Source organism: Cupressus sempervirens, chromosome 9, assembly GCF_028749045.1.
Source record: "Cupressus sempervirens isolate cs-2001-9-10 chromosome 9, ASM2874904v1, whole genome shotgun sequence".
Classification (NCBI taxonomy): Eukaryota; Viridiplantae; Streptophyta; class Pinopsida; order Cupressales; family Cupressaceae; genus Cupressus; species Cupressus sempervirens.
Window position 1 is genome coordinate 409,052,022 of NC_143126.1, and position 72,089 is coordinate 409,124,110.

The 72,089-nt window shown below is 35.2% G+C and overlaps 2 protein-coding genes and 1 pseudogene across 3 annotated transcripts; all 3 read right to left on the reverse strand.

Moving 5' to 3' along the window:
• Nucleotides 1-12,274: 12,274 nt before the first annotated feature.
• Nucleotides 12,275-13,360, reverse strand: LOC149539008 (membrane protein PM19L-like). The gene is made up of 4 exons (XM_089799042.1): nt 13,234-13,360; nt 12,907-13,132; nt 12,698-12,743; nt 12,275-12,532 (listed from the first exon to the last, which is right to left on the reverse strand). Exons 1-4 carry the CDS (start codon nt 13,358-13,360, stop codon nt 12,365-12,367), a joined length of 567 nt encoding a protein of 188 aa, XP_089655168.1. The 3' UTR covers nt 12,275-12,364.
• A 10,945-nt stretch (nt 13,361-24,305) lies between these two features.
• Nucleotides 24,306-25,391, reverse strand: LOC149539009 (membrane protein PM19L-like; annotated as a pseudogene). Its single transcript, XR_016355868.1, has 4 exons — nt 25,243-25,391; nt 24,938-25,162; nt 24,729-24,774; nt 24,306-24,563 (listed from the first exon to the last, which is right to left on the reverse strand). The product of XR_016355868.1 is annotated as a membrane protein PM19L-like (transcript).
• A 10,847-nt stretch (nt 25,392-36,238) lies between these two features.
• Nucleotides 36,239-37,630, reverse strand: LOC149539010 (membrane protein PM19L-like). Its single transcript, XM_089799043.1, has 4 exons — nt 37,297-37,630; nt 36,970-37,195; nt 36,761-36,806; nt 36,239-36,595 (listed from the first exon to the last, which is right to left on the reverse strand). The coding sequence occupies exons 1-4, from the start codon at nt 37,421-37,423 to the stop codon at nt 36,428-36,430; spliced, it is 567 nt and encodes a 188-aa protein (XP_089655169.1). The 5' UTR covers nt 37,424-37,630; the 3' UTR covers nt 36,239-36,427.
• Nucleotides 37,631-72,089: the final 34,459 nt, after the last annotated feature.

A 72,089-nucleotide genomic window follows, 5' to 3' on the forward strand; every position in this document is an offset into this window, starting at 1 on the left:
ACCTATGATTGCATGACAACCATGTGAATCTCTTGGTTTCAAGAAATGTAGAAGGATGCCATAGTTCAATATGTAATCTCAATTCATATGCATACGACATCATGTGGAGCTGAAAAAACCCAATAGGTTTTCATTTTCTTTTAGGTTTACATAGACCTAGTCAATAAATCTAAACGTGGTGGGTTTTGTCAGCTTCACCTATTGTCCATGCATATAGAATGCAACTGTACATGCATTCTTGATTTAGAGTGGCATTCACAAGTTTATCAAATCAGTGGTATGATGTTAATGGGGAATTTATTAATGGAATGAATGAATTTTAGATGTTAATGAAGAATTTAGATGCTTGGGGGTGGGGGGGGGCATGTTTGATGGGGCCAAATGAGCTTCCACCTTCATGTGGTTGGCCCTAATTAGTAGAGAATATTAAACTATTCTCGAAGCCAAGTGTAACTCAACATTAATCTATGATTGCATGACAACTAATTATATGAATCTCTTGGTTTTAGGCAATACAAATGGACACCATAGTTTAATATGAAATCTCAATTCATATGCATATGACACCAAGTGGAGCTGAAAAAATCCAATAGGTTTGCACTTTTGTTAGAGGTTTTCATAGACCTATTAAATAAATGTAAGTGTGGTGGGTTTTTTCAACTCCGCCTATTGTCCATTCATATAGAACGCAACTGCGTGTGCATTCTCAATTCAGAGTGGCATTCAAAAGTTTATCAAATCAATGGTATGATGTTAACGGGGAATTCATTAATGGAATGAATGAATTTTAGATGTTAACGAGGAATTTAGATGTTGGGGGGTTGGGGCCAAATGGGCTTCCACCTTTAGGTGGTTGGCCCTGATTAGTAGAGAATATTAAAATATTCTTGAAACCAAGTGAAGCTCAACATTAACCTATGATTGCATGACAACTAGCTATGTGAATCTATTGTTATTCCTCTAACTTGTATTGCTTCCTAAAATTATCAAAGTAAACTTAAGCAATATTTTAGAGCTCATTATAACTGGAGAAGCTAAGTGCCCTATCCATGATTATTAAATCCATAAAAAGAATGCATTGACTTCACCTATTGAGGAGGAATATCTCAAGACCAAAGGCAGTGTTGGGACTGAAAATTGCATGGTCAATTTCTAGTCACATATTGAAAATTTTGAAGAATCAATGCCCTAAAGTGTTTTTTATGCATATGTAGCCAGTGTCAGTTTGAGGCCTAGATGGTGTTTGAGTGGTTTGACAACTTTCATTTGACATATTCATGTCAGTCACAATTTTATTTTTCCATCCCGAATTATTCGGTGAAGTCCCATTTTGAGCTAGTGTCAAAATTCGCAATTCTACCCAAGTGTGAAAATGTGTACAATAGCCTAGTTTTTCTTTGAATATCTTTTACCCAATAATGTCTCATGACCCACCACTTTGGGTATGTTTAGTATGCATATAAAATAACATGTGTTTTGATTTTCAACCCATTTTGAATCCGTCTGACTAGTTTTTGAACCCCTCAAAGTTAGTCATTTACTGTTTCATGCATTTGTGTAGTTGTTCACAATTCTGAGAAGCGTTGTTCAACCAATTATATCTTGGACCCAGTTGACCCAAATGAATAAATCCTTTTTGCATTGTGTTTTAGGGTTCAGACACTTCATATGTTCCAATTTTGAGATCATGAAAAATCCATTTGATCAGGGTATGTGCAAGATCATGGTGTGCCAAAAAGTGGCGATCTGAAAAATATGTAGTTCTGAAATGCCTCAAAGAATTTCAAAATCTATTCCAACTTTTTCCCACCCATCCTGATACTAAATGAAAACAATTAATACCTTTATAATTCCTACTATATCTTTCGATACCAACCTTATATGGTCATCTTTAAAACATCCCGAAAATGTGTTTTTTGCATGTTCTTATGTGTTTTTTACTTCAAGCATGTAGCTGACGACTTTTTTTAAACCAAAATTTGATGTAATGAAAAGGGTTTCTTAAGAATGTTCTTAGCTTTTCATAAATGTAAGGTTTGTCAAATTACGAGTTCAGTAAATAATTATTACCTATTTTCTAATGGAGTTAGCTGCAAAGTGCTGATTGACATACTGGTTGAAAAATGGCTATAACTTTCAAATCGTATAAGATTTGTGAAATCCAAAAGATGCATCACATTCTATGCTTCAACTAGTATAAGAAAAAAAAAAAAAAAACTTAATTTTGATTTTTTTTGAACTAGTTAAGGTGGTTAGACACGGGAGTTTTTTAATTCTGAAAATAGTATAGTGGAAAATTCATAATTAATTATTTATTTGGAATAAAAATTCCCAAAAATATGTGTCACATCTAGGCATGAGTCTACTTTTTATATCTAAAATTATATTTTAAAAAATTATCATTTCATTATGATTAAGGTGGTCAGACATACACCTACTTCTTATTTTTGTCCTGAAATTTTTGTAGTACTGCATTAAAATTCAAACTTTTGACCAATCAAATATTTTTTTCTCCAGATAAGGCCTTGTATTTTAGAAACTAGATTCAGTTTCCTACAGATTATTTTCTTACAACTTTTTGATATAAAGTCTAGAACAACTTTAAAATTATGTGTCAAGTTGACATAACCCTGATTTGCTAGTTTTTCACTGCCACTTAAGGCCATAGTTTGGTACACCATGATCGTGCACATACCCATCAGTTTGCTAACATGATTAAAAACCCAGTTTACATTGTTTTGTTATGGCTAAGGTATCTCGATTGATCTGTACCCCTGTTCGGCACGTTATAACTTTGATCCTGTGATTGGTAAGCCTAAATGGATTATACCATCATGTTGTGCCCTAGAAATTCTTGAAGTATGCCAATTCTCAAGTCGTGATGAATCCATCTGCATACTTTCTTATGTCTGTCCATTTACCAAAAATTACTTTTTGACACATTTCCCAGTTTAAAATTTCCAAGTGCCTATTTTAAAAAATTTGCCAAATTCATCCTGTTACTTTTCATAACCCCTAATTATTGTTTCTTATCCTTTTAATGGAAAAGAACCTATATCTTGGTTGTCATAACCCCAAGTGATCAATAACCCAGTTTATAATGTTGAACTTGAGCCCAGTTTATGTTTTTTAACACTATATGTCTACAGGATAATTGAAGTATGGATGTTCGGCAATTAAAATATTTTGATGGGGAATTTGTCATGGGCTGAGAATTTGCAGTATGGTAGAGCGTGTAGGATTGAACACTCATGTCGATTTTCATGGCATGGTTACTTGATTGAATAATTTTTTATGGCTAGCTGGCATGCCTTCAGAGACAAATTCACAATTTGCAAATTTAATTAAAAGTGAGTTTTAAATAATGAATCAATGATTGAATTTAATCCTATCAATCTGAGATGCCAAATGGGGTCAAGGGACAAATATGAAGATGCCAGTTGTTTAGAAGGAAAAAAAAAATTAGCTGGATCCGCTTTGGGGTCCAACTGATTTCTTCAAGCATGGGTGATTGAGAATATTAAATCTAAATTATCATAATTCAAATTATTTGAATGTATGATTAAAGTTCTCAAATACAATGAAAGAGTTTCTACTTGATGAAAACACCCCATGGCATTAAAGGATAGATGACGCTGTCGTTTTTGGGAGGCAATGTAGTTTCAATCTAAATTTAAAAAAATGAATGTGTGACTCTTTGTAGAAGTCAAAGGAAGGAACATTCACATAAATTAAATAAAAGCAGCCCCCATCTTGAAGCCGTGAGCAGTGGGGGAGGAATCAAACCAGCCCTCACAAATTATCAATGTTAAATATATTTTTTGGGATATGCTTTGATCTAATTTGATTTTATAATCAAACTATGGAGTAACTATAGTTTACCAAAGCATTTCAATCATAGATCCACGTAGTCCCAAGAGTACCATTGATCTTAAATAGTCCACACATGGGTGAATAAGATTTGTTAGTGAACTTCACAGTATCTTTCTAAAGACAGGAAGTATACGATGAGCTTGCCAATTAGTTACACTCCATAGCAAGGGATGATTCTGCCTTGAAGTACTATTTGTAAGGATTAACAAGTTTTTAATCACAGCAACTAAAAAATAGAATGAATAACAATGATCGAACTAGTTGTTGAAGTGATTATATTATTACAGTAAGTTTGGATTGAAAGGATGAATGCATGAGTGGAACAAATACTGATCTTTCACATTGGTCTTGTGGATTGAACACATATCTTTCCTCAGTTGATTTTTCTTCTTTGGAACCATTCTCCTACAAAATGTGCATGTAAAGTGATGACAAAGGAAGCCGTAGCAATAAAATGGAGAGTAGACTAATGCAAAAGGGAAGCTACTACTTTTTTAGGAAAAAGAAAAAACACAAGAAATGTGCCTTTTGAATTTGCCCACATAGGAAAAGAACACCAGATCAATTGAATAAAAAGAGGCAGAGACCATGCTAGTTTAAAGCACAGGGGCAAAGAAAGCTGATTAAAAGACAAGCCACAACATTAAAGAAGATCACCATGACTAAAGGCAAAACATGAAGAGGCAATCCATGTAGACCAGGTAAGGAAGCCGTTTGGAGAGGCTATTTATATTGAAGCATAGTTTCACATGTTAGAAGATACATGTAGGTTCTTGGAAGGAGTGGGAGACTCGGCTGCATCCACACTACGCAAAAGAGAACCACCATGTCTTAAGTAACCCACGCATTAAGCAAGAACAGGACCACACTAAGATAGTAGTCACTGAATGCACTAAGAGATCTATTCCTCACTCTTAAAGCCATAAATGGTGTTAGAAATAGTGTCATCCTTCTCCAGTCTAAGAAGAAATGTTGGAAAATAGAGGAATGCAAGAGTTGGGAGAAAATAATGTAAAAAAAAATCCCACATTTGTTGGGTTATTGACTATTCAAATCTTTAAATACTGTTGTACACACATAAAAAGTGTCTTAAGAGATGTGCCTTTTCGAAAGGCAATTGCTTGCATATGTGGAGCCCACTCAAATGCCCAGCTAGTGCAAGAAATAAGAACAATTTTATATGACAGTACTCAAATGATGATGTGGAAGCTCTGCATAGGATTGTGCCATGTGGCTCATCAAGTGGTCAACACATCCCCGCAAAACGAAGATGCTCACCGGATAAGCAATGCAGGAATGTGCCCAGGGCCATGTGGCAGGTGGGCCCAAGATGCATGGTAAGGTGGCAATTTAGTCAGAGTAGGCAGGTGGTGATAAAGTAGTTGGGTGGCCAATAATATGGTACCACATGGCACACGTCAGGCACCCTGTTGGACCAAAAATGAGATATTTTTAATTGCCATTTTAAGGTGTTTATCTTAGAAGGGGCTACGTGCATTTTTTTTTAAATGTAAAAATGGGCATATTTTCTAAAGTGTAAACTTTAGAGATTTTTAAATTTTTAAAAATTTAAAAGGTTGCAAGTCAGAGTTTTGTAGCAGAGGTAGATTTTTTGAAATGACCTTCTGGGGGTTTTCGATAGGAAAAATGTGCACTCCAATATACTGTCAGAACCAAGAAAAGATAAGCTATCTGAATATGAAGTTAGTTTTTGCATAAAATGTCACCGATACATGCTACAGGAGGTTTTTTCTCTTAAGTGATTTGCATGTTTTATCAGGTGTTTTGAGTTGTCAGTTGCAGAATTCAGTGGAGAAACACTTTAAATATGTTCAATGACTCTTGCATATACTTATTTTGAGTCTTTGTGGTGTTTTGGCTTAAAATTGATCAATTGGCACATATCCAGGTTCAATTATCAGATCTTTGTCTTTACTGAGATACTTTGCATTTGGAAAGGCATAAATAGAAGGGATATGATTAGTAATTGATGGGAGAAGGTAGAGAGAGGTTATTTCAACTTCTTGGGAAAGAATTCTGAGGGGACACTTGTCATCTTTTGATCAAATCTGGGAATTTCCTCTTTGCTATATATTCTTTCTTCTTCTCTTTTGTAGAAGTTGTTAGTTGGTTTTCAATTTTTAGTTCTAGGAGCTCTGCTCAGGCTATGAAAGCCAGACACCCAACATTTTCTTCTTCTATTGAGCAGCATTTGAGTTTTAATGCAAATAGTTTGGATTTGCTAGGTGATTTGTGATTTTTTTTTGTACATCTTTCATGTATTTGTTTTCAAGGAGAATGAATAAAAAATAGAAAAGGGTATTAATTTCAGTCTGAATCTTGACTCCTGTTCATGGATTTGTAATCTTTTCTAGTTTGTGAACAAAGAGTATAAACTAGGTTGCATTTTGTTTAAGAATGTATGTGATTGAAGGATCTTGTTGATGGAACAAAGAGCCATGTAATTGCTTGATGCTTATCATAGGGTTTGAAGATTTCATGATGGGATAGTCTCAGTATGAGATTCATTTTGAAGCAGATGTCTACTCACAAGGTGAAAGATAGATCAAGGATCATGATGTAGGAATTATGTCAAAGATTTCTAGGAGATGTATGGTTTTAATTCATGTAATTGCCCAATAGATAAGGCACTGATCAAAGATAGGATCATTCAGTTTTGTTGCTCATACCTAGGTCTTGTTGATATCAACATCATTAATCAAATGCTTTTCCCTTTCATGTTGAAGAGCTAGAACAAAATTACCCTCACTCAACTTATGTATCTCACTATTTTGCATTTAGCTAGAGTAGATCTATGTCATTTCATGAGTTATTAGGAGATATAAGGGTTAAATCTGCCTAATAGATTCAGGAGTATGTTTTTTGCACTAGTACCATATTGATTGAATATGAGGTTAACCCACCTAGGTCTTGCAGAGCCTGAAGTAGAAGAAGGGTCAAGCCTTATAGTTGGACCAATGTCTAAAATAGTATGTTGAATATGGGAGTTAGTTGCCCCTAGATGTACCATATTCTCATCAAGGTAATTTGAAACCTGTAACATTTCAAAACACCAATAGGCAAAACCATGACATGACTAATAAATTCATACACGAAGGCATTGACTTCAGCTTGATAACTTGCTTTGGAGACCAAAGGTGATATGGTGGTTGTCCATTTGCAATGTCCCTCCCCATGTCCCTCAAGTGATCGTGCATTTTTATTTGACCATCTTCATCCTCCTCAAAAAGACATCAATTGAAAAGAGTTCCCCAACCAAGTGTTCCATAAAACTTAGTGTCCCATGTTGCAGTGGCCACACTTCTTCTCTCTCCAATGAAGAAACATGATGCATCCAAGAACATCTCCTTCTCTTTCTTCCCTAGAGCATCATAGCTAACTTTGAGCCTCTTTATGATGTTCCCATGGGGAATCTAGGAATAGTTATTCAACATTTGCCACCAATTTTTTCTTTTAATAATTCAACAAGTCATCGCAATTGCAACGGATTGTTTCGACGGATAGTCATCACTCCTACAACATTATTGTCACATATCCATCACAATTGTGAGAGATTTTTCTACTAGATAGTCATCTCTCTCATAACACCACTGTCACACAACCATCACAATTGGGACAATAGACTGAAAATGCTAAGATCTGCACTATCCTCTCAACTTAGAAGTTGGATTCCTTTAACTGACACCAGAAAACCAATAGACTTATTAGTAATCTTCAATGTTGTCCCACCAGACTTGTTGACAAAAAATTTTGCACCCCTACCTGTCGTATTACCCCTAGGTGAACTTGTGTAACATGGAAACAATCTCAAAAGTGTAGGACTTGAAATCTGATATTGAATTTCTAGAGAAGGCCAACTTCCTCACTATCAAGGTGCACCTAAACTAAGATTTGGAAGGAAAAGGGAGAAGTAAACTAAATTTAAAATGCCAAAGGGAATGGTGATGAACCAAATAGATTTTTGAACTACTTATTCAATTACTTGTAGTAAAATTCAATAGATTTCGTAATGACATACCACTATCTATATTTTATCAATATTAGCACCATAGAAAAGTCAAGGGATAAATACAATTGTGCAAGGAATACAAAAAATTCACTTAACAAATTAGTTAATTAAGATAAACATAATCATAAGGTGTTGCAAGTGCCAAAAAACATCCAGAAAATGAGGCCTAATAGATTGCACAAATTTAACTAGCCAAAAATGGATAGGAAAATAATAATTTCTATTAGAAAAGAAGCAACAACATTTACAAAGAAGAAAATTGTAAAAAGACCAGAAAAATAGATCTCGAGAAAAACTACAAAACTTGCTTTTATGGGGTGCAAGTATAACCCAGATCTTACTTTGAGTTCAAACTCCAACCAACCTAGACTTAAGTTTACATAGTACAAAATAAATGAAGAATCAGATTGAAATCTGATTTCCATTATCACTTGATCCATGGAAGTGACAGAAGGTGCCAAGAATGCATCTGGCGGCTGAAAGGACCACTATTCCTTTGTAAAAGCATTAAAAAGGCATGGGGAACCATTAGTATTGCCAACATAATGCTAAAGGAGCTTCTTTGCATTAAATGGTTAGTCCTTGTAACATGTCATGGCGACAAGAAGTCAAATTGCACCATTGTCAAAAAACATGGGAAGGGATAACCTGGAACATTAACCCACCTATGTACACCTGTAGAGTTGACATACATGGAGAAGATTAGATCTGCCCCAAAAAGTGGTGGACCATCCATGTAGATCTTTCCATTTAAAATGGATGGCCCATATGCTAAAAGAATCTCCCAATGAATGATTAAAACACAACCATTGATAAAGAAACTTTTTAAATGTGATGGTTGGCACATTTCCCAATGTATAGTGGAAGAAACAACAAACACTTTTTCTATTTCGTAGACCATCCATAATGACCTTTTCAAAATAACACAATAGGATAACACAAAACTCAACAAAAGAATAGACCGAGCCACTCAGCCAAAGAACAAATTGAGCCACTAATCGAGCTACTCAAGAGAAGAACAGACCAAGCCATTTAGTCAAAGAACATTGCAGACATCTAAAATGTTAACCCACCAAAGAATCCATCCCATTGAAGATCTCTCAAATTTGTTATCGGTGATGGGTTGGATGGGGGAAAAATAGCCAACACTTACCTTTGATTGAACACTTCATTAGATTCACTTATAATTAATGTTTTCATGGAAGGATATGTGAGTGGCCCATAAGTTCTTGCAAATGGAAAATGTTTGCAATAGAAATAATACCCAATTACTTTGCATTGAATGTGGCTAAATAAATTAAGGTTTTATTAGAATATAAATGTTATTCAATCTCTACAAAATATATTACATTTGATAAATAAAAATTAAAACAAAAATAAAACTTTGTAGCATTATATGGTTAGGGTTATAAGGGATCTCTCCCAAGGTGTTTCTCCTCTATGATGACTCTATTATTGCATCATCCAAATAGAACCAAATAAGGTCTCTCTAACTTGTCTCCATGAAGTGATTGCTTTAGAAGTGTATAATCCAAATAGAGCCAAATAAGGCCTCTCTAACTTGTCTCCCCTAGGGGATTGCTTTAGAAGTGTCTCATTAATAAGGTCTCTCTAATTTGTCTCCCCTAGGTGATTGGCTTAGAAGTTATCCATCAGAATATAACTAAATGAGCTCTCTCTAACTTGTCTCCCCTAGGTGATTACTTTAGAATTGTCTCATCCAAATAGAACCAAATAATATCTTTCTAACTTGTCTCCCCTATTGATTTAGAAGTGTCCCATCCTCATAGTAGAATGAAGGATCTTCCCATTATAGTGAATCTTATGAAAACTCCAATTAGTTTCCTACAGAGGTAGTCTCAACTTGAAAAATAAATAAATTTGTAGTCATTTTTCACCTACCATATTGACAAAATGGAATAGTACTTTGATGAAAATACAACTATTTAAGGACAACAAGTCTCTACTATCTATCTGTGAACAATGATAAGTGTAGGGTATAGGTAGGAAGATTTAGATGTTAGCTAGAATATCTACCTTGAGGGTTTACATTCAATCAGTAATATAAGGAGTTCACAACATATTCATTCTATGAAAGTTTAATGGAGAGATTAAATATTTCAATTCAAGAACAATAAGATGCACAAATAATTTAGGTACAAGATTTTCAAATTTTATCTTTGATATTTCATGTATTTTCAAAGAAACATTGGTTATGGATAGAAAGGTAACAAGTGCCAAAAAGGAATACCTCTTCACATAGATTAAATATTTTGTAAACAATAATAGATGCTCTTGGAAAAAGAGAGTGTTGAGTTGATAACATAAAATGACAATTATGAACCATGGAAGAAAAGAAGGAAAAATAACTACAAACCAAAGGCACTTGTAAAACGTTTTACGTAAGAGAGTCTCACTACTACAAAGTGTTGATTATGGTGGGAAAGGAATTTCAAAATCACGTGCTCAAGATTGCATTGACTAAAGCTTATGTAGATCTAGATTCCCTACTCTTATTGTACAGATTTTGAGTTTAACTTTTAGAGCATGGTATCAACTATTATAAAGACACAAATATGTAGTATAATACATGGACATAGTAATTACTATCACATATGCTCCCATTGGGTTTTTCCAATTGTTCAAGGTTCTATGTTCAAGACTAAATATTACAAAACTAACAATTTAATGTTAACCTAGCATATAAAGAAATAGTTCTTGGGAAAGATTTATTAGTCAAAGATGAATGATGATGTACCCTAGACCTTATTGAAATGAGATTGATGGAATCCAGAACAACTTTGAATATTATAGTCTGGATGTCAGAGTATATGACTAGGCTTAACAAAGTGGAGATTTATAACTAGGCATAACTATTCTAAGTTAGAATTCATGGTTTCTTTTGTTTAAAGAATAAGGAATTTTATATTATATAACTTGTCACTTCACTCTTTTTGGATGTATTGCATACATAGGTATCATCCTTGGCAACTAATAAATTTTAGCATTATATAGACTATGATTCTAGTTGGCCCTCTATTGTAGATGGAGATGTTTGAATATTTACATGTAACCATATCTCTACCTAATAGACTAGTAGAATTGTCCAAATAAGCTTATGAACTCATTAGTGAGTGGTTAAGCTTATTTGGAGCTATTCTTGAGTTCCATGTTGAAACTCCTACGCTTGAGTTTAAGAATGTAATTCTTCAACCAAAAATAAATCCTATGCATTACCTTTAGCAGGTCGATGATATCACCTCTACAAATTGAGACATGTATAGCCTAGTGCCTAGTGAAGATGAAGAAATCTTGATAAGCTCTCAAATACATATCTTGTTAACTCATTGTGCACTATTCAATAATATATTCAAGATTTGGACCCCATAGCACATGTAATATGCAAAGTTGGAGATATTTCATAGAGATTAGATAACACTCAACTCTCTCTTAATTTAAGAGAAGACCTAATATTTTTGACAAGTAGTTGAAGGGAAGTGTCATGTTGATTCATCCAAACTTCTATCTCTCATGGGTGGCGTAATATAAAATTAGAAAAAGATAAAACATAAATAGATTGTAACAAGGTACCTCCTGTTTTAATGACTTTCATGAGAAAATGATTTGGATACCTTTATATCTCATATTGCAAATGGAAATGGAAGCTCAATGAGCTATGGGTGTTGAAATGGATGAATTAATAGAATAAATTAATAAAAACAAAATTAAACCAATGCGTCCATGATCTTCATAGGCTCAATTCAATTTGAAAAGAAACATATAATCTATTAAAGAACTCCCAATTCTGTAGATGGAAGTGAAGGGTGAGTATTAATGTAATTATGGGAATATTATCCCAATGGGACTTGTTGGAGTTTTTGTGCAAAAAATTAAAAAGATCACCTAGAAAAATCAATTAGGGGGATGTGAAAAAAAGAAATTTGAAACAGAAAACTTACTTTAATAGACAATTTTTTTACAAACCATAGTATATAGCAAATGTTAGATGATCATTAGTCCCCACTTTAGAAAAAAAAATAATAATAATAATTTAATTATATAAATTCTTATTTTACTATTACATTTTATATAAAATTATAAAATCTAAAGTTTTTTTTAATTGAATATAATTCAAATTATCAAGAATTTTACAAATCCATTGAATAATATTCAAAATCTAAAACTAATTATATTGCAAGACTAAGCTTTTTCTCCAAAGAAGCGGATCCAATGTGTGTAGATTCTACTTTCCACATATACCTTAAACAAAAATTTGTGACTCAATAGATCACAATTTATATAAAATAAAATGAAAAAATATCGGATCAGAACAGGCTTACAAATAAATAAAGCCATACAACCTTCGCTTTCTACCCAATCTTACAATCAAAGGCACTGAAAGCTTTTAAAGCCAAAGCCCAAGCCAGACCAAACACTCGTCCCACATTGAACTCCATTTTTCTAAGCTAGAAGTTTACTTTCTTTTATAGGCTCAGCTGTAGTGATGGCAACATCTTTCTCTTTCTCTGCACAGAAAAAGTAATTTCCAGCGAAGAATCCAACATGGATGACCATCATGTAAAACAATTCTGTTGCAGACAGAATTATGATGAAGGCCTCCAAAGTGATCTGCACAGACCATATTTTATAACACATATTAAAAAACCATAAATTCTGTGCCTTTGAATACTCAAACAGGGAAGAGCTTGTCAATCGAGTAGCATTGCAATGTATAAAATATAAAAGTTGTGGAGAGATATTCAAAAACATTCTAACTAAAACAAAATACCATACCAGCTTTGGGCTTCTGCCATGTAAATGGATCTCCTTGCATGCCAACCTGCAGGTTTGGTAACATGCTTATGATCAGCATTAAACAAAAAAACCAAGAAATCGCTTTTGGTTGCAGCTATTATTGAAAGATCTCAATAAATAGATCCAGGACAAAACATTTTGAAAGAATCCCTTCCCCATTTGAATGAGATGTGTTATATATTAATTACCCCATGGCAAGAAGTGTAAGAGCCCAAGCTGTGATGGCAGAAGAAGCACTTGAAGCCAAGCTCTCTGCTGTCCACACTCGAAGATGGTGAAGCCCTGAAAGACATGAAGCTGCTCCCACAACTCCAGCAATCAGAGAGAAGATGACCATAAAACCAGTGGCCTCATTTCCCATGGGGAAAAACAATGGTGAAAATGAGAACCCCACTGGAATGCTGCTTCTGGGTCCTGCCCAACAAAACAGAAGAAATATATACAATCAATATCAGATTTGAGATTATATGGTAGAGAATATACTAACAATCACCAAAATGAAAGATCTTTGTTACCAGAAACATAATGATGATCAATGGCCTTGTTGAGTGCCCATCCAGCAATTCTAGCAACGGTCAAGTACATGCAGAAATTCAGCAAGAGCATAAGTCCAGCCAAAGACTTCACTGTTCTCACACCCATTTTGACAAAATTTCAGAATGATTTAGAAAAAGAGCAATTTCTTAAAGAAAGCTCCAAATGACTCAAACTGTAAAATGAACAATTGCTTTGAGTGCAATGGAGAAGATGGGAAACGGTATTTAAAGGAGTATGGCAAACGGTATTATTTCCTTTCAAAGCTACTCTTCCTCACACAGCCTGTGGATGACCCACTTCGACAGGCGAATAATATATTCTTTTCTGCTGCCAAGAAACGGCTGACTTTTGAAGTTCGTTAATGGTGGAAATACAACTGTTTCTCGTTGGTTGGTATTTTCTATTAAAGGCCAGATTTTTAAGTCGTTTAAGGAGGGAGTGATATGTCATAATAATGATTCGACGTAACCGCAGATGAGTTGCGTATGGGCTCTGAAGCAAAAGCACTACTCAATATTTTCATTAAATATAGATATCATTTCAGAGCTGATGGAATACAAATTCGTTGGGTTATTATTATTATTGAATATAATTTCAGAGCTGATCGAATACAAATTAGGTTGATTATTAATAACTTACTGAAAATTAAAATATTAAAGAATTTAATAGTCAAATAATTGTGTGTAGAGGTTTGACTATGATGCTAAGTATAATATAGATATATTAAATCAATCAAGTTAAGAGACGTTTAAAGATTTTTATATTGTGACATTTAATGGTACTAATGATTTTGAAAAGAAATTGTGGCCAAATTAAGTTAACGATTTGAAAAGAGAGTCTTATATAGTTGAAAGGATACTGAGGGACTATAAAAGATTTCGAGACTGTTAGATCTCACCATATTAGAGGATTTCACACTTACAACTAAGTAAGGACTCTGTTAGGAGATGTACAAAGATCTGTTAAGACCACTTTGTTAAGAGATTTATCCTAACTCAATCTGTTAAAACTAATTTAACACTTAATCCTCGACTTTCTCTGATAAGGTAATATTGGATCTCCTCTTTCTAATCTAATCCTGATCCCTGATCTAATAAAGCATTTATGTACTTCACTTCCTAACTAGGTTACTTGCTCTGTTTTAGAATAACAAAACTGTTTGCCTCTTCTTCAATGTTCACACATTCACATTGAATAGCTTGTTTTCTCATTTGTATCATCATTCACTTCACCATACTCATGCTCATCATAAATTAGGTCAAGTTCTACCAGGTATTTAAAGACTTCATAAAGAGTTGTCTAGATGCTTCTATATTTCACCTCTCCATATGATGCTTTCATCACATAACAAAGGGATCTATGTTCCACATCATAAAATGCATAAAATACTATGTAACAAACTCTAAAAATATTAAATATCACGTCCATGTCGGCTTGAAAAAAGGTTTACCTTAAAGTTTGTAGCATTCCTAACTTGAATGTAAAGTTTGCATTCCTTAGCACTTACTATTTCTCATACTCAATCTTTACTATGTTCAGTAGCTTTTGTATAACTCAACTTCAACATACTTGAACTACTCGGTTAACATTACACTTGTGTTACATTGAAAACACTCGGCAACCACATTGTAGTGCCTCTCCTGTTTGATTTCTGCAAGTCATCCTGATGGATGCAACCTTGTTGATCTTTCCTTGTGAAATGATCATGATTGGGACAATGAGTGGTCTACACCCTTGAGGTGATTTGATTTATGTTACTGTATCAGTTGCATTGATTATTCTTATGGTTGATTATGAGATTATGATGTGTTAGATAGTTTCATTTAGGTTTGTGTCAGTGGTTACCTGGATTGATGTGGTATCATAATGTTATTTCATGATTACCCTGAGATGTGTGCAGAGATTGCACTATGTATTATTATCCTGCTACACTAGACTAGGTTCCTGTAGCACTGCTCAGTCATGTATTTGACCATGCTCACTTATGTGTTTTAAGTACCTTTTTATGTTGTTTAAATAACCATTATTAAATGCTTAAATAATTAGAAATAAATTCACCATGTTGGATTCATTGGTTATGTGCTACGAATATTTACCTTGTTCATTTCGGTAATTTATGCAAAATGATTGTTTAATGTGATTTAATACATTTATTGCTACAACTATATTATTATATGCAATTGCACTTGATCTTGTTGTTTAGTGTGCAGGATTTATGTCCCTAACAGTGCCACATGGAGTTAATGATTGAGTTGTTCATATATAGCCAATGTCCTCCTTGTATGGTCGGCATATCCTATTTTATTATTTATATTAAATCTTTTGGTGATTTAATAAATCCAGACTCATTTGCATTTTGTGACTAGACCCATGAGTGTATTTACATACATTTAGATGTTCACAATTGTCACAAAAGTTGTTAAGGAATTCAATTATTTTGATTTAAGGGAATTTTGAGCTTTATCTTATTTAATTTAATTCCCCACAACTTTGTCCTAACTAAATTCCAATTACTTGGAATAGCCTATTTTCATTTGGGTGGATTTAAGGTTTAACTAGGTGACTTAGTTATTTACCCTAATCCTTTATTTGCTTGAAAAGTGAATAAGTATCTAAGAAGGAATTTTATTCCTCACTTCTCACTTTTTGAAGTAGAAATTTGAGAGCAAATTCCAAATATTCTTCAAGAGGAAAGATTGTTCTATTTGTTGTGGGAGCTACGGGCGTGGGGTTGTTGGGAGGTTGGTCTCACTGGATCTAGCTCAAGGAGACCTTTGATTGTTTAGATTATCATTTTGACCCTTTTGGTTGTCAGGTAGGGCTCTCTTGTTTTGTTATCTTAGCTCCTTTTCTGCTTCCATTTTTGGTAGTTGTATGTTAGGAGGTTTAGAACTAGTGTTCCCCTCCATTTCTGATTGCTAGCTTTACCCAATTAGTCAGGTATGAGCATTTCCCTAATTTTCAAAATGGGGGTTTGGGGTTTCACACCATTATGTTGGCCATTTTTGCATACGATTAGAACGAACATAAAAAGTGTCTTAAGAGACGTGCCTTTTCGAAAGGCAATTGCTTGCATACGTGGAGCCCACTCGAATGCCCAGCTAGTGCAAGAAATAAGAAGAATTTTATACGACGGTACTCATATGATGATGTGGAAGCTCTACATAGGATTGTGCCATGTGGCTCATCAAGTGGTCAACACATCCCCGCAAAATGAAGATGCTCACCGGATAAGCAATGCAGGAATGTGCCCAGGGCCATGTGGCAGGTGGGCCCAGGATGCATGGTGAGGTGGCAATTTAGTCAGAGTAGGCAGGTGGTGACAAAGCTGTTGGGTGGCCAATAATATGGTACCATGTGGCACACATCAGGCACCCTGCTGGACCAAAAATGAGATATTTTTAATTGCCATTTTAAGGTGTTTATCTTAGAAGGGGTTACGTGCATTTTTTTTAAAATGTAAAAATGGGCATATTTTCTAAAGTGTAAACTTTAGAGATTTTTAAATTTTTAAAAATTTAAAAGGTTGTAAGTTAGAGTTGTGCAGTAGAGGTAGACTTTTTGAAATGACCTTCTGGGGGTTTTCGATAGGAAAAATGTGCACTCCAATATACCGTCAGAACCAAGAAAAGATAAGCTATCTGAATATGAAGTTAGTTTTTGCATAAAATGTCACCGATACATGCTACAGGAGGTTTTGTCTCTTAGAGTGATTTGCATGTTTTATCAGGTGTTTTGAGTTGTCAGTTGCAGAATTCAGTGGAGAAACACTTTAAATATGATCAATGACTCTTGCATATGCTTATTTTGAGTCTTTGTGGTGTTTTGGCTTAAAATTGATCAATTGGCACATATCCAGGTTCAATTATCAGATCTTTGTCTTTACTGAGATACTTTGCATTTGGAAAGGCAGAAATAGGAGGGATATGATTAGCAGTTGATGGGAGAAGGTAGAGAGAGGTTATTTCAACTTCTTGGGAAAGAATTCTGAGGGGACACTTGTCATCTTTTGATCAAATCTGGGAATTGCCTCTTTGCTATATATTCTTTCTTCTTCTCTTTTGTAGAAGTTGTTAGTTGGTTTTCAATTTTCAGTTCTAGGAGCTCTGCTCAGGCTATGAAAGCCAGACACCCAACATTTTCTTCTTCTATTGAGCAACATTTAAGTTTTAATACAAATAGTTTGGATTTGCCAGGTGATTTGTGAGTTTTTTTTTGTACATCTTTCATGTATTTGTTTTCAAGGAGAATGAATAAAAAATAGCAAAGTGTATTAATTTCAGTCTGAATCTTGACTCTTATTCATGGATTTGTAATCTTTTCTAGTTTGTGAACAAAGAGCATAAAATAGGCTGCATTTTGTTTAAGAATGTATGTGATTGAAGGATCTTGTTGATGGAACAAAGAGCCATGTAATTTCTTGATGCTTATCACAGGGTTTGCAGATTTCATGATGGGATATTCTCAGTATGAGATTCATTTTGAAGCAGATGTCTATTCACAAGGTGAAAGATAGATCAAGGATCATGATATAGGAATTATGTCAAAGATTTCTAGGAGATGTATGGTTTTAATTCATGTAATTGCCCAATAGATAAGGCACTAATTAAAGATAGGATCATTCAGTTTTGTTGCTCATACCTAGGTCTTGTTGATATCAACATCATTAATCAAATGCTTTTCCCTTTCATGTTGAAGAGCTAGAACAAAATTACCCTCACTCAACTTATGTATCTCATTATTTTGCATTTAGCTAGAGTAGATCTATGTCATTGCATGAATTATTAGGAGATATAAGGGTTAAATCTGCTTAATAGATTCAGGAGTATGTTTTTTGCACTAGTACCATATTGATTGAATATCAGGTTAATCCACCTAGGTCTTGCAGAGCCTGAAGTAGAAGAAGGGTCAAGCCTTATAGTTGGACCAATGTCTAAACTAGTATGTTGAAGATGGGAGTTAGTATCCCCTAGATGTACCATATTCTCATCAAGGTAATTTGAAACCTGTAACATTTCAAAACACCAATAATTAAAACCATGACATGACTAATAAATTCATACACGAAGGCATTGACTTCAGCTTGATAACTTGCTTTGGTGACCAAAGGCGGTATGGTGGTTGTCCATTTGCAATGTCTCTCCCCATGTCCCTCAAGTGATCGTGCATTTTTATCTGACCATCTTCATCCTCCTCAACAAGACATCTATTGAAAAGAGTTCCCCAACCAAGTGTTCCATAAAACTTAGTGTCCCATGTTTCAGTGGCCACACTTCTTCTCTCTCCAATGAAGAAACATGATGCATCCAAGAACATCTCCTTCTCTTTCTTCCCTAGAGCATCATAGCTAACTTTGAGCCTCTTTATGATGTTCCCATGGGGAATCTAGGAATAGTTATTCAACATTTGCCACCAATTTTTTCTTTTAATAATTCAGCATGTCATCGCAATTGCAACGGATTGTTTCGACAGATAGTCATCACTCCTACAACATTATTGTCATATATCCATCACAATTGTGAGAGATTGTTCTAATAGATAGTCATCTCTCTCATAACACCACTGTCACACCACCATCACAATTGGGACAATGGACTGAAAGCCTAAGTCGTCGTATTTGCGATGGTTTACTATCACAATTATGCTGACATGAAGATGAACTCTTGCCCTTGCCTTCTTCCAAGTTATGATAGCTTTATGCATTGCAATTGCGATGAATGCCCTTTCCATTGCAATTTATGACAACAAAAGTCTGACGCCCATCCGATGGGAGCCAATTCATGGTATTGTCACTCGGGCAATAGCCTACTATCGCAATTTGGGCCCAAATGTAGTAGTGTATATTGTAGATATTTGAAACTTCTTGAATATGTTCTATTGGGGAAATCAAAGTTTTACCACTAAAATCTGGTAGACTCTTAAGAGAAAACCTCTGTATATCATATCTTTGAGCCAAAACAAGAGGGCTTCCGCCATTAAAGGTGGAAAACCTTGATTTCTAGGGAGTTCCATACTAAATAATGATCTATTCAAATAGAAAGATAGTGCCCTAGGTTGTAATCTATCAACTAGAGGAGTAGAAAGAGATCTAGAAGGTGTATGTGGACTCCTAACTGGTGATAGAGAAAGTCTATTTCTTTTTCTTCTAGGCTTTGAAAGTGCGAGGTGAGTAAACTAAAATTTACCTCTAAGGGATGCCTTTGTTTGAACTCTAGGCATCAATTGCAACAAATCTGGTTTGAAAACTAAAATGTGGAGATAGAGTTGACAAGTGCTTGAATGTGAGCCTCTTGAAGGCTAAAATGCTAAGATCTGCACTATCCTCTCAACTTAGAAGTTGGATTCCTTTAATTGACACCAGAAAACCAATAGACTTATTGGTAAGCTTCAATGTTGTCCCACCAGACTTGTTGACACAAAATTTTGCACCCCTACCTATCGTATTACCCCTAGGTGAACTTGTGTAACATGGAAACAATCTCAAAAGTGTAGGACTTGAAATCTGATATTGAATTTCTAGAGAAGGCCAACTTCCTCACTATCAAGGTGCACCTAAACTAAGACTTGGAAGGAAAAGGGAGAAGTAAACTAAATTTAAAATGCCAAAGGGAATGGTGATGAACCAAATAGATTTTTGAACTACTTATTCAATTACTTGTAGTAAAATTCAATAGATTTCGCAATGACATACCACTATCTATATTTTATCAATATTAGCACCATAGAAAAGTAAAGGGATAAATACAATTGTGCAAGGAATACAAACAATTCACTTAACAAATTAGTTAATTAAGATAAACATAATCATAAGGTGCTACAAGTGCCAAAAAACATCCAGAAAATGAGGCCTAATAGATTGCACAAACTTAACTAGCCAAAAATGGATAGGAAAACAATAATTTCTATTAGAAAAGAAGCAGCAACATTTACAAAGAAGAAAATTGTAAAAAGACCAGAAAAATAGATCTCGAGAAAAACTACAAAACTTGCTTTTATGGGGTGCAAGTATAACCCAGATCTTACTTTGAGTTCAAACTCCAACCAACCTAGACTTAAGATTACATAGTACAAAATAAATGAAGAATCAGATAGAAATCTGATTTCCATTATCACTTGATCCATGGAAGTGACAGACGGTGCCAAGAATGCATCTGGCGGCTGAAAGGACCACTATTCCTTTGAAAAAGCATTAAAAAGGCATGGGGAAGCATTAGTATTGCCAACATAAGGCTTAAGGAGCTTCTCTGCATTAAATGGTTAGTCCTTGTAACATGTCATGGCGACAAGAAGTCAAATTGCACCATTGTCAAAAAACATGGGAAGGGATAACATGGAACATTAACCCACCTATGTACACCTGTAGAGTTGACCTACATGGAAAAGATTAGATCTGCCCCAAAAGGTGGTGGACCATCCATGTAGATCTTTCCATTTAAAATGGATGGCCCATATGCTAAAAGAATCTCCCAATGAATGATTAAAACACAACCATTGTTAAAGAAACTTTTTAAATGTGATGGTTGGCACATTTCCCAATGTATAGTGGAAGAAACAAAAAACACTTTTTCTATTTCATAGACCATCCATAATGACCTTTTCAAAATAACACAATGGGATAACACAAAACTCAACAAAAGAATAGATCAAGCCACTCAGCCAAAGAGCAAATCGAGCCACTAATCGAGCTACTCAAGAGAAGAACAGACCAAACCATTTAGTCAAAGAACATTGCAGACATCTAAAATGTTAACCCACCAAAGAATCCATCCCATTGAAGATCTCTCAAATTTGCTATCGGTGATGGGTTGGATGGGGGAAAAATAGCCAACACTTACCTTTGATTGAACACTTCATTAGATTCACTTATAATTAATGTTTTGATGCAAGGATATGTGAGTGGCCCATAACTGCTTGCAAATGGGAAATGTTTGCAATAGAAATAATACCCAATGACTTTGCATTGAATGTGGCTAAATAAATTAAGGTTTTATTAGAATATAAATGTTATTCAATCTCTACAAAATATATTACATTTGATAAATAAAAATTAAAACAAAAATAAAACTTTGTAGCATTATATGGTTAGGGTTATAAGGGATCTCTCCCAAGGTGTTTCTCCTCTATGATGACTCTATTATTGCATCATCCAAATAGAACCAACTAAGGTCTCTCTAACTTGTCTCCATTAAGTGATTGCTTTAGAAGTGTCTGATCCAAATAGAGCCAAATAAGGCCTCTCTAACTTGTCTCCCCTAGGAGATTGCTTTAGAAGTGTCTCATTAATAAGGTCTCTCTAACTTGTCTCCCCTAGGTGATTGGCTTAGAAGTTATCCATCCAAATAGAACTAAATGAGCTCTCTCTAACTTGTCTCCCCTAGGTGATTACTTTAGAATTGTCTAATCCAAATAGAACCAAATAATATCTTTCTAACTTGGCTCCCCTATTGATTTAGAAGTGTCCCATCCTCATAGTAGAATGAAGGATCTTCCCATTATAGTGAATCTTATGCAAACTCCAGTTAGTTTCCTACAGAGGTAGTCTCAACTTGAAAAATAAATAAATTTATAGTCATTTTTCACCTACCATATTGACAAAATGGAGTACTTTGATGAAAATACAACTATTTAAGGACAACAAGTCTCTACTATCTATCTGTGAAGAATGATAAGTGTAGGGTATAGGTAGGAAGATTTAGATGTTAGCTGGAATATCTACCTTGAGGGTTTACATTCAATCAGTAATATAAGGAGTTCACAACATATTCATTCTATGAAAGTTTAATGGAGAGATTAAATATTTCAATTCCAGAACAATAAGATGCACAAATAATTTAGGTACAAGATTTTCAAATTTTATCTTTGATATTTCATGTCTTTTCAAAGAAACATTGATTATGGATAGAAAGGTAACAAGTGCCAACAAGGAATACCTCTTCACATAGATTAAATATTTTGTAAACAATAATAGATGGTCTTGGAAAAAGAGAGTGTTGAGTTGATAACATAAAATGACAATTATGAACCATGGAAGAAAAGAACAAAAAATAACTACAAACCAAAGGCACTTGTAAAACGTTTTACATAAGAGAGTCTCACTACTACAAAGTGTTGATTATGGTGGGAAAGGAATTTCAAAATCACATGCTCAAGATTGCATTGACTAAAGCTTATGTAGATCTAGATTCCCTACTCTTATTGTACAGATTTTGAGTTTAACTTTTAGAGCATGGTATCAAGATTGATAAAGACACAAATATGTAGTATAATACATGGACATAGTAATTACTATCACATATGCTCCCATTGGGTTTTTCCAATTGTTCAAGGTTCTATGTTCAAGACTAAATATTACAAAACTAACAATTTAATGTTAACCTAGCATATAAAGAAATAGTTCTTGGGAAAGATTTATTAGTCAAAGATGAATGATGATGTACCCTAGACCTTATTGAAATGAGATTGATGGAATCCAGAACAACTTTGAATATTATAGTCTGGATGTCAGAGTATATGACTAGGCTTAACAAAGTGGAGATTTATAACTAGGCATAACTATTCTAAGTTAGAATTCATGGTTTCTTTTGTTTAAAGAATAAGGAATTTTATATTATATAACTTGTCACTTCACTCTTTTTGGATGTATTGCATACATAGGTATCATCCTTGGCAACTAATAAATTTTAGCATTATATAGACTATGATTCTAGTTGGCCCTCTATTGTAGATGGAGATGTTTGAATATTTACATGTAACCATATCTCTACCTAATAGACTAGTAGAATTGTCCAAATAAGCTTATGAACTCATTAGTGAGTGGTTAAGCTTATTTGGAGCTATTCTTGAGTTCCATGTTGAAACTCCTACGCTTGAGTTTAAGAATGTAATTCTTCAACCAAAAATAAATCCTATGCATTACCTTTAGCAGGTCGATGATATCACCTCTACAAATTGAGACATGTATAGCCTAGTGCCTAGTGAAGATGAAGAAATCTTGATAAGCTCTCAAATACATATCTTGTTAACTCATTGTGCACTATTCAATAATATATTCAAGATTTGGACCCCATAGCACATGTAATATGCAAAGTTGGAGATATTTCATAGAGATTAGATAACACTCAACTCTCTCTTAATTTAAGAGAAGACCTAATATTTTTGACAAGTAGTTGAAGGGAAGTGTCATGTTGATTCATCCAAACTTCTATCTCTCATGGGTGGCGTAATATAAAATTAGAAAAAGATAAAACATAAATAGATTGTAACAAGGTACCTCCTGTTTTAATGACTTTCATGAGAAAATGATTTGGATACCTTTATATCTCATATTGCAAATGGAAATGGAAGCTCAATGAGCTATGGGTGTTGAAATGGATGAATTAATAGAATAAATTAATAAAAACAAAATTAAACCAATGCGTCCATGATCTTCATAGGCTCAATTCAATTTGAAAAGAAACATATAATCTATTAAAGAACTCCCAATTCTGTAGATGGAAGTGAAGGGTGAGTATTAATGTAATTATGGGAATATTATCCCAATGGGACTTGTTGGAGTTTTTGTGCAAAAAATTAAAAAGATCACCTAGAAAAATCAATTAGGGGGATGTGAAAAAAAGAAATTTGAAACAGAAAACTTACTTTAATAGACAATTTTTTTACAAACCATAGTATATAGCAAATGTTAGATGATCATTAGTCCCCACTTTAGAAAAAAAAATAATAATAATAATTTAATTATATAAATTCTTATTTTACTATTACATTTTATATAAAATTATAAAATCTAAAGTTTTTTTTAATTGAATATAATTCAAATTATCAAGAATTTTACAAATCCATTGAATAATATTCAAAATCTAAAACTAATTATATTGCAAGACTAAGCTTTTTCTCCAAAGAAGCGGATCCAATGTGTGTAGATTCTACTTTCCACATATACCTTAAACAAAAATTTGCGACTCAATAGATCACAATTTATATAAAATAAAATGAAAAAATATCGGATCAGAACAGGCTTACAAATAAATAAAGCCATACAACCTTCGCTTTCTACCCAATCTTACAATCAAAGGCACTGAAAGCTTTTAAAGCCAAAGCCCAAGCCAGACCAAACACTCGTCCCACATTGAACTCCATTTTTCTAAGCTAGAAGTTTACTTTCTTTTATAGGCTCAGCTGTAGTGATGGCAACATCTTTCTCTTTCTCTGCACAGAAAAAGTAATTTCCAGCGAAGAATCCAACATGGATGACCATCATGTAAAACAATTCTGTTGCAGACAGAATTATGATGAAGGCCTCCAAAGTGATCTGCACAGACCATATTTTATAACACATATTAAAAAACCATAAATTCTGTGCCTTTGAATACTCAAACAGGGAAGAGCTTGTCAATCGAGTAGCATTGCAATGTATAAAATATAAAAGTTGTGGAGAGATATTCAAAAACATTCTAACTAAAACAAAATACCATACCAGCTTTGGGCTTCTGCCATGTAAATGGATCTCCTTGCATGCCAACCTGCAGGTTTGGTAACATGCTTATGATCAGCATTAAACAAAAAAACCAAGAAATCGCTTTTGGTTGCAGCTATTATTGAAAGATCTCAATAAATAGATCCAGGACAAAACATTCTGAAAGAATCCCTTCCCCATTTGAATGAGATGTGTTATATATTAATTACCCCATGGCAAGAAGTGTAAGAGCCCAAGCTGTGATGGCAGAAGAAGCACTTGAAGCCAAGCTCTCTGCTGTCCACACTCGAAGATGGTGAAGCCCTGAAAGACATGAAGCTGCTCCCACAACTCCAGCAATCAGAGAGAAGATGACCATAAAACCAGTGGCCTCATTTCCCATGGGGAAAAACAATGGTGAAAATGAGAACCCCACTGGAATGCTGCTTCTGGGTCTTGCCCAACAAAACAGAAGAAATATATACAATCAATATCAGATTTGAGATTATATGGTAGAGAATATACTAACAATCACCAAAATGAAAGATCTTTGTTACCAGAAACATAATGATGATCAATGGCCTTGTTGAGTGCCCATCCAGCAATTCTAGCAACGGTCAAGTACATGCAGAAATTCAGCAAGAGCATAAGTCCAGCCAAAGACTTCACTGTTCTCACACCCATTTTGACAAAATTTCAGAATGATTTAGAAAAAGAGCAATTTCTTAAAGAAAGCTCCAAATGACTCAAACTGTAAAATGAACAATTGCTTTGAGTGCAATGGAGAAGATGGGAAACGGTATTTAAAGGAGTATGGCAAACGGTATTATTTCCTTTCAAAGCTACTCTTCCTCACACAGCCTGTGGATGACCCACTTCGACAGGCGAATAATATATTCTTTTCTGCTGCCAAGAAACGGCTGACTTTTGAAGTTCGTTAATGGTGGAAATACAACTGTTTCTCGTTGGTTGGTATTTTCTATTAAAGGCCAGATTTTTAAGTCGTTTAAGGAGGGAGTGATATGTCATAATAATGATTCGACGTAACCGCAGATGAGTTGCGTATGGGCTCTGAAGCAAAAGCACTACTCAATATTTTCATTAAATATAGATATCATTTCAGAGCTGATGGAATACAAATTCGTTGGGTTATTATTATTATTGAATATAATTTCAGAGCTGATCGAATACAAATTAGGTTGATTATTAATAACTTACTGAAAATTAAAATATTAAAGAATTTAATAGTCAAATAATTGTGTGTAGAGGTTTGACTATGATGCTAAGTATAATATAGATATATTAAATCAATCAAGTTAAGAGACGTTTAAAGATTTTTATATTGTGACATTTAATGGTACTAATGATTTTGAAAAGAAATTGTGGCCAAATTAAGTTAACGATTTGAAAAGAGAGTCTTATATAGTTGAAAGGATACTGAGGGACTATAAAAGATTTCGAGACTGTTAGATCTCACCATATTAGAGGATTTCACACTTACAACTAAGTAAGGACTCTGTTAGGAGATGTACAAAGATCTGTTAAGACCACTTTGTTAAGAGATTTATCCTAACTCAATCTGTTAAAACTAATTTAACACTTAATCCTCGACTTTCTCTGATAAGGTAATATTGGATCTCCTCTTTCTAATCTAATCCTGATCCCTGATCTAATAAAGCATTTATGTACTTCACTTCCTAACTAGGTTACTTGCTCTGTTTTAGAATAACAAAACTGTTTGCCTCTTCTTCAATGTTCACACATTCACATTGAATAGCTTGTTTTCTCATTTGTATCATCATTCACTTCACCATACTCATGCTCATCATAAATTAGGTCAAGTTCTACCAGGTATTTAAAGACTTCATAAAGAGTTTTCTAGATGCTTCTATATTTCACCTCTCCATATGATGCTTTCATCACATAACAAAGGGATCTATGTTCCACATCATAAAATGCATAAAATACTATGTAACAAACTCTAAAAATATTAAATATCACGTCCATGTCGGCTTGAAAAAAGGTTTACCTTAAAGTTTGTAGCATTCCTAACTTGAATGTAAAGTTTGCATTCCTTAGCACTTACTATTTCTCATACTCAATCTTTACTATGTTCAGTAGCTTTTGTATAACTCAACTTCAACATACTTGAACTACTCGGTTAACATTACACTTGTGTTACATTGAAAACACTCGGCAACCACATTGTAGTGCCTCTCCTGTTTGATTTCTGCAAGTCATCCTGATGGATGCAACCTTGTTGATCTTTCCTTGTGAAATGATCATGATTGGGACAATGAGTGGTCTACACCCTTGAGGTGATTTGATTTATGTTACTGTATCAGTTGCATTGATTATTCTTATGGTTGATTATGAGATTATGATGTGTTAGATAGTTTCATTTAGGTTTGTGTCAGTGGTTACCTGGATTGATGTGGTATCATAATGTTATTTCATGATTACCCTGAGATGTGTGCAGAGATTGCACTATGTATTATTATCCTGCTACACTAGACTAGGTTCCTGTAGCACTGCTCAGTCATGTATTTGACCATGCTCACTTATGTGTTTTAAGTACCTTTTTATGTTGTTTAAATAACCATTATTAAATGCTTAAATAATTAGAAATAAATTCACCATGTTGGATTCATTGGTTATGTGCTACGAATATTTACCTTGTTCATTTCGGTAATTTATGCAAAATGATTGTTTAATGTGATTTAATACATTTATTGCTACAACTATATTATTATATGCAATTGCACTTGATCTTGTTGTTTAGTGTGCAGGATTTATGTCCCTAACAGTGCCACATGGAGTTAATGATTGAGTTGTTCATATATAGCCAATGTCCTCCTTGTATGGTCGGCATATCCTATTTTATTATTTATATTAAATCTTTTGGTGATTTAATAAATCCAGACTCATTTGCATTTTGTGACTAGACCCATGAGTGTATTTACATACATTTAGATGTTCACAATTGTCACAAAAGTTGTTAAGGAATTCAATTATTTTGATTTAAGGGAATTTTGAGCTTTATCTTATTTAATTTAATTCCCCACAACTTTGTCCTAACTAAATTCCAATTACTTGGAATAGCCTATTTTCATTTGGGTGGATTTAAGGTTTAACTAGGTGACTTAGTTATTTACCCTAATCCTTTATTTGCTTGAAAAGTGAATAAGTATCTAAGAAGGAATTTTATTCCTCACTTCTCACTTTTTGAAGTAGAAATTTGAGAGCAAATTCCAAATATTCTTCAAGAGGAAAGATTGTTCTATTTGTTGTGGGAGCTACGGGCGTGGGGTTGTTGGGAGGTTGGTCTCACTGGATCTAGCTCAAGGAGACCTTTGATTGTTTAGATTATCATTTTGACCCTTTTGGTTGTCAGGTAGGGCTCTCTTGTTTTGTTATCTTAGCTCCTTTTCTGCTTCCATTTTTGGTAGTTGTATGTTAGGAGGTTTAGAACTAGTGTTCCCCTCCATTTCTGATTGCTAGCTTTACCCAATTAGTCAGGTATGAGCATTTCCCTAATTTTCAAAATGGGGGTTTGGGGTTTCACACCATTATGTTGGCCATTTTTGCATACGATTAGAACGAACATAAAAAGTGTCTTAAGAGACGTGCCTTTTCGAAAGGCAATTGCTTGCATACATGGAGCCCACTCGAATGCCCAGCTAGTGCAAGAAATAAGAAGAATTTTATACGACGGTACTCATATGATGATGTGGAAGCTCTACATAGGATTGTGCCATGTGGCTCATCAAGTGGTCAACACATCCCCGCAAAATGAAGATGCTCACCGGATAAGCAATGCAGGAATGTGCCCAGGGCCATGTGGCAGGTGGGCCCAGGATGCATGGTGAGGTGGCAATTTAGTCAGAGTAGGCAAGTGGTGACAAAGTTGTTGGGTGGCCAATAATATGGTACCACGTGGCACACATCAGGCACCCTGCTGGACCAAAAATGAGATATTTTTAATTGCCATTTTAAGGTGTTTATCTTAGAAGGGGTTACGTGCATTTTTTTTAAAATTTAAAAATGGGCATATTTTCTAAAGTGTAAACTTTAGAGATTTTTAAATTTTTAAAAATTTAAAAGGTTGTAAGTCAGAGTTTTGTAGTAGAGGTAGACTTTTTGAAATGACCTTCTGGGGGTTTTCGATAGGAAAAATGTGCACTCCAATATACCGTTAGAACCAAGAAAAGATAAGCTATCTGAATATGAAGTTAGTTTTTGCATAAAATGTCACCGATACATGCTACAGGAGGTTTTGTCTCTTAGAGTGATTTGCATGTTTTATCAGGTGTTTTGAGTTGTCAGTTGCAGAATTCAGTGGAGAAACACTATAAATATGATCAATGACTCTTGCATATGCTTATTTTGAGTCTTTGTGGTGTTTTGGCTTAAAATTGATCAATTGGCACATATCCAGGTTCAATTATCAAATCTTTGTCTTTACTGAGATACTTTGCATTTGGAAAGGCAGAAATAGAAGGGATATGATTAGCAGTTGATGGGAGAAGGTAGAGAGAGGTTATTTCAACTTCTTGGGAAAGAATTCTGAGGGGACACTTGTCATCTTTTGATCAAATCTGGGAATTGCCTCTTTGCTATATATTCTTTCTTCTTCTCTTTTGTAGAAGTTGTTAGTTGGTTTTCAATTTTCAGTTCTAGGAGCTCTGCTCAGGCTATGAAAGCCAGACACCCAACATTTTCTTCTTCTATTGAGCAACATTTAAGTTTTAATACAAATAGTTTGGATTTGCTAGGTGATTTGTGAGTTTTTTTTTGTACATCTTTCATGTATTTGTTTTCAAGGAGAATGAATAAAAAATAGCAAAGGGTATTAATTTCAGTCTGAATCTTGACTCCTATTCATGGATTTGTAATCTTTTCTAGTTTGTGAACAAAGAGCATAAAATAGGCTGCATTTTGTTTAAGAATGTATGTGATTGAAGGATCTTGTTGATGGAACAAAGAGCCATGTAATTTCTTGATGCTTATCACAGGGTTTGCAGATTTCATGATGGGATATTCTCAGTATGAGATTCATTTTGAAGCAGATGTCTATTCACAAGGTGAAAGATAGATCAAGGATCATGATATAGGAATTATGTCAAAGATTTCTAGGAGATGTATGGTTTTAATTCATGTAATTGCCCAATAGATAAGGCACTAATCAAAGATAGGATCATTCAGTTTTGTTGCTCATACCTAGGTCTTGTTGATATCAACATCATTAATCAAATGCTTTTCCCTTTCATGTTGAAGAGCTAGAACAAAATTACCCTCACTCAACTTATGTATCTCATTATTTTGCATTTAGCTAGAGTAGATCTATGTCATTGCATGAATTATTAGGAGATATAAGGGTTAAATCTGCTTAATAGATTCAGGAGTATGTTTTTTGCACTAGTACCATATTGATTGAATATGAGGTTAATCCACCTAGGTCTTGCAGAGCCTGAAGTAGAAGAAGGGTCAAGCCTTATAGTTGGACCAATGTCTAAAATAGTATGTTGAAGATGGGAGTTAGTTGCCCCTAGATGTACCATATTCTCATCAAGGTAATTTGAAACCTGTAACATTTCAAAACACCAATAGGCAAAACCATGACATGACTAATAAATTCATACACGAAGGCATTGACTTCAGCTTGATAACTTGCTTTGGTGACCAAAGGCGGTATGGTGGTTGTCCATTTGCAATGTCTCTCCCCATGTCCCTCAAGTGATCGTGCATTTTTATCTGACCATCTTCATCCTCCTCAACAAGACATCTATTGAAAAGAGTTCCCCAACCAAGTGTTCCATAAAACTTAGTGTCCCATGTTTCAGTGGCCACACTTCTTCTCTCTCCAATGAAGAAACATGATGCATCCAAGAACATCTCCTTCTCTTTCTTCCCTAGAGCATCATAGCTAACTTTGAGCCTCTTTATGATGTTCCCATGGGGAATCTAGGAATAGTTATTCAACCTTTGCCACCAATTTTTTCTTTTAATAATTCAGCATGTCATCGCAATTGCAACGGATTGTTTCGACAGATAGTCATCACTCCTACAACATTATTGTCACATATCCATCACAATTGTGAGAGATTGTTCTAATAGATAGTCATCTCTCTCATAACACCACTGTCACACCACCATCACAATTGGGACAATGGACTGAAAGCCTCAGTCGTTGTATTTGCGATGGTTTACTATCACAATTATGCTGACATGAAGATGAACTCTTGCCCTTGCCTTCTTCCAAGTTATGATAGCTTTATGCATTGCAATTGCGATGAATGCCCTTTCCATTGCAATTTATGACAACAAAAGTCTGACGCCCATCCGATGGGAGCCAATTCATGGTATTGTCACTCGGGCAATAGCCTACTATCGCAATTTGGGCCCAAATGTAGTAGTGTATATTGTAGATATTTGAAACTTCTTGAATATGTTCTATTGGGGAAATCAAAGTTTTACCACTAAAATCTGGTAGACTCTTAAGAGAAAACCTCGGTATATCATATCTTTGAGCCAAAACAAGAGGGCTTCCGCCATTAAAGGTGGAAAACCTTGATTGCTAGGGAGTTCCATACTAAATAATGATCTATTCAAAGAGAAAGATAGTGCCCTAGGTTGTAATCTATCAACTAGAGGAGTAGAAAGAGATCTAGAAGGTGTATGTGGACTCCTAACTGGTGATAGAGAAAGTCTATTTCTTTTTCTTCTAGGATTTGAAAGTGCGAGGTGAGTAAACTAAAATTTACCTCTAAGGGATGCCTTTGTTTGAACTCTAGGCATGAATTGCAACAAATCTAGTTTGAAAACTAAAATGTGGAGATAGAGTTGACAAGTGCTTGAATGTGAGCCTCTTGAAGGCTAAAATGCTAAAATCTGCACTATCCTCTCAACTTAGAAGTTAGATTCCTTTAATTGACACCAAAAAACCAATAGACTTATTAGTAAGCTTCAATGTTGTCCCACCAGACTTGTTGACACAAAATTTTGCACCCCTACCTATCGTATTACCCCTAGGTGAACTTGTGTAACATGGAAACAATCTCAAAAGTGTAGGACTTGAAATCTGATATTGAATTTCTAGAGAAGGCCAAATTCCTCACTATCAAGGTGCACCTAAACTAAGACTTGGAAGGAAAAGGGAGAAGTAAACTAAATTTAAAATGCCAAAGGGAATGGTGATGAACCAAATAGATTTTTGAACTACTTATTCAATTACTTGTAGTAAAATTCAATAGATTTCGCAATGACATACCACTATCTATATTTTATCAATATTAGCACCATAGAAAAGTCAAGGGATAAATACAATTGTGCAAGGAATAAAAACAATTCACTTAACAAATTAGTTAATTAAGATAAACATAATCATAAGGTGCTACAAGTGCCAAAAAACATCCAGAAAATGAGGCCTAATAGATTGCACAAACTTAACTAGCCAAAAATGGATAGGAAAACAATAATTTCTATTAGAAAAGAAGCAGCAACATTTACAAAGAAGAAAATTGTAAAAAGACCAGAAAAATAGATCTCGAGAAAAACTACAAAACTTGCTTTTATGGGGTGCAAGTATAACCCAGATCTTACTTTGAGTTCAAACTCCAACCAACCTAGACTTAAGATTACATAGTACAAAATAAATGAAGAATCAGATAGAAATCTGATTTCCATTATCACTTGATCCATGGAAGTAACAAAAGGTGCCAAGAATGCATCTGGCGGCTGAAAGGACCACTATTCCTTTGTAAAAGCATTAAAAAGGCATGGGGAAGCATTAGTATTGCCAACATAAGGCTTAAGGAGCTTCTCTGCATTAAATGGTTAGTCCTTGTAACATGTCATGGCGACAAGAAGTCAAATTGCACCATTGTCAAAAAACATGGGAAGGGATAACATGGAACATTAACCCACCTATGTACACCTGTAAAGTTGACCTACACGGAAAAGATTAGATCCGCCCCAAAAAGTGGTGGACCATCCATGTAGATCTTTCCATTTAAAATGGATGGCCCATATGCTAAAAGAATCTCCCAATGAATGATTAAAACACAACCATTGTTAAAGAAACTTTCTAAATGTGATGGTTGGCACATTTCCCAATGTATAGTGGAAGAAACAAAAAACACTTTTTGTATTTCGTAGACCATCCATAATGACCTTTTCAAAATAACACAATGGGATAACACAAAACTCAACAAAAGAATAGATCAAGCCACTCAGCCAAAGAACAAACCGAGCCACTAATCGAGCTACTCAAGAGAAGAACAGACCAAGCCATTTAGTCAAAGAACATTGCAGACATCTAAAATGTTAACCCACCAAAGAATCCATCCCATTGAAGATCTCTCAAATTTGTTATCGGTGATGGGTTGGATGGGGGAAAAATAGCCAACACTTACCTTTGATTGAACACTTCATTAGATTCACTTATAATTAATGTTTTGATGCAAGGATATGTGAGTGGCCCATAAGTGCTTGCAAATGGGAAATGTTTGCAATACAAATAATACCCAATGACTTTGCATTGAATGTGGCTAAATAAATTAAGGTTTTATTAGAATATAAATGTTATTCAATCTCTACAAAATATATTACATTTGATAAATAAAAATTAAAACAAAAATAAAACTTTGTAGCATTATATGGTTAGGGTTATAAGGGATCTCTCCCAAGGTGTTTCTCCTCTATGATGACTCTATTATTGCATCATCCAAATAGAACCAAATAAAGTCTCTCTAACTTGTCTCCATTAAGTGATTGCTTTAGAAGTGTCTGATCCAAATAGAGCCAAATAAGGCCTCTCTAACTTGTCTCCTCTAGGAGATTGCTTTAGAAGTGTCTCATTAATAAGGTATCTCTAACTTGTCTCCCCTAGGTGATTGGCTTAGAAGTTATCCATCCAAATAGAACTAAATGAGCTCTCTCTAACTTGTCTCCCCTAGGTGATTACTTTAGAATTGTCTCATCCAAATAGAACCAAATAATATCTTTCTAACTTGTCTCCCCTATTGATTTAGAAGTGTCCCATCCTCATAGTAGAATGAAGGATCTTCCCATTATAGTGAATCTTATGCAAACTCCAATTAGTTTCCTACAGAGGTAGTCTCAACTTGAAAAATAAATAAATTTGTAGTCATTTTTCACCTACCATATTGACAAAATGGAGTACTTTGATGAAAATACAACTATTTAAGGACAACAAGTCTCTACTATCTATCTGTGAAGAATGATAAGTGTAGGGTATAGGTAGGAAGATTTAGATGTTAGCTGGAATATCTACCTTGAGGGTTTCCATTCAATCAGTAATATAAGGAGTTCACAACATATTCATTCTATGAAAGTTTAATGGAGAGATTAAATATTTCAATTCCAGAACAATAAGATGCACAAATAATTTAGGTACAAGATTTTCAAATTTTATCTTTGATATTTCATGTCTTTTCAAAGAAACATTGATTATGGATAGAAAGGCAACAAGTGCCAACAAGGAATACCTCTTCACATAGATTAAATATTTTGTAAACAATAATAGATGGTCTTGGAAAAAGAGAGTGTTGAGTTGATAACATAAAATGACAATTATGAACCATGGAAGAAAAGAAGGAAAAATAACTACAAACCAAAGGCACTTGTAAAACGTTTTACGTAAGAGAGTCTCACTACTACAAAGTGTTGATTATGGTGGGAAAGGAATTTCAAAATCACATGCTCAAGATTGCATTGACTTAAGCTTATGTAGATCTAGATTCCCTACTCTTATTGTACAGATTTTGAGTTTAACTTTTAGAGCATGGTATCAACTATGATAAAGACACAAATGTGTAGTATAATACATGGACATAGTAATTACTATCACATATGCTCCCATTGGGTTTTTACAATTGTTCAAGGTTCTATGTTCAAGACTAAATATTACAAAACTAACAATTTAATGTTAACCTAGCATATAAAGAAATAGTTCTTGGGAAAGATTTCTTAGTCAAAGATGAATGATGATGTACCCTAGACCTTATTGAAATGAGATTGATGGAATCCAGAACAACTTTGAATATTATAGTCTGGATGTCAGAGTATATGACTAGGCTTAACAAAGTGGAGATTTATAACTAGGCATAACTATTCTAAGTTAGAATTCATGGTTTCTTTTGTTTAAAGAATAAGGAATTTTATATTATATAACTTGTCACTTCACTCTTTTTGGATGTATTGCATACATAGGTATCATCCTTGGCAACTAATAAATTTTAGCATTATATAGACTATGATTCTAGTTGGCCCTCTATTGTAGATGGAGATGTTTGAATATTTACATGTAACCATATCTCTACCTAATAGACTAGTAGAATTGTCCAAATAAGCTTATGAACTCATTAGTGAGTGGTTAAGCTTATTTGGAGCTATTCTTGAGTTCCATGTTGAAACTCCTACGCTTGAGTTTAAGAATGTAATTCTTCAACCAAAAATAAATTCTATGCATTACCTTTAGCTAGTCGATGATATCACCTCTACAAATTGAGACATGTATAGCCTAGTTCCTAGTGAATATGAAGAAATCTTGATAAGCTCTCAAATACATATCTTGTTAACTCATTGTGCACTATTCAATAATATATTCAAGATTTGGACCCCATAGCACATGTAATATGCAAAGTTGGAGATATTTCATAGAGATTAGATAACACTCAACTCTCTCTTAATTTAAGAGAAGACCTAATATTTTTGACAAGTAGTTGAAGGGAAGTGTCATGTTGATTCATCCAAACTTCTATCTCTCATGGGTGGCGTAATATAAAATTAGAAAAAGATGAAACATAAATAGATTGTAACGAGGTACCCCCTGTTTTCATGACTTTCATGAGAAAATGATTTGGATACCTTTATATCTCATATTGCAAATGGAAATGGAAGCTCAATGAGCTATGGGTGTTGAAATGGATGAATTAATAGAATAAATTAATAAAAACAAAATTAAACCAATGCGTCCATGATCTTCCTAGGCTCAATTCAATTTGAAAAGAAACATATAATCTATTAAAGAACTCCCAATTCTGTAGATGGAAGTGAAGGGTGAGTATTAATGTAATTATGGGAATATTATCCCAATGGGACTTGTTGGAGTTTTTGTGCAAAAAATTAAAAAGATCACCTAGAAAAATCAATTAGGGGGATGTGAAAAAAAGAAATTTGAAACAGAAAACTTACTTTAATAGACAATTTTTTTACAAACCATAGTATATAGCAAATGTTAGATAATCATTAGTCCCCACTTTAGAAAAAAAAAAACAAATAAATAATTTAATTATATAAATTCTTATTTTACTATTACATTTTATATAAAATTATAAAATCTAAAGTTTTTTTTAATTGAATATAATTCAAATTATCAAGAATTTTACAAATCCATTGAATAATATTCAAAATCTAAAACTAATTATATTGCAAGACTAAGCTTTTTCTCCAAAGAAGCGGATCCAATGTGTGTAGATTCTACTTTCCACATATACCTTAAAAAAAAATTTGCGACTCAATAGATCACAATTTATATAAAATAAAATGAAAAAATATCAGATCAGAACAGGCTTACAAATAAATAAAGCCATACAACCTTCGCTTTCTACCCAATCTTACAATCAAAGGCACTGAAAGCTTTTAAAGCCAAAGCCCAAGCCAGACCAAACACTCGTCCCACATTGAACTCCATTTTTCTAAGCTGGAAGTTTACTTTCTTTTATAGGCTCAGCTGTAGTGATGGCAACATCTTTCTCTTTCTCTGCACAGAAAAAGTAATTTCCAGCGAAGAATCCAACATGGATGACCATCATGTAAAATAATTCTGTTGCAGACAGAATTATGATGAAGGCCTCCAAAGTGATCTGCACAGACCATATTTTATAACACATATTAAAAAACCATAAATTCTGTGCCTTTGAATACTCAAACAGGGAAGAGCTTGTCAATCGAGTAGCATTGCAATGTATAAAATATAAAAGTTGTGGAGAGATATTCAAAAACATTCTAACTAAAACAAAATACCATACCAGCTTTGGGCTTCTGCCATGTAAATGGATCTCCTTGCATGCCAACCTGCAGGTTTGGTAACATGCTTATGATCAGCATTAAACAAAAAAACCAAGAAATCGCTTTTGGTTGCAGCTATTATTGAAAGATCTCAATAAATAGATCCAGGACAAAACATTCTGAAAGAATCCCTTCCCCATTTGAATGAGATGTGTTATATATTAATTACCCCATGGCAAGAAGTGTAAGAGCCCAAGCGGTGATGGCAGAAGAAGCACTTGAAGCCAAGCTCTCTGTTGTCCACACTCGAAGATGGTGAAGCCCTGAAAGACATGAAGCTGCTCCCACAACTCCAGCAATCAGAGAGAAGATGACCATAAAACCAGTGGCCTCATTTCCCATGGGGAAAAACAATGGTGAAAATGAGAACCCCACTGGAATGCTGCTTCTGGGTCCTGCCCAACAAAACAGAAGAAATATATACAATCAATATCAGATTTGAGATTATATGGTAGAGAATATACTAACAATCACCAAAATGAAAGATCTTTGTTACCAGAAACATAATGATGATCAATGGCCTTGTTGAGTGCCCATCCAGCAATTCCAGCAACGGTCACGTACATGCAGAAATTCAGCAAGAGCATAAGTCCAGCCAAAGACTTCACTATTCTCACACCCATTTTGACAAAATTTCAGAATGATTTAGAAAAAGAGCAATTTCTTAAAGAGAGCTCCAAATGACTCAAACTGTAAAATGAACAATTGCTTTGAGTGCAATGGAGAAGATGGGAAACGGTATTTAAAGGAGTATGGCAAACGGTATTATTTCCTTTCAAAGCTACTCTTCCACACACAGCCTGTGGATGACCCACTTCGACAGGCGAATAATATATTCTTTTCTGCTGCCAAGAAACGGCTAGTGGTGGAAATACAACTGGTTCTCGTTGGTTGGTACTTTCTATTAAAGGCCAGATTTTTAAGTCGTTTAAGGAGGGAGTGATATGTCATAATAATGATTCGACGCAACCGCAGATGAGTTGCGTATGGGCTCTGAAGCAAAAGCACTACTCAGTATTTTCGTTAAATATTTTCATTAAATATGGATATCATTTCAGAGCTGATGGAATACAAATTCGTTGGGTTATTATTATTATTGAATATCATTTCAGAGCTGATCGAATACAAATTAGTTTGATTATTAATAATTTACTGAAAATTAAAATATTAAAGAATTTAATAGTCAAATAATTGTGTGTAGAGGTTTGACTATGATGCTATCTAGTGGTGAAAGTGTAATCGGTGAAGAGGTTTAACAAAATTAAATAAGTTAGATATATAATTATTATAAATTAAAATGTATTAAATGTCAATTATAAATACAATTGATGTAGAAGATATGAGATAGATCAAATTTAGTAAGTATAATATAGATATATTAAATCAATCAAGTTAAGAGATGTTTAAAGATTTTTATATTGTGACATTTAATGGTACTAATGATTTTGAAAAAAAATTGTGGCCAAATTAAGTTAACGATTTGAAAAGAGAGTCATATATAGTTGAAAGGATACTGAGGGACTATAAAAGATTTTGAGACTGTTAGATCTCACCATATTAGAGGATTTCACACTTACAACTAAGTAAGGACTCTGTTAGGAGATGTACAAAGATCTGTTAAGACCACTTTGTTAAGAGATTTATCCTAACTCAATCTGTTAAAACTAATTTAATACCTAATCCTCAGTTTTCTCTGATAAGCTGATATTGGATCTCCTCTTTCCAATCTAATCCTGATCCTTGATCTAATAAAGCATTTATGTACTTCACTTCCTAACTAGGTTACTTGCTTTGTTTTAGAATAACAGAACTCTTTGCCTCTTCTTCAATGTTCACACATTCACATTGAATAGCGTGTTCGCTCCTTTGTATCACCATTCACTTCACCATACTCATGCTCATCATAAATTAGGTCAAGTTCTACCATGTATTTAAAGACTTCATAAAGAGTTTTCTAGATGCTTATATATTTTGCCACTCCATCTAATTCTTTTATCACATAACAAAGGGATCTGTGTTCCACATCATAAAATGCATAAAACACTATGTAACAAACTCTACAAATATTAAATATCACGTCCATGTCGGCTTGAAAAAGGTTTACCTTAAAGTTTGTAGCATTCCTAACTTGAATGTAAATTTTGCATTCCTTAGCACTTACTATTTCTCACACTCAAACTTTACTATGTTTAGTAGCTTTTGTATAACTCAACTTCAACATACTTGAACTACTCGGCTAACATTACACTTGCGTTACATTGAAAACACTTGGCGACCACATTGTAGTGCCTCTCCTGTTTGATTTATGCAAGTCATCCTGATGGATGCAACCTTGTTGATCTTTCCTTGTGAAATGATCATGATTGGGACAATGAGTGGTCTACACCCTTGAGGTGATTTGATTTATGTTACTGTATCAGTTGCATTGATTATTCTTATGGTTGATTATGAGATTGTGATGTGTTAGATAGTTTCATTTGGGTTTCTATCAGTGCTTACCTGGATTGATGTGGTATCATAATGTTATTTCATGATTACCCTGAGATGTGTGCAGAGATTGCACTATGTATTATTATCCTGCTACACTAGACTAGGTTCCTGTAGCAATGCTCAATCATGTATTTGACCATGCTCACTTATGTGTTTTAAGTACCTTTTTATGTTGTTTAAATAACCATTATTAAATGCTTAAATAATTAGAAATAAATTCACCATGTTGGATTCATTGGTTATGTGCTACGAATATTTACCTTGTTCATTTCGGTAATTTATGCAAAATGATTATTTAATATGATTTAATACATTTATTGCTACAACTATATTATTATATGCAATTGCACTTGATCTTGTTGTTTAGTGTGCAGGATTTATGTCCCTAACAGTGCCACATGGAGTTAATGATTCAGTTGTTCATATATAGCCAATGTCATCCTTGTATGGTCGGCATATCCTATTTTATTATTTATATTAAATCTTTTGGTGATTTAATAAATCCAGACTCATTTGCATTTTGTGACTAGACCCATGAGTGTATTTACATACATTTAGATGTTCACAATTGTCACAAAAGTTGTTAAGGAATTCAATTATTTTGATTTAAGGGAATTTTGAGCTTTATCTTATTTTATTTAATTCCCCACAACTTTGTCATAACTAAATTCCAATTACTTCGAATAGCCTATTTTCATTTGGGTGGATTTAAGGTTTAACTAGGTGACTTAGTTATTTACCCTAATCTTTTATTTGCTTGAAAAGTGAATAAGTATCTAAGAAAGAATTTTATTCCTCACTTCTCACTTTTTGAAGTAGAAATTTGAGAGCAAATTTCAAATATTCTTCAAGAGGAAAGATTGTTCTATTTGTTGTGGGAGCTACGAGCGTGGGGTTGTTGTGAGGTTGGTCTCACTGGATCTAGCTCAAGGAGACCTTTGATTGTTTAGATTATCTTTTTGACCCTTTTGGTTGTCAGGTAGGGCTCTCTTGTTTTGTTATCTTAGCTCCTTTTCTGCTTCCATTTTTGGTAGTTGTATGTTAGGAGGTTGAGAACTAGTGTTCCCCTCCATTTCTGATTGCTAGCTTTACCAAATTAGTCAGGTATGAGCATTTCCCTAATTTTCAAAATGGGGGTTTGGGGTTTCACACCATTATGTTGGCCATTTTTGCATACGATTAGAATGAGATTTATTTTTGTTGAGTTTTTTCAATGTTGGGTTTTTGAGCTTTTTGCCTCAATTTGTGTGTTGCCCAGTTTTCTCAAGTTTTCTTGGCATGGTATTGGTCATGGATTTAGATTATTTGTAGGATGTCAATCTGACTGCTATTGCATATTTATGTTTGCACTAGGATGTGTTCCATATCTGTACTCTTGACCTTGTGTTTAATTGAGTGATTATGTATGTGGTATTATTATTTCTAGTCAAACCCTTGTTGTTATTTTGTGGACACTAGGATTTGAGTAGAATCCATGCTTCCAGATTGAGACCTATTAAGTGAGTTCATGATGTTTGGTTTGGCTACATCATTGGGATTCATGTAGAATTGGTACTCCTAGATTTATATAGGTGGAGTGAGTCATGACATTTGGGTTTATTGTTCATTCAGATTCACATAGAATCTATGTTCCTAGATATAGGTCAATTGAGTGATTTTTTTATGCTTGGTATTTTTGCTTGTGATCTCATCCAACCCTTGTTTTTATGATCTTCATGACATTGGTGCACCCACACACGAGCACGAGCACATGTATTTTTTTGGGTTCTTGTGAGGCTTGATCTCCCAACTATTATCAGTGGAGTTATGTTTATTCAGGTTGGGTTGGGAATATGCATTACGTACGAGCACTCATCGTGTGATGAGCATGGGTATGTAGTGTAGAAACTTGGAGGGGTTTCTCTCACAACCTTGGTGACTATTTCCCAAGTTGGCATGAAGAAGTTTCTAAATAAGTGATAACTAAATAAATTACTAGGTAATAAATCTAAGATTAAAAAAAAAGTGAGCACCTAGAGTTGACTCGAGGACACTTAATTGTGAGCACCTAGAGTTGAACTAAGGACACGGTGTGATGTGCTTACTGGAGAGGCTTTGACTCCACATGATACTAGCTTGGGATACTTGATGACAAGTGACTTACCCTCCATCGAGTCCCTACATAGTTGATGCATAAAGCATCTTACTAGGACCTATTGTACTTGTGTTGTCCTATGATCTTGGTTTCAATCATCTTTATTGTCTGGCAAGAGTGTTAGGCATGGATGTTTTCTTTATGTGTGTTTGTGGTTGGATCATTATCTCCATCAACATGATGGGAGTGGGCCTACGCATTCCACATGGTTGGGAGGCATAGTTACCTATACCACTATTGGGGACTGATGTACAAAGATGGTCAATTTCTAGTTGAGACCGATGCTTGATGTTCACTTGGTTTTTTGGGTTTTCTGGAGTATGTTTACTTGTGATTTATGCTTTCATTGGAATATATGGATATCATGTTTAGATTATGTTAGTTTTCATTTGACTCATTCCTTTATAATGATGTTATAACATATGGTTAGATGATGCGATTCACTTCTAGTTGGTGTATATATGCTTTGATGGATTAACATATTAGATCTTCTTGTTCTTATGATGTCAGTTACATTTGTAGTAGTAACTACCTCATAAGATAGCTCGGACTATCTAGTTGGCAGTTTGGGATGTTACGTACGAGGAATGACTAGGGCCTTTGAGGTCTCATGATGCTATTATGGTTGTGAAGAATTGTGCACAAGTTTTAGTTGTGTTGGTACTTAGATTTTTATGCTTTCCTTCATATGACGTTTGATGAACCATATATGTACATTGCAATGTTTCTTTTCACATGTTCCTTCATATGATGTTATAGATTAGATGGACAGTTGTGTTTTTTTTTTGTTTTTCATTCTTTTGAGTGCCATTCCCTCAACTACAGTGCTATCGACACTTCTCGATGTGGAGTTTCTTACCTTGTTTCCTTCTAGACTTAGTATTTTTCCTTTTTGTTTTGAACCTAGGCGATATTTGTTTAGCACTATATGATACAAAAAAAAAAGTATCATAGCATAGTAGTAAGAAATATCATATGATATTGGTGATGTACTATCTAGCCTTAGTAAGAAGTATCACCTAGCCATAGTGAGAAATATCTCCTAGGCATAGTAAGAAGTATTGCTTGGATAGAAAGTATCACCTGGCTATAGTTAGAAATATCGCCTAGCTATTGTAAAGTGTCGCCTGATTTCTTGCAAAAACCTGTTTGAGCAAACAAGTAGTATCTCTAGAATTTTTGTTTGAGAGTTACAGGGTGTTTTGGGTACCCTTTAGGGTTGCACACTTTCCTAGTTCAACAATTTTTCTATGGTATTAAAAATATATTGTTTTAGTATAAGTTGACAAATATTTAATTCCTTATACTAATGATATATTTTAATATATGTCACGATTCATTTGAAATAGATTCCATACCTCTTCGAGTTAAGATAAAGATTCTAGGAAATTTCAAGGCTTCAAAAATTTAGACTTAGCCAAATTTCAGGGTTTCAAGATTTCAGACTTAGCCAAATTTCAAAAGTTAGCTTTTATCTTTCAACATGGTGTTTAGTAGATGAGTGGTTATAAATTTGAGCCCTTGTGTGATGCATGACCATTTTTGGTCTCTACTTGTGATTCTTGATTATGATATTATTAGTGGATATGGACTTGTATGTCTAACCATGCTAGGAGCTTTTACTTTGGGATTGAACGAGAACATCCCCTTGGTATATTCTCATGATTTGTGTGATCCTTGGTTTTTGAGTCATGGTTTCAAGCTTAGAGATCTTTAGAAGTAGTTGTAAGACTTTTTTTGGCGTAGGTGAACATGTGAGTCTTGCCATGTTCCCTATTCTTATAATCTTGTTGATGTTTCACTCTTACACTTGGTTACTTTATGCTATTGTTAAGTAACTTATCTTAAGAAAAAAATTATTTAGTGCATGTTTTATCCTTTTGTTCCAAGGATCTCTGGGAAGGTCATTACATTTGGTATCAAAGCCCTATTCAAATATTGAGATCTATGTATATATGTTGGCCATATGGTTGACACTACAAATGTGTGAGTTCGAGTTCCTTTTTGAGAGCTTGTGATCTTTGTTTCTTAAGGTACCTAGTCGGGATGAATTTGCTTGTCTAGTAGATGCAACTAGAGTAGTGTACAGAGAAGGAAGTGAGTCTTTCCTTGTTTTCTAGACAAAATTGATGTGGCTTAGCATGGTTGGTTGGTTGTGTGAACCTATTGGATGGAGCCATTGATTGGTGTCTATGTGTTGGTTTTGAGTGTCTCTTATTGTTTCTCCTTGTGGAGAAAGGTGCATGTTTTCCTTGTTTTCTCCTATTTGTAAGTAAATAAATGAATCTTATTTGTGATTCTATGTTATTTCATTATAGTAATGAAATGTTTCCTTTCATTGAGAAATGAGTGTTTATTGGGAATCATTGCAAAGAAGTAGCTTTTACATTAGATCCTTTGGGTTAATGACTTAAGTCCCCAAACTAATTTCTTCTTAAGATTAAGAAAATTGTATTAAAGTTGATGGACATATAAATTTTGCATTGCATGGAAAATAATTAAGGAAATTATTGTAGTTTGCATATGCATGAGGTTATTGGCTATATACTGCTTGATGTGTGTCAGTGTGTTCTCTAATTTTTCTAGGATGATGTATTCCTTAGCATTATGTGGTGGTTTATCCCTCTTGTGTGACTATTTTCAATCATCACATGTAATGTGATTTAATTGATACCTTATTGTATTTGGTTGGAGGTATGTTCCTCATGTTGTTGGGATGGTGTAATATCCCCACTATTATGGTTATTTTTGGGACAAGTAATACTTGAAAAATAATGTTTAGAATCACAAAAATAATAAAACTAACTATATTATTCTACCCGATAATTTAACCTTAATCTTAAGGATGTCTCTAGATCGGGTGTCCTGGCTCATAACTATTTCATTATCTTTCTAGGAGCACACCCCTTAAGATTCTTCTTGGATGGGCATTCTATATCCAAGGCTACTCACATATTCATATGTTGACAACATAAAAATATTATGGCACATCAATTATTGACCATGGTAGACAATGGAGATCTTGATATCTCACATGCTCAATGATTCAAGTTTACATTAATTCTCAGACATGGCAAACAATGGAGATCTTAATAACTCACATGCTCCATGCTTCAAGTCTCATTAATATCCATGGTGCAAACCCCATAGGTTAATATAATACTATCCACAAGTATGATTCATTAACATAAATAAAATCATAAAACATAATTATATACATTTATAATCCATAAAAATAACTTTCTTACCTTCTTCTTTTCTTGGTCCATGAGGCTCTATCCTTAGTTGACCCGTCAATGAATTATTCCTTCTAGATTATCTCAACTCTATATTTACTTTCCAAAATTCTTCATTTTCTAATTATAAGGAAAGGAAAAAATATACTTTTTTGTTTCTTCTTTTCCAAGTGTCACAACCTTTCATATTACAAATCCTTTGAAAAGTCACAACACTTCATAGCTATAATCCTTTTGAAAAGTCGCAACACTTCATAACTAATTTTTTTTGGAAAAGTTCCAATACTTTATAATCAAAATATTTTTGAAGAATCACAACTATTCATAATTATGACCCTTTCGAAGGTTCACATCCTTTCAATGTCATTGATACCTTTTCAAAAAGTCACTTCCTTATTTTCTTCATATTACTTTCCTCTTCCATTTTTCCTTTTTGAACTACTATCTTCTCCTCCTCTTTTTCCCCTCTCTAAAATAAACTCTCCTCCATTTTATATCTTAATTTTAAGGAGTCATGTCTATTTGTTAAACATCTCTTGACTTTTCATTAGATTTAGTTAATTTATATAACTCTATGTTATTTATTAACTTACTTATTTATGTTTATTATTATTTATTATTAAATTCTAATTAGAAAGTTAACATACATTATACATTATTGTCTCTTGTATTTAGTTTTATTTCTTTATTTACTCATTCAAAATTTATTATTTTTTAATTGTATTTAAAATATCATACTAAATATTATTTCATTAATAATATAGATTAAATAATTATCATTTCCTCTTTTCATATTTTAGTATTAGTTATAATATGACTTCATTATCATTATTTATTTAACAACTTTGCATTATCTAATTATTATTAAAAGTATATCTTAAAATGGGGATATAACAGTTGGCATTGGTTTTTGATATTTCCTTTCTGAAATAGTCATCAAATTTCTCTGTCACTCTCTTTGTGTTTGTTGTCATACTTAATTTATTATTTAAATGATCCCTTTCATGATTTACTATTTAAGTTGACAATTCCTCTATTTGGGCTTTTTGATTATGTCTCTTGGTGACTATTCTATATGTTTTCTATTGCTAGCTAGTTTTGTGTTATGACTCTATCATGTTCATCTCAAACCTCTGGTAGTACATACAAGGGATCATATCATAGAGAACATAATAGTGTGTTTGTGATAGAGGTAAATTTTTTAGCATAATTGGATGTTTTAAATGATGATTAAATGTAATATTATTCTGGAAAGAAATTTGGAAAGATATGTACTTGTTCTATGGTAAGTGACTCTTGAACCCCTGCTTCAAAAACCTTTCAGTTCCATTATGCATTAATGCTTGTGTTATGGTTAACTAATGAAATTATGAAAGAGAAGTAGTATTGGGCTAAATGTGTGAATTAGCTTTCATTTCATGTCTTATGTCATTTTGGACATGTCTTCTCTTTGGTTGTTTTGGACATTGTGTATGTTGATTGTCCTGGTAACCGGGACTATTTGATTTTGCTTGTGTCTTATCTTGAGTGGTGACTGAACTCTTAGGTTTGAGGACTCTCTAAACTCCATCATGTTGTAGGCCTTGTTGAGATATTTCCAATGCAATTTGAATGAAATCAATCAAAGTTTGGATGTGAAAGTTATGACCTCCAGAGGGAACGTGATTTTTGTTCTTCTTTGGTGTCATCCTTTGTTAGTGGGTGCTATTCCTATTGTATTTGGGTGTATCTTAGTTCACCTCTAGGGTTTACCCTAGTTGTGAGATTTAGTGCTAGTGTATTCCCTTGTGCTTACCTCTTAGGAGCGGGTAGGTTGGCATGGTTATGCCACCAGCTTAGTTAATGGTGAATGAGTACTTTGATGGTTGGTGGAATTGTGAGTTTTCCCCTAATGTATATTGGGCTAACTTAGTGTAGAGGTTGAGAGAGACTCCATCTCAGTCCTAATGCTTTGTAGTTCTTTCTCCCTAAGATTGTATCTTCAAGAGGATTGTCTTAGTCAAGTTTCTCATGTACAATTGGCTTGAGGATGGAGATTGGGTTTAGTAGTAGGTTGGGTGTAGTATTCCCAACATGTTGTTGGAGGGACATGGTATCACTAGAAACACGTTACCATCTTATTGGTTGGTATGAAGTTTCTCCATGATTTTATCCACTATGAAATTATTTGCAACCTTGTGGTAAGGTGATAACTGATCTGGTTGGGTTAAACAACCCTAGTTCCTAATGATAGTTGAGTTTTTTATACTTTAGAGACTATGTGCTCCTACACTTGGTGGTTAATTAAGGAGAGTATCCTTTGGAGAGTACAATTTTTTTAGTAAACTGTCATCCTCTATGTTCAAAGGGTGAATTTACGTGGGTTTAAGGATGCTCATGTATGGCATAATAGTATTCTTGGGAATTTGGGATGATTATTCCCCATGATTCTAACTCTGCTTGGAAGTGTGTAGTGTTTTGACCTAGTTTTGTGGTCACGTGGTAGGTGCACGTTGTAGTTGGGAACTTTTTGATGAGGTAGAGTGGATTTTTTGTCACCTTGTAGTGTTGACTTTATGACTAGATGGATTTTCCTAATGCATAGGAAGTTCCTTGTTGAAGGACCTTGTGTTAGTGTAACACCTATTTTCTTGTGGTCACCCTATTTGGGGGTTGATGAGAAGGTTTGTGAATGTTGGAGTCATTTGGGGTTTGACTTGTGGAGAGGTTGATGAGTCATTCCTATTGCTCAGTTTTGATTTTGCACTTGGTGTGTTTGTGATTTATGTCCCTCACAGTGGCACATGGAGTTAGTGATTCAGTTGTTCATATCTAGCCAATGTCATCCCTGTATGGACAACGTATCCTATTTAATTATTTAAATTAAATCCTCTGGTGATTTAATAAATTTGAACTCATTTGCATTATGTGATTAGAACCATGAGCATGCTTGTGCATTTAGAGGTTCCCAATTGTTGCCAAAGTTGTTAAGGAATTTTGTGATTTTGGTTTAAAGGAATTTTGGGCTTTATCTTATTTGATTTTATTCCTGACAGCTTTGTCATAGTTGAATTCCAATTACTTGGAATAGTATTCTTTTTTTGGGGTGGATTTAGGCTTTAACCAGGTGACCCAATTATTTACCCTAATCATTTATTCACTCAAAAAGTAAATAAGTGTCCAAAAAAGAATTTTATTCCTCTCTTCTCACTTTTTGAAATAGAAATTTGAGAGCTCAAATTCCAAATCCTCTTGAAGAGGAAATATTTTTATTTTCATTGTGGGATCTACGGGCATGGGGATCATTGTGAGGTTGGTCTCATTGAATCTAGCCCAGGGAGACCTTGGATTGCCACCATTTTTGGCAACTTCCATAAGATTTTTATTTTATTGTTCAGATTCTCATTTTGACCCTTTTGGCTATTAGGTAGGGCTCTCCTATTTTTTCCTCTCAACTCCTTTTCTACCTTTTTTCGTAGTTTTATGTTAGGAGGTTGAGAACTAGTGTTCCCCTCTGTTTCTGATTACTACCTCTACCTGATTGGTTGGGTATGAGCATTTCCCTAATTTTTGGGATGGGGGTTTGGGGTTTTGCACTATTAAGCTAGTCATTTTTGCATACAGTGTTCAAACCTAATTTTTATTGGATTTTTGTGGCTCATTTACCCAAGGGTAGAATGGGTCTTTTTTTGTTGATTTTCGTCAATATTAGGTTTTTGAGGTTTTTACCTCAATTTCTATGTTGCCTAGTTTCTTGAGTTTTCTTGGCATTATATTGGTCATGGATTTAGATTATCCATAGGATGTCAATCTGGCTATTGTTGCATTTTTATGTTTGCATTGGTATGTGTGTTGCATCTATACTCGTGACCTTGTGTTTGGTTAAGTGATTATGTACTTGGTACATTATTGTTTCTAGTCAAACCCTTGTTATTTCATGGACACTAGGATTTCAGTAAAATCCATACTCCCAGATTGAGGCCATTTGAGTGAGTTCATAACGTTTCATTTAGTTGCATCATTGGGATTCATGTAGAATACATACTCCTTGATTTAGGCCTATGAAGTGAGTCATGGTGTTTGGGTTTTTTGTTCATTGGGATTCATGTAGAATCTGTGCTCTGGATATAGGCTGGTTGAATAATTTTTTTATACTTTTTATTTTTCTTGTGTTCTCATTAAGCCCTTGTTTTTATGATCTTTGAGACTTTGGTACGCCCACACTAAAAAATGTGCATGTGCATTTGTCGAGTGCTTATGAGGCTCGTTCTGCCAGTTGTTATCGATGGAGTTATGTTCATTGTGGTTGGGTTGGGAATATGCATCGCCTATGGGCACTCATCCTATGATGAGCATGGGTATGTAGGGTAGAAACTTGGAGGGGCTTCTCTCACAACCATGGTGACTATTTCCCAGGTTGGCATGAAGAAGTTTCTAAATAAGTGATAAATAAATAAATTACTGGGTAATAAATCTAAGACAATAAAAATGAGAGCACCCATAGTTGACCCAAGGACATGATGTGATGTGCTTCCTTGGGAGGTTTTGATTCTACATGATACTAACTTAGGATACTTGGTGTCAAGTGACTTACCCTCCATCGAGTCCCTACATAGTTGAATCATAGAGTGTTTGACCAAGACCTATTGTACTTGTATTGTCTCATGATCTTAGTTCGAGTCATCTTTACTATTTGACGTGAGTGTTATCCATGGATTTTTTCTTTATGTGTTTTTTTGGTTGGACCATTATCTCCATCAACATGATGGGTGTGGGCTTATAGGTTCCACATGGTTAGGAGGCATAACTACCTATACCATTGCTAGGGACTGGTGTACAAAGATGGTTTGTTTCTAGTTGAGACCAATTCTTGATGTTCACTTGGTATTTCAAGGTTTTTGAAGTATGTTTCCTTGTGATTTATGCTTTCATTGGAATGTATGGATATCATATTTAGATTATGTTAGTTTTCATTTGACACGTTCCTTTATTATGATGTTATAGCATATGGAGATGATGTGATTCACTTCTAGTTGGAGTATCTATGCTTTGATGGTTTAGCATGTTAGATCTTTTTGTTCTTATGATGTTAGCTTCTTTTATAGTAGTAACACCCTCATAAGATAGTTTTGACTATCTAGTTGGAAGTTTGGGATGTTACACACATGGGATTGCTAGGACCTTTGAGGTCTCATGATGATATTATGGTTGGGAGGAACCACACACAAGTTTTAGTTCTGTTGGTACTTAGATGTTTATGCTTTGCTTCATATGATGTTTGGTTTATGAACCATGTATGTACATTATGATGTTGCTTTCCACATTTTCCTTCATATGCTGTTGTGGATTAGATGGATAGCAGTGTTTCTATCTTGTATGTCATGCTTTCCAATGATGTTCCCTCGACTAAAGTGGTTCCAACACTCCCTTACATGGACTTTATTACCTTGTTTCCTTCTAAACTTTGTGTTTTTCCTTTTGGTTTGGAACTTGGGCAATATTTGTTTAACATTGGGTGATACAAAAAAAAATTATCGCACCATAGTAGTGAGAAATATCGTACGATACTAGTGAAGTATTGCCTAGCCTTAGTAAGAAGTATCACCTAGCCATAGTGAGAAATATCGTCTGGGCATAGTAAGAAGTATCACTTGGATAGAAAGTATTACCTAGATATAGTTAGAAATATTTCCTAGCTATTGTAAAGTGTCGCTTGATTTCTTGCAAAATCCTGCTCAAGCAAACAATAGGTATCTCTGGACTTTTTGGTTGAGAGTTGAAGGGTATTTTGGGTACCCTTTAGGGTTGCACACCTTCGTAGTTCAACAGTTTTTCTATGGTGTTTAAAATATATCATTTTAGTATAAGATGACATATATTTAATTCCTTATACTTAATATATATTTTAATATATGCGACGATTCATTTGAGATAGGTTCTAGACCTCTTCGAGTTAATATAAATATCCTAGGAAATTTCAAGGCTTCAAAAATTCATACTTAGCCAAATTTCAAGGCTTTAGGATTTCAAACTTAGCCAAATTTTAGGAGTCATCTTTTATCTTTCAGCATGGTGTTTAGTAGATGAGTGGTTGTAACTTTGAGCCCTCATCTATTGCACGACCGTTGTTGGTCTCTTCTTGTGATTCTTGATTAAGATATGATTAGTGGATGTGGACTTGTATGTCTAACCATGCTAGGAGATTTTACTTTGGAATTGAATGAGAACATCCCCTTGGTATATTCTCATGATTTGTGTGATATTTGGTTTATGAGTTGTGGTTTTGAGCTTGGAGATCTTTGGAAGTAGTTTTAAGACTTTCATTGGTGTAGGTGAACAATGTGAGTCTTGTCATGTTTCTTATTCTTATCATCTTGTTGATGTTTCACTCTTGCACTTGGCTACTTTATGCTATTGTTAAGTAGCTTATCTAAAGAAAAAAATTATTCAGTGCATGTTTTATCCTTGTGTTCCAAGGATCTCTGGGTAGGGCATTACACACATACTTGCTTGGCTCCTATAGAGCTCAATATTTATTTTAATACATTTTTTATGACAAGTTATATTTTAAGTCTTATTAGATATATATTTTTTTTCATTTATGAATTTCTATGTTAAATGCTTATGGAAAAATAGTAAACTGAACAAAAAAGAAAAAGAAAAATATTCAGGCACTAGGTATCAATGTTGAACTTTTGTAACAAAAAAGGAAACTTGCTTTTTTTTTAATACATAGAACAAGTTATGGACGAACAAATGAGCCTATCTCTAAATTATAATTAGTGTTACTTAATTTTTGCAAAAAATATAAAATATTTATCATAATCAAACAAGACCAATTGAAACCACTATAAATCATTGTTACAAATCTAAACTTCAAAAGATCACTTTCTATCCATTTTAGAAAAAAACATGGTATTTAGTATCAAGTGAATATCACTCCTTTATATTTTTTATTATATGTAAAATTCTAAAAATCATTAGTTTTCATTATCCTCAAACTAGAAATGGGTTTGCACCAATAGGTGTCCAATGCGAAGTTTTTCCTTAAAATATTAATAATTTCAATGTCAATTTTAGAAAATAAAAGTTTGACCCACTATCGTTGGACTCCCCTAAGATAGATCCTCTTAAGTATCTTCTTAGTGAATTTGTTTTTATGGGAAATCTAGCCAAGTAGGCAATAATTATAAATGAATTTTCTATAGAGTATGTGGATAGATGAGAAATCAAAGGACAAGTGATTTTTGGCCAATTAGTTGAAGCACCTATGTCTAGTGAAGAACCAATGCAAATAGAGTTTTCACATATTGATATTCTTACAACTAGTAGCAAAAATATGGAAGTTATACTTTGATAGGTTATATCACAACATGTCTCAATTAAAGGAATCTTGTTCATGACACCTCAAGGTTACACTTTACCAAAGTGTGTATATATATATTGTTACCAAATTTTTCACATGGCTCAATTTTGAAAGAGCCATAAAGTTTTTCAAGAAAAAGGTGCATTTTTCTTATTCCTTCAGTTTTTGATTTTCTATATATATACAATAACTTTGAATCAAAAAATGACTTATTCTGTTTTATGAAAAAAATAATACAACATAGAAGTAAAACTATGCAAGTTTTTTTGAAAAATAAGATAGTTTATTTATCAAAGTATTGTACAAATGTTACGCAAAACCTGTGAAACTAGCTATAAAGAATTCAATATCTTTTGAATTTGTGATAAGGGTATACATGTTTACAAGAAAAAGTAAACATACCAAAAGGGGCTAACCATTGCTTGAATGAATGGTAGGTGCTAATTGGTGTTGGATGTGGTGTCCTCATAACTTTTACATCCATGTTTCTTCTCTTATATGCATCTTTAAAGTGTAACAAAAATAAATCAAATCCAATGGATTTTAGAAATGATGAGTCCTAATTCATATATCTACCCCACACATGGATACATAATTCAATATAATAGACACAATTGATTTGTCTATAACTAATTTTCTTCATGTACTATAACGGGTGTCTTTGATTAGCAAGTGAATGTAAATATGGCTCCCACAAGGGTTTGAGCCCAGATTGCTAACAAGATAGTGAATGAATATCTTTGTACTAACAACACAAGTTGACTAATGAAAAAGATCAACATGTCAAATATGAATAAGAAAAACTCAAGAGAATTCTTTCTATCACAAATTGAGTCAAATGAATGCAAACATCATCAAAGAAAAGGATAGTGTTAAATGACATGGAGGGGCATGGAGAAACCACATAAAAATTGATGGAGATTAACAAGGACAATAATATTATGGAAATAATGATGCAATGACACTTTTTTTTATTTCAATATTTGAACACTATCAGGATGGTTGACATAAAGTCATATCAGACTTTCAAGACACTATGATTTTGTTAAGATAATGACTTTGATCTTTAATTTTATGCTATATTTATTTAAAGAAAAGAAAGGAGGATATTTTATTATTATTATACTGTTAGAACAAAAGCCTTATTGAATAAAAAGAACACAAGAGAGGCATGATGAATTATATTGTGAGATAGAAAAATATAAAAATGGTACACCATCATATTTTTCTAAGAAAAATGAATCAAAGAGATGTTTTATTTTCAACTATAAGACACCATGAAATAAGAGTTGTGACTTTAATAAAGCTTAAACCAACATTAGGGCACAGGTACCAAGAATTCTTGAAAAATGTTATCTCTGAGTGAAGATGTACATATGTTGAAGTTCCAAAGATATCAACCCACATCGTAAGCCTTCATCAAGTCATTTATAGTAAAGAAAAGGGCTTGGGTTATTCATGGGGACCCAACTTAAGGTGTAGAAAAATGATGTCATCAAAGCTTTCAAACATTGAACATAAAGTATCATGACATTCAAAAGCTATAGAGCATACAACTTTCAAGAGAACTTGTAAAAATATGAAGTGTCACACTCTATGTTTTAACATAGATATATGTGATAATACAGTAATCAGATGCATGTTAGCATTATTCAATAAAACCCCTTTCGAAAAAAAAAAATTAGAAGTCATTGCGCATTATATTAGAGATGGTTTGTCTTGGATCTATCTTGGATCATGCTTCTAGGTTCACAACCATTTGGATAATCATCACTTGAGTTGTGATTTTTTCTCTCTCTCTCTCGAGTATCATGTTCTTGTATGATTTTGGACCTATTAGTAAATTGTGATCTTGTAATAGAAATTTATCGTATGAAAATCTTGGTAGAGTGTATAGCTATGTTGTTGGATCATGTACATACCTAAATGCCAATTCATTGGTTCTTGTACAACTTATGTGCAAGTAAATTGTGATCTTGTAATAGAAATTTATGGCATGAAAATCTTGGTAGAGTGTATAGCTATGTTGTTGGATCATGTATATACCTAAATGCCAATTCATTGGTTCTTGTACAACTTATGTGCTTTGTTCCTTGTGATTTGAGACTAGACAAATTTGTAAATATAATCTATTCTCAGGCTTACTTGCATCTCATGATGCCTATAAATTGTAATGCAATGTAACCTTGGAAAGGCAACTAGAAATTATTAAGGATATATATCACTAGAGTTGGATCTAAGGTCTCTAACCAAAGATTGTAAATATGAAGGCCTATTGTAGCCTGGCATATATGAAGGCATGTATGTTTACAACTATTTTTCTTTAGATTTCAAGTTGAATGAAAGAAAATATGACATTGTTCTCTCAATCTCTTATCTTTTAATTTTTTTGTGTTTACTCTTATGGCATGCTTGGATAGATCTCTTTGAGGTCCATCCACTCATGACTACACGAGTCTTGGTAAGGTATGAAATCAAGCTTGTTGGCATGTCTCTTATTTGTAGAAGTTCTTTGATTGATGGGGTAAGGCTCTTGTTAAGAATTATTTTCTTCATGTTATGTGGATGCTTGGATCTTCTTTTATTATCTAGCATATCATTTGGAAAGAAGTCATTGAATCTCTCAAGATGTGTTGTTGGTAGCTCAACCCCTATGGTGAAAAATACTTTATTCTTTGAGAGAAACTATTTTGGCAAAATGTGATTTTTCAGAGGCTATGGATTCCATTGATATTATTATTTATAGTTATCTCCATATTCCTCCTTCACAAGGCTATCTCATAAGAAGTTGATACAAACACCCTCTTTGAAAGATGAATAGGGTGGGGAGATGGAATTGTCCTTTGTAGGGCATTAGTCTTCTCATGGAAATCCAAGTCCTTTGGGTATTGGTGGAGCTGGTAGAAGCATTTTAAAACTCAACGTAAAATTTGTCTGTATATTATAAGTTTTAAGGCTCATCTTTTAATTTGATTTGCAAGTTGTAGTGCATCTTTTGACTAACAACATTCAAAGTTTAGTTGGAAATTAGCTTTGGTGGTTAAACACATGCTTAATTTATGTGCTTCTTTGGTTTATGCTACTTTCACTCATATCCTTAGGGATGAAAAGGAGTTGCAAATGATCTCTAGCCAAGTGGGTTTTTGTTCACATGCAAAATTAAAATTTTGTGGATAAGGGTCAATTAACTTTGAGTTTGTCTCAACAATTAGACCACTTAGTGTATCTTGATTGGGTTGTTTGACATGTGTGTTATGTATGGCTTCTTGTTTATATAAATTTTAATCCCTCTTTTATTTTAAAAAGACTAAAAAATCATTTTTAACATCTTTTAAATAGTTTCACTTTAGATTACAAAGAATTTTATTTTTCTGGTAAATATCTTGACTAAGTGCATACTTCATACATATACAAGTCAATTATGCATATATAATGTGGTCTAGATGTTGCTCAATTTGTGTAAGTTCTCCTTTAGCAATAATATTGTATTTCTCAAGTTCTACAAACTATATCTTTTTAGTCTTAAGTTCAAATGTAACCTTAGTAAGTTGAGATTTCAGATCTACATTTCTCAAAAATTTCAAATCTGTTTGACTTTTCTTCTCATCTTCTAACATATCTTCAAATTTGTAATTCCAAGCTCATGTTTTAGAATCTCATTCTCCTTCTTAAGCCTTGAAGCTAGTTCATCGTCCTTGATCTAATCATGTAACTCATTCTTCTTTACTCTAGTGCTCTCAATCTATTCTTTCAAATTCAGAATGAAATCTTGTGCATCTTTAAGCTTGACCTTCAATTTATTTCTTTCATCAATAACTGTATCAAGTTCCTCAAGAGCTTCTTCAAGATTCTTTTGCAATTGTTCCAAATCCATAGTGATCTCACCCAAGCTGTTAGGCCTTCCCTAAGTAACTAGGCTCTGATACCAATTGACAAATTTTATCATTGAAACTATTATTATTTATCATCATAATTTATCATTATTTATCATAATTTATCATAATCAAACAAGACCAATTGAAATTAAAGGAATTTTTTTTGATTTGTAACAATGATTTATAGTGATTTCAATTAGTCTTGTTAGCATATTTTTATGTATTAAAACAAATCAATATAACTTTTCAAGATGTTTCTCGGTTTGTGTAAGTTCTCCTTAACAATAATATTGTATTTCTAAAGTTCTACAAACTGTAACTTTGTAGTATTAAGTTCAAATGTAACCTTAGTAAGTTGAGATTTCAGATCTGCATTCTCAAAAATTTCAAATCTGTTTGACTATTCTTCTCATCTTCTAACATATCTTCAAATTTGTAATTCCAAGCTCATGTTTTAGAATCTCATTCTCCTTCTTAAGCCTTGAAGCTAGTTCATCATCCTTGATCTAATCATGTAACTCATTCTTCTTTACTCTAGTGCTCTCAATCTATTCTTTCAAATTCAAATTCAAATCTTATGCATCTTTAAGCTTGACCTTCAATTTATTTTTTCATCAATAACTGTATCAAGTTCCTCCAGAGCTTCTTCAAGATTCTTTTGCAATTGTTCCAAATCCATAGTGATCTCACCCAAGCTGTTAGGCCTTCCCTAAGTAATTAGGCTCTGATACCAATCGTTAGATAGAGGGAATACTAAAAGAGGGGGAGGCAGGGGCGGTGGAAGGTGTGAATCAGTGTTCCACAAACTTTTTCCAAACTAATCTTTAAACTTGCATAGGTGATCAAACTAAAAGTTAAACATAAGCATAACACAATGAAACCCATAACACCACTATTTGTTAACCACGAAAAATCCTAGCCAAGGGAAAACCCTGGTGGGGATGGTACCCACAAAACAATCCACTAATCAAAAATATCTTGTGAAAGATATTGACTTTGTTAGAATTCTATTACATCTGTATAGTGTATATGTCCTTGTTAGAGGACCAAGCCTTGTTAGAAGCCTCAACATTGTTAGGAGTTTTGATTACAATACTTTGTGCAAAATGATTGCTCAAACATGCATATACAACTATACAAAGCTATCAATAGAGATAGATACAAAAACCATTGACTATTGCTGATATCTTCAATATCTGATCAGTCCTTGTAGTTCCTCTTCACAAAACAATCATACAACTATTGTATTTTGATCTCTTCATCAAATTTGTATCTATACCAATCATACAGAGTGTGCATATAAACATTATAGCACTTTATGATAGATGACCATATATTTAGATTTGTAACTAAAGATGAACTAGTATGAGGCTCCTAAACTAACATGCAATGTTAGTTTAGGAGCCTCATACTAATTTTGTATAGAAAAATTAAGTTAACTCATTCTTCATTCTTCATTTATTTGACTATGGTTTCCTCATATAAAATTAGGTTGTAATATGTGACTAACTCCATGTTTAAGTCACCGGATTCATCATAATTATGCTATTACAAATATTAACTAAATTATATTTAGTATGGTTTCCTCATACTAAATATAATTTAGTATAATAAAGTTGGTTATAAAATTAAAAACCCAAACATAAAGACAAAAGGGTTATAAGAGTATAACCAAGAGAGCCTCACAATGAGACCAAAAAAAAACAAAAACCTATAATTAGGAGTCAAAGTAACACATGTCTAAGAATGCACAAAATTAGTAAAACCCATAATTGGTCCCACTTAACCAAAGAAAAAATGGGATCTATTAAAACCCTATCAAAAATACTATAAAGTGTGATAAGAATCAAACTACTCTTAGATTAGCTTTCAAATGGGCCATAGAAAGGAGGAAGAAGTGCACTTCTATCACTACATTCAAGGAAGACATACTAATGGTCCACAATACTCCAAACTAGAGAAAGAAACCTTTATTGCTAAACATGAACAATAAATCAAGCTAGAGATCTAAGACAAACCCTAGAAGAAACTGTTATCATTTTTTTGCCCCGCCAAGATTCAAATTTCAAACGTCAAGCCCATTCAACGGCTAATTCCCAGAGTTAATATTATTTTAATGCCTAAGCGATCAAGCCTTATAACATGGTTTCTACGGCCCGCAGGTTCTCCATCGTCAGATCTGAGGAGATCGACGGTTAGCGCTATGTCACTTTTCAGAAGTTGCATATTGGATAGCATAGCGACATCGCGCCCTGTCAACGCGTGTTTGGTGGGTCCAGTTTGCAGGTCATCCAAGGTTCTTTGGCAGGTCAAAAAAATTTCAGAGCGGGCGATCAGTTTCATGGGCCAAAAATGAGAAATGCCAGTGGGGCGCCATGTCGCCATCGAAAAACTCACGAGTTTTCTGATAGCGACATAGCACCAGCCGGACAAAGACATGGTGGAACTGTGGGTGACGTGGAGGGGTGGTCGCATTGAAGTTCTGACGCATCGCCAGCTCGGTGAACCTTGATGACAGTAGGGTTGGACCCACCATCTTCTGATGTTTCACACAACTTTCTTCACCCTTGGATCAACGAAGATCGACGGTTGGCGCTATGTCACTTTTAAAAAGTTACACGACGAATATGATGGCAACATAGCGCCCTCCTGCCACGTGTCCGGTAAGTCTTAGTGTGCTCTGTCAGATCTCAGTGAGGATTCATCAGTCAGTTGGTACGTGGCCAGTTCCTATTCATTGATGCACTAAGGGGGATGATCTATCTTTCTCGCTGTCAGATCGGTTTAGATCAACGACAGGTGCCATCTTGCTATGATGAAGCTGCGCGGTCTTTACCATGGTGACATAGCACCTCAGTGACATGTGTCAGGTGGGACCATGTTATCTCGTAAACCTCAAGGGTGATGCTAGGTGTGCTGACAGCGTTTCGCGAGCCTAGAAGCGAAGAAGCAAAGCACAAAGTATGACGAGTCTTTCCAATCATCAGATTAAGTTAGAACGATGAAAGAAGCCATGTCGTTATGGTGAAGTTGTGTGATCTTTACCATAGTGACATAGCACCCTTTCGCCACATGGATCAGCGAGGCCAGGTCTCACCAAGGTACATCTGTCAAGTATTGCCAGGTGTCATTCGAGTGTGGTGCGGTTTCTGAGGTGGCGCCAGATATGATGGGCTCGAGGAAAGAACAGTATAGTGGTATTACGAGTCCTCACGATCGTTAGATTTAAGGCCGATCAACGGTTGGTGCTATCTCACCATTGGAAGCTGCATGTTGGATACCATGGCAACATAGCGCCTTGCTAACATGTATCTTGCTAGCTCGGCCAAGGTTGACAGTTGATAGTTGGCAGTTAGTGTGATCATCACAATTAATGATAACAGTTTGAAGGGTGGCATGGTTAGTTCGATAAAGGGTGGTCAACACAGAAAGACTTAGCAGGGTGGCAAAAGGATAAAAAGCTATTGGTCCACGTGGCTCATTCTAGTGCCAAGGATACGTTGACTTGCTGGCTCTACTGATTCATGCACTAAAAAAAGGAAAATTGAGGGTTATCTCATGGATCTGATCTCGGCGATCAATCCAAACCACCAGAAATGAATGCAAAACATAGAAAGACACCCCACCGTCTCAGTCGATCCATCTACTTGGTCAGAGCATAGTTATGGCATCATTTTTGTCTTCTCAGGGCATTATTTGGCAGCAAGATCAGATTTTCTTCAAATCCCCATGATTGTCCTCCGCAGGACCCAATGGCAAGTAGCTGCGAAGTCATTTCAGCAGGAAAGTTATGCCTGAACTATAAAGGCAGATTTTGTAAATTTTAAAAGTGGACCTTCTCTCTGATTTTCCTCTGCTATTGCTCTGCAATTCTAGTGTAAATTCCCCTATGCCTCTGAACTATCTAATTCTCCATTTATCTCCTTCAGCCATTGGTATTAAAGTGCAAGAATTCTTTGCCTGTGCCATTGCTTTGTGGAAATCTGTAATATGCATGATTGTATCTCTGTTGACCTGTGAATGATATATAAGGGAACTTCTTCCTTGTGTCATTCATCTTGGTTTTTTGATCTGTATGTGGTTATTTGATTAAAGCAAGTCTGGATGTGTATATCCTTAGTTTCATTCTGGTTCAGTAGCACATGTATGGGCAGAGATTGGTCTGAACACTCTATTTTGGTGCATCACCTCCTTAGATTAGAACTAGGTAGATTTGCTTTCATGCTCTCCTTCTCCCTTTTCCTCTGCAAGAGTAGTTAGGTGTGCTCTGATAGTAAGAGGAAGTTAGCCTTCTCCGGAGACTCAACCTTGCAGTTCAAGTCCCACAGCTTGGAGGTTGTTTCCATGTTTCACTAGGTTGTCCTCACGCATAGGCCTTGGACAAGGGTGCAAACCTAAGTAACAATAGTTTTTGGCATGCTCGGTGGGAATGTATCAAAGATTCAAATCAGTTTCGGACCTCCACCGATCATACCAACAGTTTTTGGCACGCCCGGTGGGACTCACCTATTAAAGATTTAAAGTCTACTGGTGTCAAAGAAGAAAGAGTTTCGAGATTAATACTGAAGAGATAGTAATGCCTTTGGTGTTTAAGCCTTCAAGAGGCTGATTCTTCAAAGTACTTGGCGACTCTGAGCTTCGACAAATCTGGTTCCAGGCCAAAATTGCAGAAATTCATGCCCAGAGCTAAAACAAGGGCTTCTTCTAGAGGTAAATTTCAATATCAAGAGCTTTCTCTTTCAAATCCTAGAAGAAGGAGGACTAGAATTTCATTATCACCAGTTAGGGGTGTAGTAACAGTCGATATACCTGTAAGATCTATCTCTACTCCTCCTGTTGTTCGAACTCAGCCTAGATTGCCATCAACACTCATCAATAGAACACTTGTTTACATGGCACAACCAAGAGTTCATGCTTTTGCCACCTTTAATGGTGGAAGTCCTCTATTGTTAGCCCAAAGACATAATATACTAGTATCTGCACTCAAAAGTATACCTGACTTTACTGGTGAAACTTCCATCTCCCCTTTAGAGCATATCCAAGAAGTAGCAAATGTCTGTAATATTCATGGTATTACAGAGGATGATGTTGCTATCAGACTTCTAGCCTCATCTTTAAAAGGAAAAGCATTATAGTGGTATAGAGGCTTAAGTCATGGCTCTATAACTGATTGGGATGGACTAGGAGCAGAATTATGCAAACATTTTGAAGATAGAAGTGACTATCTATCACTTTTAGAGCAGTTGACTACTATTAAAAGAGCCCCCCATGAGTGTATGACTGATTTTAACTATAGATTTCAAAAGACATTGGATAGAATACCTACTACAGTGAAACCTACCCCTGGTAATGCCTTCTTGCATTACCTTAGAGCTTTTAATAGTGATATTGCCACTACTATCCAAACTATGGGAGGAGATATCTTTCCTAATGCCTATGAGATAGCCATAAAAGCTAAGAACATCCTAATACAAGGAGGAAAGTTGGCTCCAAGGCCCCCTATGCCTTTCTTCCTTGATGTTCCCAACCACCAACTAGCAATGGCCCCTCTTCCCACAACTTCTACATCACAAGCCCTTCCTCCGGTCCCTCAAGCTTCCACATCCTCAAATGGGATAGATGAACTTAAAGAGATGCTCCAAGGTCTAGTGCTGAATACAAATAAGAGAGAGAAGACCCTAGATAAAAAATTGCAAGAGCATGGGAGGGAGTTGAAAGACCAAGGAAAGTGATTAGAGGATAGTTTTTCTATGATACAAAAAATGAGTAACAAGGTGGTGGCCTTAGAGAGGCACCAAGCTCAAGGTGGCAAGCCTCCCCAATTGCAATATCAAGCTCCAAATGGTGGTAGGCCTCCTAATTAGTGGAATAGCTCTTTTGATCAGGGTAGGCAAAATAGTCATGCTTCTGCTTCAAGCTCAAATCAGAACAGAGCTATAGTCCCTCAAAATAACTTGGCCCAAGATCAAGATTTCTGTCCTTCCTCCAACTATTCTTATGCTTATTGCATGTGCCAGAAGGCAAAATCTTATTTGGCCCTAACTGTCCAAGAACCTACAGCAAAGTAATCATACAAGGAGGATCATCCCAAGGAGGCCTCATACATTCAAGGGCATGATGATTGCTCTTTCATGAATCATCAGATTGGGGAGCATTGTAATGTAAACTAGGATTCCATCGCTCATAACACTAGAAGCAAAAAAAGAGCTATGGAAGATGTTGTCCCTCCTCCTCCTAATCAGGCCTCAACATCTCAACCCCTTATAAGTGCGGCTCCCAAAGTTTCTACCAAAGTTCCTAGTGCACCATTTAGTGTGGTAGAGCAAATGAAGAAGACAAATGTGAACATTTCTATGTGGGATGTTGTTGCTACCATACCAATGCAGAAGAGGATGCCGCAACAAGAATTAGAGAAGATTGAACCCAAGGATCAGCCATCTACCATGGAGAGTGCCACAAGTCTAGTACAACCAACAGGGGATGTGGAGACAAATAAAAAGGTTAGACCTCCTCCATTCTATGTTTCTTTGATTATAGGGGGCAAATTAGTCCACAATTGCATGATAGATTCAGGGGCTAGTAGCTCAGTGATGCCTAGGTGTGTTGCTGACGCTTTAGGAATGAAGTATGAACCCATTGTTAGGGATGTGTTACAGTTGGATGGTAGTACTATCAAAACTATAGGTATCCTTATGAATGTGGAGATGGCCCTACATGCATGCCCTGGTTGCACTGTGATTCAAGACATATCTGTTGCTGAAGTTAAACCCCACTTTGCCATTTGTCTTTCAAGAGACTTCACTTCTCAAATTGGTGGATTCATATCCGTTGATTGGTCATATATGTCTTTTAAGACCATATATGGAGCCAATGCTTCAATCAGAGCAGAACCTCAAGCCCTTCATCACATTGAATCCTACACCCCCAACTTCATCAATATGAATTGTTCCATTTTAGAAATGAACGAAAATGACATAGAAAATGAGCCTGCCACTTCCATAGCAGAGATTCCTGATTTCTTCTTGGATGAGTGGGCAAATGCATATTAGTTTGAGCCTAGGTCAGAGACTCTTGAGACAGGCGTTAGTACATATTGCATAATAGAGAAAGATGCCCAAGTTCTTGATCTTGTTGGGACTAATGATGATATAAATGGAACATGGAGTATGTACTTTGATGGCTCAAGGAATAGAAATGGATCAGGGGCTGGAATTATGTTGATCTCTCTTGCACAAATAAGATACTACTTCTCCTTTAGACTCCAATTTAGTTGCACCAATAATGTGGCTGAGTATGAATCCTTGATTCAAAGCCTCCTACTTGCCCAAAAGAGAGGAATTCAAGCCTTGAAAGTATATGGAGATAGTGATTTGGTAGTCAATCAGGTGAGAAACTAGAACATCACCAAAAATGGCCTGCTCAAGTCTTACAAACACAGAGTCTAGGATTTTCTTGAGGGGTTCAACGCATTTAATATTCAGAGCATTCCTAGGAAAGAAAATAAACATGTTGATAAACTTGCAGAAATAGGTGCATCTTATGATGTAACAGGGAATCTTGAGGAGAAGAAGAAGCAACAAATAAAGGTGGTAGTGAGGCCTGCCATCCCTGACAACAAAACTCATTGGCAGGTGTTTGATTCTGATGAGAAAATTGTGAGTTTCTTGCAGAATGAAGCAGAATTCTCAGATAGAAACCAGTCAAGACTGCAAGATCAGTATGGTGATCAAATCATTCATCTCAGTTCTAACAAGTTGCCCAAGGGTCTCATTACCTTGGAGAGTATCTTTATCCTGATGATCAAACAAGAGGCAAAGGAATGAATCTAGCTGCAAAAAAGGATGATCATGCCCCAATTACAATTGTTGATGGAAAATCTCTAAATATGGGGAAGGTATGTTCTGAAACTAAGCAAGAAAATGTCATTCATCTATGTCAAGAATTTAATGATGTATTTGCTTGGACATATAATGACTTAAAAGGGTTTGACCCTAGTTTGTTTCAGCATACCATAGATTTAATTGATAAGGCCAAACCAGTAAGGCAAAAACAGAGGCCAGTGAATCCTAACATTGAACCTCTAATGAGAAAGGAGCTATCCAAGTTGATTGAGGCTAATATAAATTTTCCCATCAAGCACTCATCATGGATAGCCAACCTAGTCCCTGTTAGGAAGAAGAATGGAGAAATCAGACTGTGTGTGGACTTTAGGGATCTTAATCAGGCTTCCCTTAAAGATCACCATCCTCTCCCTTCCATGGAGCAGATTCTATCCAAGGTCAGTGGTTCAAGGAGATTCTTTTTTCCTAATGGATTCTCTAGTTATAATCAAGTGCTGGTTAAGGAATCTGACAGACATAAGACAACATTTACTACTAAATGGGGCACTTATGCTTATTGCAAGATGCCATTTGGGCTAACAAATGTAGGTGCCACATTTCAAAAGGCAATGGAGATGGCCTTTAAAAAATTAATTGACAAGTTTGTCTTAGTATACCTTGATGATATAACTGTATATTCAAAAAATGTAGAAAATCATTTTGATCATCTAAGATAGGTATTTCTAAGATGTAGAGAGTTTGGGGTCTCCCTTAACCCAGCCAAGTGTGTCTTTGCTACAAGCCAAGGAAAATTATTGGGACACATTGTATCCAAGGATGGGCTGACCATTGATCCCAAAAGAACAAAGGCAATACTTGCCCTTCCTATTCCTAAACACAAGAAGGGGCTGCAAAGTTTCCTTGGTAGGATACATTTTGTAAGAAGGTTTATTCCTAATCTTGCTACCATGGTGAAACCTCTTACAACTATTCTTAAGAAAGGTATGGTCTTCTCATGGACCAAGGAAGGGAAGGAGAGTTTTGAAGAGATCAAGGCAGCCATAGCCTTAGCCCCTACTCTCATGAACCCAAATTTTGAGAAAGATTTCATCCTCTACACTTTAGGTGGTGAGTCAAGTATCTCTGTTGTCTTGACTCAAACAAATGACAAGGATGAGGAGTAGCCCATAACTTTCTTCAGTGAAGGGCTTAAGGAATATGAAAATAAGTACAACTTTGTTGAGAAGCAGGCCCTTGCAGTCATCAGAGCCTTGAAGAAATTCAAGCACCTCTTATCCCACAATAGGATCCATTTGTTGGTGCCGCATGCCAGTGTAAAAGACTTCCTGTTAAGAAAAGATATTAGTGAAAAGAGAGCTGGATGGATCACTAAGGTAATGGAGTATGATGTTGATATTCAAATTACCAAGCTGGTAAGAGGGAAAGGGTTGTGCAAAGAAATGTTATCAGGTCAGGATTCTGATGAAGAGGCTGCTATGGTATTAACAGAGCAGCAGGAGGAAGGAAATGTTAATGGTCCAAGGAGCTGGATAAATGATATGAAGAGCTTCTTATCAGGGAATGGATACCCTCAGGGATTGGATAGAGCTAAAAGAAGACAATATAGACTGCAGTCCATTCCCTATGTTGTAATTGATGGTATCCTATTCAGGAGGGATTTTAATGGGACCCTGTTGAGATGCATTGAAGAGGATCAGGCTGAGAGGATGATTAAGGAACTTCATGATGGCCTTGAAGGATACCACAGAACCATCAGTTGTTGAGTTCCTTGATGGGATTGTATCTAGGTTTGGTGCTCCTTCTACTATCATCTCAGACAATGCTAAGTCTTTTGTTGGGACCTAGATTTGTGCATGGACAATGAACCACAATATCTACCTAAGCACATCATCAAATTACTATCCCCAGGGTAATGGTTTGGCTGAGTCTTCCAACAAGAATCTGATCAAAATCATGAAGAGGATAATAGAGGACAATCAGAGGGCCTGGCATAAGAAATTAAGAACTTCTCTGTGGGCTAATAGGATAACACCCAAGAGATCTATTGGGAATTCACCTTTTGTGCTGGTATATGGTAGGGAGGCCAGACTCCCAATTTCATTAGAATTCCATCCTTGGAGTTGGCCCATTAGCTGGAATTAATTGAAGATAGTGCCATGTTAGTAAGAATGGAAGAGCTAATGGAACTAGAAGAGAAGAGAAATAAAGCTATGCAAACCCTAGAGATACATCAACAGTAGATGAAGAGGAATTTTGACAAGAAGGCTAGGGTCAAAACCTTTAGAGAAGGAGATTTAGTTCTAAAATGGGATTCAGATAGAGCAAAACCAGGAAGACATTCCAAATTTGATGCATTATGGAGTGGCCCCTATCTGATTGCCAGTTGCAAACATGCTAACGCATTCTAGCTGAGTAGGCCAAATGGCAAAGTTTTTCCCATTTTAGTCAATGGGATTTATCTCAAAGCTTGCTTTTGATGAGGGTCGAGTTCCTATATATAGGTAGTTTAGTTTCTTTCTGTTGTTTCCTTCTTTTCAAGAAGTGTGCGGGCATAGCCGTCTTCCTATGAGATAGCAGATTTTGAGGTGTTTCAGTTTGCAGAGGAAGTTTGTTTCGGTTCCAGTTGCAGTTGTAGAGTTTTAGGGTGTTCATGTTTTAATCTCTCACAGGTAGGGTTAGGTATGCACAAACCCATTTTTTGACTCCATAGCCCAATGGATACATGAGGCCACTGGTCATACACATAGTAGGCTTGTGTCCCTTGTGAGTCGTCAGAAATGTTATCATTTTTTTGCCTTGCCAAGATTCAAATTTCAAATGTCCAGCCCGTTCAACGGCCAATTCCCACAGTTAATATTATTGTAATGCCTAAGTGATCAAGCCTTATAACATGGTTTTTGCAGCCCGTAGGTTCTCCATCGTCAGATCTGAGGAGATCGACGGTTAGCGCTATGTCACTTTTCAGAAGTTGCATGGTGGATAGCATAGTGACATTGCGCCCTATCGATGTGTGTCCGATGGGTCCAGTTTGCAGGTCATCCAAGGTTCTTTGGCGGGTCAGAAAAGTTTCACAGCAGGTAGTCAGTTTCACACATCGAAGACGAGAAATACCAGTGGGGTGCCATGTCGCCATCAAAAAACTCACAAGTTTTTTGATAGCGACATAGTGCCCAGCTAGCCAAAGACATGGTGGAACCGTGGGTGACGTGGAGGGGTGGTCGCATTGAAGTTCCAACACATCACCATCTCGGTGGACCTTGACAATAGCAGGGTTGGACTCGCCATCTTTTGATGTTTCACACAACTTTCTTCACCCTTGGATCAACGAAGATCGATGGTTGGCGCTATGTCACTTTTTAAAAGTTACACGACGAATATGATGGTGACATAGCGCCCTCTTGCCATGTTTTTGGTAAGTCTCAGTGTGCTCTGTCAGATGTCAGTGAGGATTTTTCAGTCAGTTGGTATGTGGCCAGTTCCTATTCATTGATGCATTGAGGGGGATGATCTATCTTGCTCACCATCAGATTGATTCAAATCAGTGATAGGCACTATCTCGCTATGATGAAGCTGCGTGATCTTTACCATGCTGACATAGCGCCTCAATGAAACGTGTCAGGTGGGACCATGTTATCTCATAAACCTCAAGGGTGATGCCAAGTGTGCTAATAGCATTTCACGGGCCCAAAAGTAGAGAAGCAAATTGTGAAGTACGATGAGTCTTCACGATCGTCAGATTAAGTCAGATCGATGGAAGATGCCATGTCGTTATGGTGAAGTTGCGCGATCTTTACCATAGCGACATAGCGCCCTTTCAGCACTTAGATCAGCGGGGCCAGGTCTCACCAAGGTATGTCTGTTAGGTATTGCCAGGTGTCATTCGAGTGTGGTGTGGTTGCTGAGGTGGCGCCAGATATGATGGGCCCAGGGAAAGAACAGTATAGTGGTACGACGAGTCTTCACGATCGTCAGATTTAAGGTCGATCAATGGTTGGCACTATCTTGCCATTGGAAGCTACATGGTGGATACCATGGTGACATAGCACCTTGCTAACACGTGTCTTCCTAGCTTGGCCAAGGTTGACAGTTGACAGCCGGCAGTTAGTGTGATCATCACAGTTAATGATAATAGTTTGAAGGGTGGCGCGGTTAGTTCGATAAAGGGTGGTCAACACAGAAAGACTTAGCAGGGTGGCAAAAGGATAAAAAGCTATTAGTCCACATGGCTCATTCTAGTGCCAAGGATACGTTGACTTGCCAGCTCTGTTGATTCATGCACTAAAAAAAAGAAAATCGAGGGTTATCTCGCGGATCTGATCTCGGTGATCAATCCAAACCACCAGAAATGAATGCGAAACATGAAAAGACACTCCACCGTCTCAGTCGATCCATCTACCTGGTCAGAGTGTAGTTATGGCACCATTTCTGTCTTCTCAAGGCATTATTTGGTAGCAAGATCAGATTTTACTTCAAATCCCCATGATTGTCCTCCGCGGGACTTAATGGCAGGTAGCTACGAAGTCATTTCAGCAGGAAAAGATCTCAGTTATGCCTGAACTATAAAGGCAGATTTTGTAAATTTTAAAAGAGGACCTTCTCTCTAATTTTCCTCTACTATTGCTCTACAATTCTAGTGTAAATCCCCCTGTGCCTCTGAACTATCTGATTCTCCATTTATCTCCTTTAACCATTGGTATTAAAGTGCAATAATTCTTTGCCTGTGCCATTGCTTTGTGGAAATCTGTAATCTACATGACTATATCTCTGTTGGCCTGTGAATGATATATAAGTGAACTTCTTCCTTATGTCATTCATCTTGGTTTTTTGATCTGTATGTGGTTATTTGATTAAAGCAAGTCTGGATGTCTATATCCTTAGTTTCATTCTGGTTCAGTAGCACATGTATGGGCAGAGATTGGTCCGAACACTCTATTTTGGTGCATCACCTCCTTAGATTAGAACTAGGTAGATTTTCTTTCGTGCTCTCCTTCTCCCTTTTCCTCTCTAAGAGTACTTAGGTGCGCCCTAATAGTAAGAGGAAGCCGGCCTTCTCCAGAGACTCAACCTCGCAGTTCAAGTCCCACAGCTTGGAGGTTGTTTCCATGTTTCACTAGGTTGTCCTCGTGCATAGGCCTTAGACAAGGGTGCAAACCTAAGTGACAATAGAAACCACTGATAAAAACCATAATTAAGGCATAAACAATGGACCCACAATAGTGGGTTACACTTTTTTGGCTAAACTAACATTGCATTGTTTTCTTTTTTAAACTAATATTTAGTACTTTCTTTGGATGTGTTCATCTTTATGTTTAAAGATGAACAATTTAGTTAGAATTTTTTTCATTTTTTTAGGATATGGTCTTCATGTTAAGTTAGTATCCATTAATAATTCGTCATCATCAGGAAATTTCACTAAGTTAGTATATTGTTTTGTCATCATATACTAATTTAGCTTGACCATAGCTATAATTTTGTAATGACCCTTTCCAATAGGCCACTAAACAAAACCTTAAATTTAATACACTGCTAAAGTATATTGCTGAAATAAGGAAATAATAGTGCCAATGTATTCATTCAATGAAAACCAAAAATTTTTACAAATGATATGGAAATTTTCGGCATCGAAACATTATGACATGGTACATTACAGGAAAATCCTAATTGGTTGTATATAATTGAGAACTTGTTACAACTACAAACTAAAATGAAGAACTTGGATTGATCCAATACTGGAGACTGACTGCTGAAGATGATATGGTGAAAGTGCAACTCCACTGGAAAATCCAAACCAGCAATTAAGCACAAGTGAAAGGACTGAAATATCCTTCCCACAGCTGCAATAATTTAAGTGATCTTTCACATCCTCAAAATTGCATACCAATTGAGAGTTTTCATTCTCAATGGCCAATTCTGACTACTTGCTAAAACCCTAGGCTCCACAAAGCACATCAGCAAAAATCAATAATAAAACTCGATGATAGGCAATGAGCCCTCAATGCCTATTTATTCTTTTTTCCTCGATAGGTTAGCCTTCTTTTTAAATTATTTCTTTGCTCCTTCCAACAACCTCTAGAACATTATTTTATTTAGTGACTTAATAAGATATACCACTTAATTAAATATAAAGTTACCTTGTAATATATATTTTTTATCGATAACTTTATAAATAATTAACTCCTCCAAAACGGGGACATTACAGGTTCCCCCCCCCCAAAAAAAAAAATTGCTTGGCCTCGAGCAATCTTAATGTTGGATGCTAAAAAATCACTTCTCCCTCCCAAGTAGCATCTTCAATAGGTAAATCTTTCCACTTAACCAGATACTCTCTGATTACTCTCCTGCAAAGCTACTTCTCTCTACTATCCATAATGGATTCTGGCACTAAGATCAATTTTCCCTCATCATCCAAGGGAGGTAATACTGCAGAAGGCATCACATTCTGACCCAACACTTTTTTGAGGTGTGATACATGAAACACATTGTGCACTCTACTATCTGCAGGAAGCTCTAACTCATAAGCCACCTCACCAACTCACCTAATGATCCTGAATGGTTGATAATAGCGTGGCTTGAGTTTCTCTACTCCACTCTTCTTGAGAGTGGACTGCTTATATGGCTGCAACATGAGGTAAACCATATCATTTACCTCAAAGCTATGCTCAGTCCTCTTCTTGTCTGCATACTACTTTTGTTGGTTCTAAGCTCTAGCAATGTTGTCTCTGAGAGTAGCAACTATATCCTTACTTTCCTATAATAGTTCACCTGCACAGGGTACCCGACTGTCTCCCAACAAAAAATCTAAGAAACTAGGTGCCTCATAACTATAAAGTGCCATGAAGGGTGTCATTTGTATAGTCATACAGTATGTAGTATTATAACAATACTCACAGAGATATATCCATCAGACCCAAGCTTGTTGTTGATCTGCCACATAATTCCTCAAATACCCTTCCACCCATTTGTTTACAATCTTTGTTTGACCATCATTTTGTCGGTGATAACTAGTACTAGGTGTAAGCTCAGTACCACATAACCGAAATACCTCCTGCCAAAAGTGACTCATGAAGCGACTGTCCCTATCACTCACAATGCTCTGAGGAAAACCATGTAATCTGAAAACCTCTCTGAAGAAGACCTCTACCACCTAAGATACTGAGTATGTAGTAGCAATAGGGAAGATGGGAGCATATTTTTTTTAGCATATCCACCACCACATAGATAAAATTGCACCCCTGGGCCCTGGGTAAGCCCATAATAAAATCCATAGAGATGCACTCCCACTTCCTGTTAGGAATAGGAAGTGGTTGTAGGAGCCCTGTTGGATAAGTGTGCTCTTGTTTTTTCTGATGGAAAACATGACACTCATGCACATACTAAAAAACATCAACCTTAAGTCCCTTCCAATTGAATCGTTCCCATACTAACTTGTATGTCTTGAAATACCTAGGATGGCCTTCTGTAGGTGAATTATGGAATGCTCTCAAAATCAATTGCTTCACTTTCGATCTTGGGACTAAGTAAATCATGTTCTTGTAAATAATCAAATCATCTATGAGAGTGTATCTAGTGTTGATTTTTGTTCCCTCGACTATAGCAGAGGCCCATGCATCTTTGGCATATTCTGCTACAATCAAGTTTCACTAATCCTCTGATATATGAATCATAGAAGTGAGGTGTGGCCTATGGGATAAAGCATCTACAATAATATTATGTGTCCCCTTAACATATGTGATATCAAAATTATATGCCTGTAACTTACTCACCCACTTCTATTGATGATCATTCAGGTCCCACTATCCCAAAAAGTGCCTCAAACTATTATGATCAGTTTTAATACAAAATTTGTTGCCCACAAGATACTGTCTGAATTTGGCCAAGGCATGCATGATGGCCAACATCTCCTTATCATATATGTTGAATGATCTCTCAGGCCCTATGAGTTTACTACTCTCATGGGCTATAGGATGCTTGTCCTGCATGAGTACAGCACCAACTCCCTCTCCAAAAGCATCACATTGAAGCTCAAATGGCTTCGTGAAATCAGGCTACTAATACTAGGCATGTAGTCATTATTTCCTTGAACCCCATAAAACACTCCTATGCCTCCCAAGTCCACACAAATGTCCCTTTCTTTAACAAATCTATCATGTGTGCTGCATGTCATGAGTAGCCACTAACAAACCTGCAATAGAATCCACATAGACCAAGGAACCCTCTTAATTGTGTAAGGTTCTCTGGTGGTGGCCAATCAACAATAGCACGAATCTTTTCAGGATCCATTCGCACTCCTTCTGCACTAATGATGTGTCCAAGATACAACAATTTTGTCAACCCCAAATCACATTTGGACTCCTTGGCATACAAGGAC

Bases quoted from the DNA above. Each gene is read 5' to 3' on its own strand.
- LOC149539008 (XM_089799042.1), bottom strand. From the start codon at position 13,360: ATGGGTGTGAGAACAGTGAAGTCTTTGGCTGGACTTATGCTCTTGCTG. The intron at 13,133-13,233 runs GTAACAAAGATC...TTTGTTGGGCAG, and splicing joins TGATCATCATTATGTTTCTG to GACCCAGAAGCAGCATTCCA. The intron at 12,744-12,906 runs GTAATTAATATA...CCAAACCTGCAG, and splicing joins CTTACACTTCTTGCCATGGG to GTTGGCATGCAAGGAGATCC.
- LOC149539010 (XM_089799043.1), bottom strand. From the start codon at position 37,423: ATGGGTGTGAGAATAGTGAAGTCTTTGGCTGGACTTATGCTCTTGCTG. The intron at 37,196-37,296 runs GTAACAAAGATC...TTTGTTGGGCAG, and splicing joins TGATCATCATTATGTTTCTG to GACCCAGAAGCAGCATTCCA. The intron at 36,596-36,760 runs GTATGGTATTTT...TGGTCTGTGCAG, and splicing joins ATGGCAGAAGCCCAAAGCTG to ATCACTTTGGAGGCCTTCAT.